The 60,948-nt window shown below is 44.2% G+C and overlaps 2 protein-coding genes across 3 annotated transcripts; both read right to left on the reverse strand.

The window, feature by feature from the left end:
- Positions 1 to 41,094: 41,094 nt before the first annotated feature.
- On the reverse strand, positions 41,095 to 49,075 carry Tmem230 (transmembrane protein 230). 2 transcript variants are annotated; one of them, XM_028878621.2, is made up of 4 exons: positions 48,839 to 49,075; positions 47,128 to 47,246; positions 45,149 to 45,271; positions 41,095 to 41,705 (listed from the first exon to the last, which is right to left on the reverse strand). In XM_028878621.2, the coding sequence occupies exons 2-4, from the start codon at positions 47,224 to 47,226 to the stop codon at positions 41,565 to 41,567; spliced, it is 363 nt and encodes a 120-aa protein (XP_028734454.1). In that variant the 5' UTR covers positions 47,227 to 47,246; positions 48,839 to 49,075; the 3' UTR covers positions 41,095 to 41,564. The 2 variants fall into 2 exon arrangements, with proteins under 2 accessions (XP_028734454.1, XP_037061128.1); XM_037205233.1 differs by lacking the exon at positions 48,839 to 49,075 and adding an exon at positions 47,786 to 47,981.
- A 1,654-nt stretch (positions 49,076 to 50,729) lies between these two features.
- On the reverse strand, positions 50,730 to 54,883 carry Pcna (proliferating cell nuclear antigen). Its single transcript, XM_028878623.2, has 6 exons — positions 54,477 to 54,883; positions 53,436 to 53,533; positions 53,218 to 53,285; positions 52,653 to 52,847; positions 51,090 to 51,213; positions 50,730 to 51,009 (listed from the first exon to the last, which is right to left on the reverse strand). The coding sequence occupies exons 1-6, from the start codon at positions 54,695 to 54,697 to the stop codon at positions 50,930 to 50,932; spliced, it is 786 nt and encodes a 261-aa protein (XP_028734456.1). The 5' UTR covers positions 54,698 to 54,883; the 3' UTR covers positions 50,730 to 50,929.
- Positions 54,884 to 60,948: the final 6,065 nt, after the last annotated feature.

The raw sequence follows: 60,948 nt of genomic DNA on the forward strand, positions 1-60,948 counted from the left end.
ATGGCAATTTACCAAGCTAGTGCACAGGACGCTCTGTCTTTGAAACGGTCCTTGAATCTGTTCCTACAACCAGGGTCTCAGAGCATCAACAACTTTCTCCTGGACAAAAATTCATCACACCTTTAATTCCAGCACTTGGGAGGCAGAGGCAGGTAGATCTCTGAGTTCAAGGCCAGCCTGGTCTACAGAGTGAGTTCCAGGACAGCCAGGACTACACAGAGAAACCCTGTCTCAGAAAACAAACAAACAAAAATTCATCATAGAATTTTCTCTTTGCCTTTTTGTAATGCTGTCAAGAATATATTTTAGGGGCTAGAGAGATGGCTCAGAGGTTAAGAACACTGGCTGCTGCTCCAAAGGTCCTGAGTTCAATTCCCAGCAACCACATTGTGACTCACAATCACTTGTAATGAGATCTGATGCCCTTTTCTGGCATAAAGGTGTACATGCAGATAGAGTACTCAAAAAAAAAAAAAATATTTTTTAATCCGGCTTAAAACATTTACTATTTTCTGTTTCTATAACAAAAGGCTTATATGATGCTTAATACTGACTGTCAATCTAACAGGGCCTAGTGCAGTGGTTCTCAACCTTCCTAATGATGTGACCTTTTAATACAGTTCCTCATGTTCTGGTGACCTCCAACCACAAAATTATTTTGTTACTACTTCACAACTGTAATTTTGCTACTGTTATGAATCTTAATGTAAATATCTGATATGCAGGACGGTCTTAGGTGACCCCTGTGACAAGGTTGTTCAACCCCATAAGGGGGTGTGGACCACAGGTTGAGAACCACTGACTTAGAACCACCTAGAAGACAAGACTTTGGGCATGCTGACGAAGGATTGTCTAGATTAAGTTAATCGAGGTGGGAAGACACACCCCAAATACAGATGAAACCATTCTGTGGGCTTGAATCCTAGACTAAATAAAAAGGAAAAAGTGAGCTGAACATCACTGCTGATCACTCTCTGCTTCCTGACTGGGTGTGATGTGATCTACTGCCTCAAGCCTGCTGCTAGGAATCTCCTGTCACTATGAACTGTATCCTTGAACTGTGAGCCAAAATAAATCGTCCTCTCTTAGGTTATCTTTGTCAGAGTATTCCATCACAGTGACAGAAAAGTAACTAAGACAGTGTGGCCCAATTATGAATGTTGAGAGTTAAGACTGAGCTGGTTGGTGTGGTAGCATAGGCCTTTAATCCCAGCACTCAGGAGGCAGAGACAGGCGATCTCTGTGAGTTTAAGACCAGCTTGGTCTACAAAGTGAGTATCAGGACAGCCAGGGCTACATGGAGAAAACTTGTGTGGGAAAAAAAAAAGAAAGAGAGAGAGAGAGAGAGAGAGAGAGAGAGAGAGTGTTCAAGATTGGTCAGCCACATCAGTGTGAACTCTGGTGGGAAAACTTTCCCTAAACCATTCAAAATCTCAAGACTTTAGGACCCAAAGGAGAAATTGAGTCACTTTTGTCTCTAAAACAACTCAGTTCCATTCATCAGCTTCTTAGTAAGAGGAAGTGTAGAGGACATTTCTTGCAGCTAAGCAAGGCTTGTTCCCACCCACCTTCCCACTACTTATGTCCATAAACCTTATCAGATCTTCAGCTTTAACCATACTAACGCCATGGGCTCAAAGACTTATGTGTTAGCTGCTCTCGGTATGTAAGAAATTGCTTAGAATGATCATAAACATTTACTATTTCTCATGGCTTCTACAGCTTAGCAACCTGGGAGTGGTTTGCATGAAAGTTTATGGGTCAGGGTTTCATATGATGTCATAGTCAGATGTCATCCAGGGCTCAAAGTACCTACTTGCTTCATCCTATAACTGCCAAGTTGGTTCCTCCTTTATCTGGGCTTCGTCTCCAGAAACTACTTGAGTGGCTGGATATCACAGAAGCTGGCTTTGCCCAGACTGGGAACTCCAAGAGGGCCAAAGAGGAGCACCAACGTCTTTATGACCCAGCTTTGAAAGGTAGAGCGTTGCCTCTGCCCTGTTGTATTGATCACGGATCACACAGGCCAGCCTCCCTTCAGACAGAGGCCGGCTACACAGGGTGTGAAGACCATGACGTGGCAATAACAGGCAACTACTTCTTTCCTTCCTATCTTCCTTTATTTTCTTTTTGTTCTTTCTTTTATTCATTTACTTTATTTTTATTTTTTCTCTTTTTCTTTGTTTTTTGAGTGGGGATCTCTCTATACTTCCTAAGCTGTACTTGAGCTCCTAGTAATCCTCTCTGTCTCTGTCTCTGCCTCTTAAGTAGCTGGGACAACAGATGTTGTATATAATATATACTTGTATATAATGTGTGTCTTTCTATATAACCACAGGAGACAAAAGGAGCCGGTCATGGGGATGCATGCCTGTGAACACAACACTTTAGTCTGCGGCAAACAGATTATTGAATTCAGGAGTTTGAGACCAGCTAGGGTAATACAGAGAGACACCTGTTTCTATAAACTTAATGGGTGGGGGGGGAGGAAAAGAAACATAGGAGCATGAATATTATGGCTTGAATAAGAATTGTTTCCACCAGAGCTCTTGTTGAGGCTAATTCCTCAATGAGGCAGTACCAGAAGGTGGGACCTAAGTCACTGGACAGAACCATCATGGATGGATGAACATGCTTAGTTCTCAACCGCCAAAGACTAGATCAGTTACCCGTGCGTTGCCTGTTTATAAGTATGGCTGCCCCTCGGGTTTTACCTCTTTGCATGTGTCTTCCTTTTTGTCTTCCCCCATGAAATTGTCACTAAAAGCCAACCAGGTGTGGATGCAGATCTTAGGCTTTCCAGTTTCCAGAACCATGAGCCAGGAGATAACTCTTCATCAATTTCCCAGTCTCAAGTATTCTTTTATAGTAACAGGAAGTGGCCTAAAAGAATATTCAGACATTAGTAGATCTTATGTTATACTACATGTATGTGTGCATGCCCACATAATGTGTGTATGTGTATTTGTGTGTATGTGTGTGCAGGTATGTATGTGTGTGTGTGTGTGTGTGTGTGTGTGTGTGTGTGTGCATGCATACACTATGGACATACCCCAAGGGCATTGTGCATGCCTGGCACATGTTCTGGCACTGAGCTACATCCTCAGCCCTGTGATTTTTTTTTTTTTTTTTGAGGGTTTCACTATTCCTCAAACCCCTGTCTCAGCTTCCCTGGTGTCGGGATTATAATAAGCATATGCTTAGTGAGGCCTTTGAAAGATCTCCTCTAAAACCTTGAATTTTGGAAATCATTAATTCATCCCAAAAAGGAGGAGAAGAAATTTCAGATCATCATCAGCAGTGAGGTAGCTTAGTCAATAATAAAATTTATTCAAAGCCATTTCACATTGGGAGAATAGTTGGAAGGTAGAGCACCTGTCCAGTATACACAGTGCTCTGGTTCCAGTCTCCAGTACTACAATAACACAACATAAAGTAGTCTACCTAAAACATTTCAATGAAATCCCAGGGTAAAAGACCCCAGCTTTACACAATATCTCCTGGGTCCACGCCAAATTCCAACACCCTGTACAATAGGAAATATGTCTGATTTTGAGACATCTTCATGCACATAATTAAGATTGTGTGTGTGTGTGTGTGTGTGTGTGTGTGTGTGTGTGTGTGTGTCCTGTTAATGCACTCTTACTAGTTTTGTTTGTCTTTTTGAGACAGGGTCTCACTGCAGTTCAAACTGCCCTAGTACTTGCTTTGTAGTACAGGCTAGCCTTGAACTCACAAAACTCCTCCTGCCTCAGCTGGGATTACAGCCATAAACTTCCAAGCTTAGCTTACTTAAAAGCGCCCCATGAGAGCCTGTTCTTGCCTCTGTCTTATTCAATATCAGTGATTTGGAATGAAGAAATAAAAAGAGTATTTATCAAACTATAAAAGACTCAGAGCTTGGAGGAAGAATTAATAGATTATCTCACCATGTTTTAGGGATTTCTGGGATGGATTAATCAAATCAAACTTGGAATGGCTTACTGTCATGTCCAGTGCTTGGTCCTGGAAGCCTGCCTGGGAGGACTTGGGAATGCAGAAGCGACAGAAAAGCTGGGGTTGGGTGGGCTGTCCTTGCTCTGGTGGAGGGCACCAACCATGCAACCTGGAACCTCAGTAGCTGTTATGTTGACACAAAGGGTGGGGTAGCAAGTCTCAGTGTGAGGACTCCGTAGGGGAGCCATCCTAGGCTGTGAACATCTGGGAGGAGGAAGCTGAGAGTCACATTTTCTGCATGCACAGTTTACATCCACATAGACCAGAAGAAGGCTTTGCCATTCCCGTGGGTCTTGGGCACGGGTTTCCTGATGTGGCTGTGCTCACAGTCAGCAACACAATTCATTCAGGGCTTCCTCCCTCTCCACAGCTTATACATACTGAATTCTTTGTCTTTAAGTGGACAACCTGCTTATCCCTCCCACTAGGAAGCCTGCTTTGTCTTCCTGGTGCTAATGACCTGTTCTGACACTTTCCTCCAGTTCTGCCCCAGGGCAGGACAAAGATGGTCTTCAGGAACTAAAAAAGGAAATGAAGAGGACCCAGGCAATAAAAGTCCCTACTGAATGGAGAAAAAGAAAATAGAGGAAAGGAAAGAAATAAAAAAGGAAAGGACAGGACTGTTCCTAGGTGTGGTGGAGGAGAAAGTTTATTGTAGATAAAACAGAGAGCATAGCCAGAGGCAGGGACATCCAGGTTTTATCCTTTGAGTACCTGAAGGCCTATTATGATGACTCATGGTCATAATCTTTCCGTAGAGGAAAAGTGGACACAAGGTATGTCATCAAAGGGAAAACAGATGTGGAGCACTCATGAAACCATATGCTTATTGTTAGTTCCAGCCATGGCGGCCTGGCTAGCCTGCCTCTGCTGCCAGGTGCCTTTCCACCATCAGCTGAGAGACAAGGCGCATTCCTTAAAAGTGTCTGGCAGTCACAGTCCTCTCTCTTGCTCTGGTCTCTCTTGCCTGTTCTCTCCATCTCTCTGCCTGTCTGCCTGCCTCTCTCATGTCCCCACTCCAAGATAGTTTTTCTCTCTTCACTCTCTCCCCTTCCCACCTCCCCCAATAAACCTTTTGTACAAACTCCGTTGTGCATGACTTGTTTGCATGGCGGCATACCTTGGCAGGACCCAAGGTACCCACTTGACCATTTTTATCCTTTCACTTACCCGAAGGCCTGGGGTACATGTGCCTGAGTTTCTCTCATGTCTGTAACCAGAAGGGAAGTTACTTGGCTACAGAGTGGAAACGTCTTAGATATTAATGATAATGCCAGACAATTCTCCAAAGTTATTACACCAGTTATATTCCTACCAGCAGTATGAAATGTCCCATACCTTAGAGCTGTATCAGCGTTGAGCCTTTTCAGAGCACCGGATTACTTATTCTTTTCACTAATGAGAGTAGTGAAACATTCATTCTCCAATCGTCTCCCTCTCTTGTTTTCTTTTGGTGATGGAGGTTGGACTCAGGCCTTTTCATGTGCTAAGCACACACTCTACTACTGACCTGCATCCCCAGACACTCCAATCTTGCCTTGTGTTTTGAGACTGATCTCTCTATATCTTGTGTCTTATCTGTGCTGGGCTGACCAGATCTTGCTGTATAGCCCAAACTGGCCTCTAACTCATAATCCTCCTGCCTCAGCCTCTCTAGCGCTTATATTCCAATAAACCTTTCTTCCCCCTTAAGTTGTTTCTCTTAGGTATTTTGATGAAAGGGATGCAAAAGTAGCGGATATAGAAAACTGGCAACAAGACCGGGCTGTTGCTGTGAGAAAGGCTGACCAGGTGACCTTTAAGCCTTTTGTGGTGATATTTTATTTGTGCGTTAATAAATAAAGCTTGCCTGGAGATCAAGGGGAAAGGTCAGCCATTTTAAGTAAACAAAGAAGTCTGGCAGCACACACCCTTAATCCCTTAGCAGGCAGGATCTCTGTGTGTTCAAGGCCACACTAAGGAACAGAGCCAAGCATGATGACATGCCTTTAATCCCAGTTCCAACCATAGAGACCTGGAGGTCTGTACAGACAGACAGAAAGTGATGGAGCTGTGTAGGAAGAGGAAGTGAGGTAGCTGGGCTAAGAGCCAATGAGAGGGCAGAAAAGCAAGGCATATAAAGCCTGGGTAGACAGGAAGTCACACCATTGGGAAGCTGCAGAGTTGGTGAGGTACGGTTGGCTGGTGACTTTCCGCATTTCCTTGATCTCTCTAAGGCTTTAACCCAATTTCTGGCTCCGTGTTTTTTATTTAATAAGATCGCTTAGAAATTCATCTACAGCCTTTGGATTGTTTTTCAGGAGGAATGTGGAAGAATTTGCAGATGTGGGCAAGAAAAGCCCAAGAGTGCCATAACTACACATCAATGGGCAATTCAGTGGCAATTTAAATATTTAGAATTTCAAAGGAAATGTGGACAACAATTGACTCCCAAAAGTTGTCCTTTGGGACATGTTTCTATGATGTGTGTATGTGAGCACACACAAACACATACTCTCTAATAAAATAAAATAAAATATTAAGGAAAACAAAGGATTGTAGGGTTGGAGAGATGGCTCTGCTTTAAGAATAGTTTCTTCTGAGGACCCCGTTCAGTTTCCAGTATCCACACTGGGGGGTTTACAACTGCTTGAAACTGGTTCTGGGAGATCCAACACCCTTTTCTGGCTTCCATGGGCACCTACATGCATTTGGTCCACATAAACTCGTGCAGGCACACACACATACACAAAAATTAAAAGTAAATACTTTCTTAAAAGCAAAACAGCCAGGCTGTGGTGGTGCATGCCTTTAATCACAGCACTTGGGGGGCAGAGGCAGGTGGAGCTCTGTAAGTTCGAGGCCAGGCTGGTCTAAAAAGTGAGTTTTTAGGGCTGTTACACAGAGGAACCTTGTCTCAAAAAACAAGATAACAAAACAAACAACAAGGCTTGGTGGATAAAAGCACTTTCCATGACAAGTCTAAGGACCTAGGTTCAATCCTCAGGACCCACATAAAGGTCAATGGAGAGAACTGAATCCACTAAATTGTCTTTGCTCTGTAGCATGTATCAGCCCCCATGCTGATATCAGGCTCACACACGAAACAATAACAATACAAACATGGACAAGAGACTGAGTTTGTGAAGTTTCAGATGGGGAAAAGACCATTGGGACTTGAACTAGAGACCACTCAGGTTGTATTCTGGAAAAAAATTTGTCTCTGTCCTAAACATTATGAAATGAGGCTGCATTATGAAAGAATGATCTGGGGCCAGAGAGAGAGCTCAGAGTGGCACTGGCTGCTCTTCCAGAGTACCCAGCTGCAATTTCCAGCACCCACATAGCAGCTCATAACTCTCTATACCTTCAGTTCCAGAGGTTCGACACCTTCACACCAATGCACATAAAATAAATTGAAATAAATTTAAAAAGAGAAAGAATGGACTTTTTACTTTGGCAGAGTAATTTCAAGGCAGTATAGCATTCAGACTGTTTAATGTTTTTTTTTTTTGTTGTTGTTGGCTGTTTTTAGCTGAAATCACAGTGAGGATCTGGAGCAGAAAGTGGAACAGAAAAATGTGCAGTTTTGTAATGCAATCCTAATTAGTCTTAACAATGAAAACCTGCAGTCAGATATTAGGGTGAAAGCTGAAAGACCAGAGAAGCAGAGCAGCCAGCCACTAGAGACTTCTTACCTCTATGAAATCTCAGATTGAAAGGAGACCTTGTTTCTACAAATCCTCAGACTGAATGGGAGCTGAGATCCTGTCTCCACCCACCTTATATACTGGTCTCCACCTCCTGAGTGCTGAGATTAAAGGCATGTGCCACCCAAGTGCTGGGATCAAAGGCATGAGATCCCAAGTGCTGGGATTAGAGAAATGCACTACCACTATCCAGCTCTGTTTCTCTTTTAGACTGGATCTAACTCGTGTACCTCAGGGTAACCTTGAACTCCTGATCTTCCTGCTTCCTCCTCCCAAGTGCTGGGATTACAGGTGTGTGACACCACTGCCTGACCTCTATGGTAAACTAGTGGCTAACTCTGCCCTCTGATCTCCAGGCAAGCTTTATTTGTCAGAACATAAACAAATGATCATACAACACAATTTAGCCATGAAAGGTGAGTTTAAAGTTGTGGACCACAAACCAGCACAGATGCAGCTGCTAGAGTGCTGCTAAAAAGTTGTGAACTTTGTCCTGGGACAATAGAAAATGGTTCTGGGCCTGGAGAGATGGCTCAGAGGTTAAGAGCACTGACTGCTCTTCCAGAGGTCCTGAGTTCAATTCCCAGCACCCACATGGTGGCTCACAACCATCTGTAATGAGATCTGGCGCCCTCTTCTGTATACATAATAAATAAATAAGTACATCTTTAAAAAATGGTTCTGACAGCAAGACACACCCACTGGTGGCCACAGGGTGTGGGAACTAAACACTCACTTGGAAGACATTCCTTTACGTTGGTCTCCAGGGTATGTTGGTGGAAAGGGTCCTCTGGGAAGTATTTTCCTGGATTCAGTGTACACCTCAGAAGCCTCTGTGGTTGTAGTTCAAGGAAGCACAGCTGGTTCTGAGCTATCAGCAGAACTTGGTGTTTGCCACTTGCTGTTGGTTCTGAGGGTTTACAGATTGCAGAAATTAGAGGTTTATGAAGAATTTAACCTGAATTTTTAAGGACTGGCTAGGAGCATCAGGGATATGCAAATTAAAATTGCTTTGAAGTCAGGCATGGTGGCACATACCTTTCATCCCAAGACTGAGGAGTTAGAGGCTGGCAGACCTCTGTGAGTTTTAGGCTAGCCTGGTCTACATAGTGAGTTCCAAGCCAGGATAACACAGAGACATTCTCTCAAAAAAAAAAAAAAAAAAAAAAATTGAAAACCTCAACAATCTTTCTTTGAGATTTCATCTTACCCCAGCCAGAATGACTGAGACAAACAAAAGACATCCATGCTGGCAGGGATGTGCAGAGGGCCTGGGATTGCTCAGCCTCTTGGTGTACCCACCGCACCACCAAATGTCTCTGTTGACAAACCCGGAGCTCTGGGATTTAATGCTTCTCTTCCAGGTTTTGGTCTTGCTTTGCTCTAGCCCCTCATTATTCTCCAGTCCTGTTTGGGAACTCGGCTGTTTGTTTACTCTCTACTACTGTATATTGGAACTATAGAATTTTCTTTGTGAACTTACTGAGGTTCCCAGGACATCTTGGTTGGTTGGTTGGTTGGTTGGGGGGTGTTGTTGTTGTTTCCTAGCTTGTTTTTGTTTTTGAGTATCAGAAGAAACTTTGAACTTTAGACTTTTAGTGTGTTTGTTTTTCGAGAGAGGGTTTCTCTGTGTCACCTTGGCTGTCCTAGAACTCACTCTGTAGATCAGGCTGGCTTTGAACTCAGAGATTCGCCTACCTCTGTCTCTATCTCCCAAGTGCTGGGATTAAAGGTATGTGTCACCACCAATGGACTAATTTTAGATTTTTTAATAATTATTTTATATATACACGTGTGTGGCCGGGGTTGCATTCATTCCTGCCACAGTGTACATGTCACGGTGCTTGTGTCCCATGTGGGTCCCTGGGATCAAACTCAGCTCATCATCAGGCTTGGTAGAATGTCTTTACCCACTGAACCATCTCATTATTCCTCAACTGAGAATTTTTGAGTAATGTCAGGACTGGTAAAACTTCAGAAAAGTTTAAGTCAGATCAAACACATCTGCATTATGAGATGGCTATAACCCTTTGGGGGCCAGGGCACAACATCATGCTTTGAATTTGAAACATCCCTTACCGATTCATTTCTGAATACTTATTCCCCAGCCTGTGGCCCTACTTTGGAAGACTGTAGAACATTTAGGAGATGGGTCTAACTTCCAAAAGTAGGTCACTAGGACAGAGTCCTTTGACGGCTGTGCTCACCTTTTGATTTGGCCCCTCTCCACATGCTGCTTCTCAGATGACCATACACGGAGCCCCTGACACTTACTCTGCTGCTGTGAACACTGCCGTGCCTTTCCTGCCACGATGCTCTGAAACCATGAGTCAAAACAGGCCTTTCTTCCCTCAGCTTCTTTCCGCCAGGCACTCTGGTCACAGGAACTCAAAGTAACTAATACATCCATGTGTTCTAGATGATGTTTAATAGAATCTTCGTCCACCACGGTGTAAGGTCCAAAGCAGGCCACCCCCACAATGGCAGTACTGGTGACAATGTCCTAAACAAAAAGAATCTGACCAAATAACCAGAATTATCCTGCCGCACTGCACTGTAGAATTGGTACAAACACACTGAGAGGAGGGGACAAGAGACGAACCACTGAACCACTGAGGGAAATAAAAGTTGATCAAGACAAACCAAATCTTTTTTGCAAATAGGGCTCTAGGCAGCACAGTACAGGGTCTGTTCTGGAATGTGTATCAGTGTTCTTTCTACAAGACTCTAGTCCAGATTTGCTTGAGAAACACCCTGTGCTTTTCCTCCTCTGTAACTGAGTTTACACACAAGAAATCAGTTTCTCTTTGTTTAAGCCACCAGTCCTCAAGCAAAATACTGTCTGCTCATTACCTGTTAATACCTAAAAGGCTGACGTTCAGTGGAACACAACGTGGGAAACACTGCCTGGCCTTTTATTTGTGGTCTGAGTATGAAAAGGACAAAACACCAGCTTTGAAGTACATCAAGAAAAGAGCAGAGTCCAGAGCCTGTACAAGGTGCACCTCCCCCTATGGTGTTGACTTCATAGATACTGACTGAGGGGTAGGGAGAGACCTCGATTTCCTGGGATGGTGAATGCACACTGAAGATGTCCTGGTGTGAAAGCTGTCATGGAACAGGCTTTTCTGTGGTGATATATTGTGTCCCCCAATATATTGTGCACCCTAATAAAGCTTACCTAAGGATCAGAGGGAAAAACCAGCCACTATATTAAACATAGAAAGTCCAGGCAATGGTAGCATACACCTTTAATCCTAGCATTTGGGAGGCAGAGATTTATCTAAATCTCTGTGAATTCAAGGCCACACTGGGGAACAGAGCCAGGCATGGTGACATATACCTTTAATCCCAGCACTAACCATAGAGGTCTGGAGATCTATACATAAAGACAGGAAGTAATGTAGCTGGGCAGAGAGAGGAAGTGAGATGTAGAACAGAAAGGCTTATAGGCATGGGTATACAGGAAGTAGGTTTTTTTGGCTGAGGGTTTCCAAGTGGTGAGAACATGGCTGGCTTCTTTCTGCTTCTCTGATCTCTCAGTTTTTACCCCAATATTTAGCTCCAGGTTTTTATAATAAGACCATTTAGCAATTCGTCTTACACTTTTCCTTTCTTGTCCCAATGTATGATGCGTATAAGGGGTAGCTTGGGGAGGCAGGATATAAGGACAGTGAAGAAGCTTCAAGAGTGCAGAAATGGTTCCAGAAAAGGATTATACATGCTGCTTCTGCAGAGGTCACTGGGAAATGGCTGAGAAATATTTAATGGGACATCCTGGGAAAAGGACGTAAAATGTCTTGGAAGGGGACCACAGAACAGACTTGAGATAGGCAGATTAAAGTTACAGAGAAGGTAGAACATTTTCTGAGCACTCACACAGGCTGGGGTTTGGTCCCAGAACCAAATAATGCTGACAATATTTTTTTATGATTTATTTATTTTTATTTTATGTGCACTGGTGTTTTGCCTGCATGTATGTGTGAGGATGCCAGATCCCCTGGAACTGGAGTTACAGTTGTGAGCTGCCATGTGGATGCCGGGAATTGAACCCAGGTCCTCTGGAAGAGCAGCCATTGCTCTTATCTGCTGAACCGTGTCTCCAGCCCTGATGATGATGACGATATATTTAAATAAATAGAATAAAGTTTCAGAGAAATGAAAAGTCATGCATGAGGTCAGGATATGGAGGCAGAGAGACAGAGTTCAAAATCATCCTGGGTTGAACAGCAAGTCTTGCCTCAAAAACAACAACTTGGCTTGCTGGCTGTCTTGGTCAATGTTTTATTGCTGTGAAAAGACACCATGACCAAGGCAACTATTATAAGAGAAAATATTTAACTGAGGGCTTGCTTACAGCTTCAGAGGTTCAGTCTATTGTCATCATGGTCAAGAGTATGGCAGCATGCAGACAGGTGCTGCAGCAGTAGTTGAGAGCTACCTCCTGATCCACAGGCAGAGATAGACAGACAGACAGAGAGACTCTGGGCTTGGCATGGGCTTTTGAAACTTCCAAGTCCACCCCCAGTGACACGCTTCCTCCAACAAGGCCACCCCTACTAATCTCTTGAATCCTTTAACTAGTGACACTCCCTGCTGACTAAGTATTCAGATGTATGCGTCTATTGGGGCCATTTTTTTAACTTCTTTATTTACTCTTGGGGAGTTTCACATCATGTACCCCAATTCTGCTCATCTCCCAGTTCCCCATATCCTCCCCTCATCCCTGCTGCCCCGCCCAAAGAAAACAAGACAATGTAAGCAAGCAAACAAAAGCAAAAACAATCCCCCCAAACAAAACAAAACAAAACCCACCACAACAGAATGCAGGGGCCAGCTCTCCTGCTGTAGTGGCCAGCGAGAGGCAGGGCCAGCTTTCCCAGGACAGTAAAAGGTGGGCCTGGCTCTGCATGGCCCTCTGATTTCATCTCGCATGGTTCCTAAGGCCTCCTGAGGTGACATAGGCCACAGACATCAACACAGCTGGACCATGGACCCAGACATGGCCCTCGGCAACAGCTTGGGCCCAGATGACATCCCAGCTCTGGGTAGGTGGAAGGAATGGCCACTCAGGTGGGAATGATTCTGGCAGCCATATGGCCACCGGACACCACCAAGGCCTCAGATTATGGCCCCAACCCTGAGCCTCTCTGTGATCTTTGGTGGCAATGCTGGACCCAGATTAGCTCAGACTCCAGCCATAGTAGGGCCATGGGCCCCCGACGTGGACCTCAGCAGCAGCTGGGTATGGATGCCACCACTGCCCCAGTGGCAGTGTGGCGTTGAGACACCAACATGGCCATCGATCTCAGGTGTCTGCATGGCCTTCGATGGTAACAGGAGCATCGGACATCAGCACAGACCCTGATAGCAGTAGGTCTACAGCCCTTAGCTGTAACTCTGGCCCAGACATCACCATGATATTGAGCAGCAGCACAGGCCACTTGGATCTGGATGCGTCCTGGTGCTCGGACACCAACCTGGATTCAGGTAGCTGATTTGACCTTGGGCTTCTTCATGGCTCTCAGTGGCAACAGGAGCCACATCCATCCATCTGGACCCTGGCTGCTATAGGGCCACAGACTCAGACATGGTCCTCGGCAGCAGCCTGGGTCTAAATGACACTGTGGCCCTGGGTGGAAGCACAGGTCACCCATATCTATATGGCCCCTGTTGTGGTGTGGCCCCCAGACTCCAACCAAGCTGCAGTTTCTAGCCCAGATCCCTGGCCTCTGTATGGGCCCTAGTGGCATCCTGGGCCACAGCTGGAGCTGGGCCACGGACCAAAACAGAACCATTCTTATTCAAACCACCACAGTGGTTTATACCTGTAACCCCAGTACTCAGGAGGCTATCTGAAGCCAGCCTGGGCTACACAGTGAGGCCCTGTCTTAAAACACAAACCCAAACAAATCTATATGACCCTATATTCTTGCACCACAGTGCAAATTTTTAGGTCCCCAAATCTAATGAGTTGGAAAGTTTTGTAGGTTTTCTTCTGTTTTTGAAGCAATTTTAAATATCTATTTAACTGGTGTAATTTAGCTATTTATTTAAGTGAAACAATAAAATTTTAAGTCTTTTTCACGTCAAACTTTTCTTAGAAGGTATGCTTTACACCTGAGTCCATTCCTAAAATATTATACCTGCTTTTAGATTAGCAAACATTTGGATACATAATAGTGGTATAGTGTGTTTAGAATTTTTTCTCACCCAAATTACTTTTATTTTTTTGCAATTTTTAAAAATTAAAATATAGGACTGGAGAAATGGCTCAGTGGCTAAGAGTACTAGCTGATCTTACAAAGGACCAGGGTTCCATCCCAGCACCCACATGGCAGTTCAGGACTGTCTGTAACTCCAGATCCAGGGATTCTGACACCCTCATACAAACATATACACAGGCCAAACAACAATGCACATTATATATGCATGTGTGTGTGATATGTGTGTGTAGGTATATACATATATATATATATACACATAATGCATATACATATATATATTTACATTTCTTCCCCTCTCTTCTTCCTCCTCCCAACCTCTCCCATATCACCCCTCACTCTTTTCCAAAATCAAGGCCTCTTTTTCTTTAATGGTTACATGTGTGTATAAGTCTATAAATACAACCTGTGAGTCCCTTTAGTGGTGCTTCTGTGTACATGACCACAGGACTGACTGCTTGGTATTGGATAAACAATTAGGGAGCTCCTCCCAGGGGAGACCGATGTACCCTCTCAGCAGTTTTAGAGAAATAACACAAAGTACAAACTATCCTGGAATAAACGTAAGTGGAGAGCTATTGTCAAAAACCTGTGCCGTGCCAGGCGATGGTGGTGTACACCTTTAGTCCCAGCCCTCGAGAGGGAGTTCGAGGCCAGCCTGGTCTACAGAGTGAGATCCAGGACAGGCACCAAAATGACACAGAGAAACCCTGTCTCAAAAAACAAACAAACAAACAAACAAAAAAAAAAACCTGTGCCATGTGCTCAAAGTCACATTCAGGAGACTATACATCCACAAGGGCACTGAGAACCACAGAAGACTGATAGCCCTTTGGCTCAGCCTGGGAAACCCAGAAGTGAATAAGAAGAAAACAAACCAAGAAAGGACAACCAGAAGCCACTAAAAATAAAGCGGAAGTCAATAAATTGAAAACTGAAATGTGACCAGTCAAGCCAATACTAATTCATTGAAGGAAATACAAATTAAATGCTTGTGAAAAGTGTGAGCAGGGACTAGGGACGGAGCCCAGGTTGTAGCAGCACTCACCTAGCTTGCTTGCTCAAGGCCCTGAGTTCACCCTGCAGCACTTCACAGAGCTGGACACTGTGACGCATGCCTGGAGTGCTAGCACGTAGGGGTTGGAAATGGGAAGATCAGATGTTCAATGTCATCCTTAGCTACACAGGGAATGTGAGGTCAGTCTGGGACATATGAGCCAAAAAAAAAAAAAAAAAAAAGCTAGCCACTTGGATGACACAGCAGAATCAATCTTGACTGCCCAGGAAACTCCCTCCCTGCTGACTAGCTTACACCATGCTGTCTGGGGAGAACAGAGGGCAGTGATCTCATACAGCACTCGACCCTGCTGCACTATAATACCAACATGGCTGGCTAGATGTGCCCACTGGTAAAATAGTGGCATTACTGTTAGGAGTCCGCCACTCCAGCTGCATGACCGCCCATGCACAGTTCAGTAGCTAAGCAAGGGGTCTTATGCTCTACGTCATCAGTGTGCTGCATGAGCATGCAAAGTGCACACAGCAGCATGGTCACGCAATCAGCACATGCATGGTGTAGCTCCGTAAGCCCACCTGCGCATGTGCAGGGGAATCCTTAAAAAGCCGGACACTGACTCCTCCTCTCTCTTCTCTGCTCTCTCCTCCCCTCAGTCTCTCTCTTCTCTCTCTCAGCACGTGTGTCTCCCCAGGCCTGGTTACTCTCTTCTGTCCCCTCCTCCTCCTACAGCTCTGATACTGGGCTTTGTCGTGCCTCTGACCTTTCCTAGCAAGGTGACCAGAGCTGCTTTTTATTTAAAACAACAATTACAATTATGGGGTAACGAACTGTTCTGTCGCTGGATATGAGGCCTTTTTCACACGCACTTTAAACCCGGCCCAAGGTCCATGACTGAGATCATAGGTCTTAGCAGGGAACCTGCAGTTGTTACCCTAGAATCAAGCTGTCAAACTGCCCTCTAATTATTCATAAATTTGTGTTAATCTCAACTTTAGCCAGAGAAACTTCTTTTTTTCCCAGCAGATAATAGTTGATGCAGAGACTTGTAACTTGCCAAAGAATCGGGTATTAGTAACTGTGAATGTTCAGTTGTAGCTGAATCATCAGTATTAACATCCCCACATCTAAAGCTTCAGGAACGTCCTAGAAGAGGGGCAGAGAGAGTGTGAGAGGTCAAGGGTGGGAGAAGAGCTGTGAAATGCTACTTCTAATGGCAAGGCTGTCCTACATGTTGACTCACAGCAGTTGTGGTTACCTACACACACACACACACACACACACACACACACACACACACACACACACACACACACACGACCTGCACAAGATCAAGCCAATCAAAACCCCAGCATGGAGGACGGGCTCCAGGCCCCACCCTTGAGGAGGAGCTACAAGCAGTTGGTCACTGTGGAGAGGAGAGTCACTCTTCTTTGCAGACATGGCCACTGACAGGTTGCCCGTCACGCCCCATGGATGGCCCCACACCCTGCACATATGAGCAGCGTTAGCTGCACTTAGGGGTTATGAACAACACCACCACTAAAATGAAGACACAAAGTTGGGAGAGAGGAGCACTAAGGGGACTAGAAGGAAGGTAGTGGTGGACAGACATGATCAAAATACATTGTAGAAATCCATGAATCCATGCAATTTTCTTTCATTTTTTTTTCTTTTCTTTTCTTTCTTGTTTTTTGAGACAGGGTTTTTCTGTCTCAAAAAACCCTGGCTATCCTCAAACTCTTTCTGTAGATCAGGCTAGCCTCAAACTCAGAGATCCTCCTGCTTCTGCCTCCCAAGTGCCAGGATTGCCCAGCTAAATCCATTTTCAAGTAACTGTAACATTTCTTTGAAATGTAATTTTATTTTATTTTATTTTATTTTATTTTATTTTGGTTTTTCGAGACAAGGTTTCTCTGTGTTGCTTTGTGCCTTTCCTGGAACTCACTGTGTAGACCAGGCTGGCCTCGAACTCACAGAGATCCACCTGCCTCTGCATCCCGAGTGCTGGGATTAAAGGTGTGCGCCACCACCGCCCTTCAAAGAACAAATAAAATATTATTTTAAAAGGAAGGGAAATCAAACTTTAATAATATTTTTTATAAAGTTAACAAAAATCTGCTAAGAACAAAAAATATTAAAATAAAGATAGATCACAATTAAACAAGAAAGAAAATAAGGGAAAAAAAGATAACACTTAATAAGAATACCAAAACACAGAAACTTGAACTGATTTTCAGAAAAAATTCTAAGTACAACTTCATAAACTTTAAGTTTTGAAAGTTACATGGTAAAAAAGAAGCTGCATGTTGTGTGTGTTTTTAAAAACAATGCTACCCTAGCTAATCTGAACTTGTGGTTTAGGGTATCCTCCGCTGCCCGGACTAAGGATTGCCCTCCTAGAGCCGCTCAGGTACTGTGTGGCCTGAGGAAAACACAGACATCCAATAACAAAGCAGTTTTGGCCTCACTTTAGCAATGACTTCCTGACACACCGAAATAACCCATACAAATAGTATCAACTACTCACTAGAAAGGGTATCGAGACTGACTGAGAGGTGAGACTGCTGTCAGAAGTGGAGTGCGCATGCTCCCAGGGGCACATGGAGGGTGCCCTGGATTTCCATGGGCTACCTCCTCTAGCTGATTGTTATTCTTTCCAATAAGGATATTCCCTTGTAGAACTGGGACTAGGTCCCTTGCTTTTTATGCAGCAAAGATGCTCCAATGCTCTTGTGAGACTGGCCAGCGGGGGACAAACAGCAGGGCATAGACTGGGCATGGGCATGGGCCTGCACTCCAGAGGAGGCTCTTACCTCTCCTTTCTCCTCCCCTCCACCAGCTTCTCAAGCCTGCTGGAATGGAGTAAGGAATAATTAGATTAAAGCCAGACCTTATCAAAGAAGTTTTGTTGTGACCATCATTAACACAGAAATTCACAACTGGCCAAAGCATAGAGAGGATAAGTGTCCGTGGAGTTCTCAGCCACAATGGGACTTCCGTAACACCCTCTCCCCAAAGACTCAGAGACCATCATGGAAGAGCGGCCAGAAAGATTGTAAGAGCCAGAAGTCAGGGAGGGCCAGCGCAGGGTGTTCTGAATGTGGCAGAACTGCCGGGCTCATGAACTCACAGCAGCTGTCCTTGCACAAGGTCAAGCCAGTCAGCATTCTAGCATGGAGATGGCAGTGGTGGCCACTTTCACGAGCCACGCCCCCAGAGGAGGAGCTAGGGAGAGCTGCCGGCTTCTAGGGGAAGGAGAGTCAGTTTTCTTTGAGGGTATGGACCTTAGTAAGTCAGCCACACTCCCGTGGATATCCCAATGCCGGGACTAAACTCAACGGGTTACATTTTTTATAAAATTAAAAAGAAAAAAAAAAAAGACATGAATTTGGAGGGATACAAGGAGGTGGGGTGGTTTGGAGCAGAGTTAGGAGAGGTAAGGGTGTGAGTATCGTCAAAATACATTGCATGACACAGAGAAACCCTGTCTTGAAAAACCAAACCAAACAACAACAACAAAAAAAATACATTGTATGAAAATCTCAAAGAATGAATAAGAATATTAAAAGACAAGACAAGGCCTATCTGCTGACAGAGCATCAGGGCAGGATCTAGTCTTGGGGCACACAAAGGACAGGAAGTGACTGGGCCACAGAAAGCCTCTGACTCACTGGCTTATGGGGTACTGACCATATCCCCTCCAGGGCTTCTCTGGAGATCACCAATACCATACTGGGTGGGGGCTGAGAAGACCAGAGGAACAGGAGCCGACGTACCCGGGGCTGGACCAGAAGCTGCCATGCAAGGGAAGTTGCCCTAAGTGTACCAGGCCTTTTCTCTTGGGCCACCAACTAGCTCTCCAATCATGACACAGACACTTATTACTGGTTTTGAAAGCTCAGTCTCGCTTAGGAATGTTTCTGGCTAGCTCTTTTCACTTAAATTAACCTGTTTCTCTTTATCTGCCTTTTGCCTCAGTGCTTATTACCTTTCTTACATCTATATATCTTACTTTCACTGCTTGTCTGTGTCTGTCTGTCTGTCTGGCATGGCTTCATGTCCCAGATGTGCTCCTCATTCTCTCCTCCTCCTCTCATCTTCCTTCTCTTCCCAAGCCTAGATTTCTCCTCCTATTTCTTCTCTTTGCCTGCCAGCCTCATCTATCCTTTCTCTGCCTAACTATTGGCCATTTAGCTATTTATTAGAGCAATCAGGTGCCTTAAGCAGGCAAGGTGAGACAAATACAACACATCTTTTCATAATTCAACAAATGCAGCATAAACAAAAGTAACACACCCTTACACAGGTAAGTAATAGTCTATAGCATAAACAAATGCAACACATCTTTGCCTAGTTAAAATAATATTCCACAACACCACAGCTCTAAGCTCTGGAGTTCTGCTTAGGCATCACACTGTGTGGACCCCATTCCCACACTGGCACATACTGGGAACCTCATAGTCTTGCTCAGTCATGGTCAGACCAACCAAATCCAGTAAACCAAGTAGGTGACACATCATTGCCACGCTGTCCTGCCTCCTGGATGGGGCTGGGACTGGCCAGCTAAGTCCCAGGCTCTGGCCTCAGGCCACTCGGCCAGCTAGGCAGGATGAGTCATTCTTTGGAAGACACTGTCTTCTTCAGATGGAGGTGAAATGCTTCTTTCTCCTCCTAGAGCATTCCAGAAAAGACAATGTGGAGGAGCAAAGAGCTTTTCTTTTTTAAAAAAAAAAAAAATATTGCTAGGTATGGTGGCGAGTCATGAATTTGAGGCTAGCCTGGACTACATAGCTAGCTCAAGGCCAACCTAGGCTATACAGTGAGATCCTGTCTTTAAAAGAAATCAAAGCAAAGCAGCAAAAAAATAAATCAAAATAAAATCAAAATTAAAAAACCCAAACCAAAAAAAAAAAAAAAAAAAAAAAAGTCAAAACTCAAACACACCCAGGGGAGTGTATTCTAGTATCACATAGGTCAAGAAGTCATACCTTGAAGGCCACTCATGTGGGTCAGCTCTCCTTACCACCTGTGAACAAAGTATGTTCATTTCCCTGCTAACCTCTTTGTTTCCAGTCCCCTGCCTCCACCTCTATGGTCCCCTGCTTCCAACCTACAGCCGTGTGAGACCTGTTTAACGATCTCAGTTGATCTCAGTGCTCAGGCTGACTTCTAAATGAAGCAAATGCTGCCTCTGTCTCTCTTGACTTCTGCAAAGTGAATTCTGTGTATAGGTTGTTTGGACACCATTCCAAGAAGTGGGGGAGTGAGACAAGGAGGGAAGGCGTGTTACAGCATAGAGTATCCCCATGAGACACAGGCTCGGGCCTGCTGGGTCCCTCTGAGCAGTCCTGCTGAAGGTTAGTCAGAGTGGTCTGATGAAAGGAAACGGAGGCCTGGCGCTTGGTTGAGGTGGGTGCTTAGGTTGCAAAAGCGCGAGTATGTCCCAGGCTGGAGGAGTGATCGTGTGTTGGAGAAGATTCTGAGGCTTTGGAAGGGGGCATATGTCAGTGTAGCTGTAGTATCAGGTCTGTATGTTTCTTGTCCCACATCCACCATCAAGAGTTCTTCATGGTTGGAAAGCCAAGAAGCCACAGCTATATCCCAGGCAGGTAGAAAGGTAAAGATACACATAACAATAACAGCTCACTCTCGTCGGCCTGTCTCTCTCCCCTCTCCCTCTGTGTGTTGTATGTGCACATGTGTGTGTGCGTGTGTACAGGGGCCAGAGGAGGACATCAGCTGACTTGACCTAGCACTCTCAGCCGGGTCTAGTCTGCTTTTCTGTTGCTGTGATGAAACGCTCTGACCAAAAGGCATTTAGGTGAAGGTTTATTCCATCTTATATGTCGAGGTCACAATCCATCATTGAGGGAAGTCAGCACAGGAATCTGGAGCAGAAACAACAGGGGAACCCTACTTACTGCCTCACTCCTAGCCCCTGCTCAGGGAGCTTTCTCATAGAGTCCAGTACCCACCACTGAGAGCTAGTACCGCCCACAGCGGGCTGGCCTCCCACATCAATTAGCAATCAAGGAAACAGCCCCACAGACATGCCCACTGCCCAATCTGATCAAAGCAATCTTCAGTTAAGATTCCCTCAAAGGGGCTGGAAGGGTGGCTCAGTGGTTAAGAGCACTTGTTGCTCTTCCAGAGGACCTGGGTTCGATTCCTAGGACCTACATGGTGGTTCACAAGCATCCTTAATTCCAGTTCTAGGGTATCTGATGTCCTCTTCTGACTTCCTTAGATACCAAGTATGCAGGTGATGCACATGCATACATGCAGCCAAAACACTCACACACAAAATACAATGAATACATTTAATTTAAAAAAAAAGAGTCCCTCGGATAATTCTAGACTATGTCAGGTTGACAGCTGAAGCTAACTAGGAGCCTGCCTTAGTCCTCTGAGGCAGGGTCTCTCCCTGGACTGGAACTTGATGGTAGCCAACAAGCCCCAGCACCCTCTTGTCTCTGCCCTCCACAGCACTGGGGTTCCAAGCTCACACACAATCAGGCCTGACTTTTATGTGGGGTCGGGTTTTGAACCCAGGTCCCCATGCTTCAGCAGTAAGCGCTTTACTATCTCACTAATTTTTTTTTTTTTTTTTTTTTTTTTTTTTGAATTTCTCGTGTTTGCCTTGTGCTCATGCTTTCTAGCTATTGTACAGCTGCTACTCACAGATCCGCTCTCTCTACTGATACATCTCCAAGCCCCTAACATGTTCTTTTTACGTAGTTTTTCCACCAAGAACTTCCACCTACATTCTATTGGCCAGATGTAATTATATGACCATGCCTACCCACAAGAGGTACTGGAAAGCAGTTTTGGGGTTTTTGGTTGTTTTTGTTTGTTTGTTTGTTTGTTTTTGTCTTTGGGACAGGGCTTCTCTGTGTTTCCCTGGCTGTTCTGGAACTTGCTCTGTACACCAGGCTGGCCTTGAACTCAGGGATCCGCCTGCCTCTGCCTCCCAAGTGCTGGGATTAAAGGTGTGCACCACCACTGTGGAAAGTTTTTATATTGGTGGCCAAGTTCAGGTAATGTAGTGGTTGAGTTACTTACTCAGCCAAGATTTCATTATTCTATTGCTGTAAAATAGGGGAAAATAAGCTTAGGGCTGTAGCCTTCAGCCCTGCCTCCTGGTATACAGACCATAAGGCAGTCCCTTTTGGAGAATAGGAACATCCCGTCTTCTAAAACAGTGCTCTGAATACCAAGCATGGCCAGAAGGAGAAGGCACCAACCAGAATGGAGCCAAGGGTGCTGGGGACATTCTTGTCACTCTTTGGAAGAGAAGCATAGTGGGTAGGAGGGCAGAGGAACCCCTTTTGCCTGTTTCCCTGGCCGTCTATGGCATTCACCCCAAAGATCCTGCTCTTAGCACAGGAAGCTTCACTACATCTTACAAGCAATTGTTTTGTGTTCAAATAGTTAGGCCCCAGACACTAGCACACTCATCCTTTTAACATTTATCCCAAACTGAGGGCACCTCTGCATCCATATCAAGTGATACTGTCTTTCTTCTTCTATCTAGAAGCCTTGAGCTGAGTCATTTTCTGGGACTTCTTGCTTTGTTGCATGTATACACAGTGTGGCCACTGTACCGCTCTGCATTGCTCCTGTGATGTGACCTTGACACCCTTAGAGATACCCTCTCTCAATGTCACCAATCCCATCATAAGGGTTCCCTGTGTCACCAACCTCTGAAATCCACAAGGAATGTTAGTCACCAGGAAGCCTTGCCCTACAGACATTACCTCCCAAGGGCCCGTATGAGTCAGGAGCTTGAGATCTGCTTGTTCATTGCTTGGTTCTGAACGGTCATTCACTGAATGAAAAGAGTAAGTTACCCCTGAAGAGGGTCACCGCTCCATTTACTTCCCTCTCTACCTGTGAATTTGGCAAACCACTTTTAGTGGTTTAGTCGTCTACCTCTTTCTTTGAATTGGGCATGGCCTCTGTGACTGGTAGGGTCATTTGAGGAGTTTGGACTCAGTCCTAAGAAGCCATGTAGCTCTCATCTGGCCATCTTAAATGTATGTTTTTGTGATACTCCCCCTTAGTCTCCAACCACTTCTTCATGAGGAGTCTCAAGTCACTCTGGAAGGCCATCTTAGGAAGGCATTTCAGTTGACTGCTCCAGCTGAGTTCTTAGCCACTAGCATCAACTGCCAGCCGTATAAATGAGCCGTCCTGAATTCGGAACCAATCAAGTCTTCAGATGACTTGCTACCCTAACCAACACCCAAACCCAACCCAATCCAAGTGAGAACTGATCTGAGCCCCATCATCTCCCCCAAACATAATACACAAACCAAGTGTTCCGAGACTGCGTGTTAGTGTTTGCAATTTAGGAACAGGCAACCAGAGGAGCGACGGAGCCAGGAGCTGAGGTCTGTCTTAATCACCCAGGAATGCCAGCTCCTCTTGTCTGCCCACCTCCTGCTCCAGGTGCGCTAACGGCTGGCAGACGACGGCAGCTGGTGGTTGCACTCAGGCAGATGTAAGTGGAAAGCGGGATTTAATTACGGAGTGGGTGAAGACTCCATAGATATTTGCATAAGGAGTTTTTTTGTTCCGTCCCTGTGAATAACCTGACGAGTTACACTCCCAGCTCACTCCTGCCCCATCTCTCTGTGTTGTGTTTTTGTTTGTGCTGGTTGCTTTGGAGCAAATGTGGCAGAAGGACAGCGCCTTTTCCGAAAATGCCTGGGCGTTCCTGTTTCTTGCTTTTGTCTTCCAGAAGCGGTGGAGGCCCCATTTCTAGGTGAAAAGCAAGGGGGTGATTGTCAGGAGGCAGGCACACACACACACACACACACACACACACACACACACACACACACACACACACACACATGACCACATCCTAGATGCCTCAGAAATAATGGTGACACTTGACAGTTGGGAATACATTTGACCCCAGTGGTGAGCGAATGTCTCAGTTCAGGAAGTATGCACCACTGAGCTGCACATAGCCTACCGCAGGGCAGGGACAATCAACAGCACAAAACATGCAGAGCAGATGCAGGGGTGGGTGTGGCTCTGCGGAGCTGGAGACAGATGGGATTTGAGTATGGATCTGCAAATACAGTAGATGCACAGCAGAATGAACGGAGACATCAATGTCTGCATTTAGTGAAATAAATCTATAGAAATATAGATGTCCAAGGCATATGCACACTCAGGTAACTTGTCTATGTGTGATAAAGACAAGTATCTGTGCAGGGAGAGAATTATGAGAGGGCTGGTAACTTGAAGGTCTTCTTAAAGTTTCTTTACTGGTGTTATTCTTTCAAACCCATTTATGACTATAGAAACTTCCAAACAGCCTAGAAATATTCCTTCTTCTTCTTCCTCTTCTTCCTCTTCCTCTTTTTGTTTTGTTTTGTTTTGTTTTTGAGACAGTGTTTCTCTGTGTATCCCTGACTGTCCTGGAACTTACTCTGTAGACCAGGTTGCCCTTAAACTTTGAGATTCACCTGCCTCTGCCTCCCGAATCCTGGGACTAAAGTTGTACACCATCACTGCCCGGCTTAGAATATTCTTTAAATTTTTCATGGAAATAGTTTTAAAAATTGGTATGAAGAATAGCGTGTATACTATTAGGTATGATTATAAAAATGTTCAAGAATATGTCTCTGCAGTTAAGAGTACTTGTTACTACTACTCTTGCAAAGGACCTGGATTTAGTTCCCAACATCCACAAGGTAGCTCTCAAACACCCTGAACTCCAGTTCTAGGGGATCCAATGTCTTCTTCAGACCTCTGAGGGCATCAGGCATGCCCATGCTACCCATACAGGCAAAACATTCATGCCCTTAAAAAAAAAAGCCCCACTGACAAAGACTGAGGTGTAATACACAAAAACTTCTAGGAGAGTGGAGCATGTGATCACTTTATTTAGCACTGTAAATTGTTTTACAGTATTTGTCAATAACACAATTAAAAAGTGAAAGTTCAATAGCTGGGTGTAGCCATGAGAACCTGGAGTCCCAGCTACTGGGGCGGGGGTGGGGAGGAAGCAAAATAAAAAACCAAAACTCTTGTAGGGGAAGAGACAAAGACAGAGACAGAGACAGAGACAGACAGAGAGAATAAGTATAATGTCTTAGTTTCCTTCTCTCCTGCACAATAAAGCATTAACTATAATTAACTTGGGGAGGAGAGACTAATTTCTGCTCACTATTCTATTCCCAGGTCACACTCCATCACTGGGGGAAGTCAGGGCAGGATCCTGGAGGCAGGAGCTGATGAGAGGCCATGGAGGGTGCTGCACACTGCCTTGCTCCTCAGGGTTGACTTGCTTTCTTACATCGCCCAGAACCACCTGCACTGGGGGGGCACTGCCCCACACCAATCTTTTATCAAGAAAATGCCCCCCACAGATGTGGTTACCGGCCAATTTGATGGAGTCGTTTTCTCAATTAAGATTCCTTCTTCCCAAGTGACTCCAGCTTGTGTCAAGTTGACAGAAAATAACCAGCACAGGTACCAAAAACTTTTAATTCTGGAGCTGGACCTGGAGGTAAAGTCCTGAGGCAGAAAGACCTGTCTAATCAAAGACAGCACAGGCTACATGATGAGATCCTGTCTCAAAACACAAGAATTAAAATCTGGATCAGCCAGGTAGGAACGGTGCTTGCTTCGGAGATCGTGTTTGTCTGAAGCTCCTGGGAGACACTAACTAGGCTTATACCCTTGAAGCAGTATGGAGGGCCGGCTCTGAATCAGATGCTTTCTGAGTCCTCTGCAAGAAATCAGGCCAGACATTAAAACCGGAAATCACTAATTGTGTCAGAACTGAAACAAGAAAGTGCCGACTCATGTGTGTCCTGATTTCCTCTTTGGAGGCTGGACAGCCCCATCCATGTGTAGGCTGTAGGAAGGCGACAGACCGGGGCTCTCTGCTATCTGTGTTAGGATCCTCTACATAGCAGGACACTCCGTAGACTCCAGCCCCTTAAAACTATGAGGTGGAAGCCCCGTGCTGACCCGTGTAACTGAATGTGAGGTTCACTGGAAATTCAGCAACAGTAAAAGGCTTCTGAATGCACAATGACCAGAAACTAGTTCAAAATAAAATACCTGATGCATGGAGTTACTGCTGGTGGTGCTCACCCCTGCTGCACTTGCAACTTCCCTGCAGCCTTGGTTCTGAACGTGCAGCACATGCTCTGAAACACCAGGGCTCAGACTCCAGAGCGCTGTATGCTCTGAACTGCAAATGAGCACACACACGGTCTTCTGCACGATGGTTTAACTATGGAAAACAAAGTCTTTAAAACCATTGCTTGAGTTTCATTTTTTAAAAATTGTTATACAAGGGACTGGAGAGATGGCTCTGCTATTAAGGAGCCTAAACTGGTCTTATCGAGGACCTTCGTTCAGTTCCCAGTAGCTGCACTGGGCAGGTCACAGTCACCTGTAACCCTATTTTCAGGGGAATCTGATGCCTCTGATCTCCAAGGGCACCAGCACTCATGTGCACATACCTCTGTAAGAAATATCAAACATGACAGTAGGGTGGTGGCAGCACACACCTTCGGTCCTAGTATTTGGGAGCCAGAGACAGACGGATCTCTGTGAGTTCGAGGCCAGCCTGGTCTACAGAGCGAGTTCCAGGACAGGCTCCAAAGCTACACAGAGAAACCCTGTCTCAAAAATCCCAGCACTCCACTGGGGTTAGTGGAGGCAGAGGGCAGGTGGATCTCTGTGAGTTCCAGGCTACCCTGGTCTACAAAGCAAGTTCTAGGACAGCCAGGACTGTTACACAGAGAAACCCTGTCTCAAAAAACAAACAAACAAACAAACAAAGTAATGGATTAAAGGGCTGGAGAGATAGCTCAGTGGTTAAGAGCACAGGCTATTCTTCGAAAGGACCCAGGTTCAATTCCCAGCACGTACATGGCAGCTCATGCCTGTTTGTAATTTCAGTTCCAGGGCTCTGACACCCTCACACAGACATACATGCAGGCAAAATATCAATGAACATAAAATAAAAATAAATTGTTAAAAAAAAATAAAAGGAAAAATATTAATTTGACTTGTGATTAGGAGATAATTCCCAACAGTTTCTGAAATGACCCTAAACACACTTCTGTCATTTTATGTTACTAATTTATGCAAATGGCACCTCAGCATTATAAAATCAAAATGTCAATCAACTCTGAAAAACACTCAAGCCCTTCTCCATCTGAAGTGTGGAACACTCAGCCAACACTTTCTTATGTAGACAGAATCACATCCATGTCATTGGCATGTAAATTTGCTTTTGTGTTTAATAAAAAATATTAAAATGATATGTGTATCAAAAAAATTTTTAAAAATAAATTTATGACTTATTACTAGTAGATGTTTGATTGGTATCGTGTGTGTGTGTGTGTGTGTGTGTGTGTGTGTGTGTGTGTGTGTGTCTCGAAGTACATAAATGGAGGTGTGAAGACAAACTGTGGGGTGTGTCTCAGGTTGTTAGGTGGCAGGCACACCCACCCACCGAGCCATGGGCCCCTTATCCTACCAGGCAGCGATCTTTCTATAGATTTAAGCTATCTCATGTCCTGATCACAGACCTTCAAGGGGTGCCTGTTGAATAGTCAGGTCTCTTGTCTTAGTCCTGCACTGTGTAAAACTGACCAACTTCCACTTTGTAAATGTGTAGGGTTTTTTTGTTTTTTGAGTCTTCTCTGCCCATAGGGCTGGTTCCAGGGAAGCACACACAATCTATGGCGGCCAAGCAGAACTTGCCCTGGGATGTTTCTACCTGGGGATCTTAGGCGAGAACTGGCCATGCACGTGAGCTTGAAGCATCTTGAGAATGTGGCTCCAGCCTCCCTGTGGTGGTTGATGACCTGAGAAAGAGGCCAAACAGCAATGTAACCGAAGTTCACTTCCCTGAAACAGGTTTGTTTCTCTGGCCATTGTGGCCAGCAGACCCAAACAGACCCACCAGAGACCTGAGGAGGCCTCTGCTCGGGTTTCTAGAAGGAAACAGGTCAGCCAGTTTGGAAAGCCCAGGAAGAGGACTGTGAAAAAAGGAGGTACAATACAGCCCATAATCACTGGTGCTGCCAGGCTGTCTGTGAAGGGGAGAACACTGGAGACCACCCTGACCCAGAAACAATGAGATGTAGGCCCGCCCACATCATTTGAACCCACAGCAGTTCCCATATTCCCTTGTAAATTTTAGTCAACTTGAGAAGTGTTTTGAAAATTTGCACTCTCATGAGCCCTGAATGATTCACTGGCTCTTTTTGGAAGCAGCTGTATTTTGAGATCATTTTCAACAGTTCTTTAAATATCCTGAATGCTCCACTTTCAAGGGTGAATCAAAAAGAGTTCTCTCCCTGGGGGAGGGGGAAAGGGAATTGGTGTTGACTGAGAGAGAGCTTGTTCTGCAAGATGAAAAGGTTCCGACATGGTGCACAACAATGTGCTTACCACTGCCGATCTGCAACTTAAAAAAGCTCAAGTTGGACCAGCATCACGGCTCAGAATTGACAATCTGCACGAGATTCCCCTCACCCCACAGGGAGGAGGAGAAAACCGAGTCCTTAGAGCTCTTGAATGTTTTAGAGTATGCATGTGCCCACATATGCACATGCATAAATAAACACATAAATGCATGGATAAGTAAATATGACTGAATCGGGAAGCTTAGCAGTATGTTTCAGTATGTTTCTTAAGCACAATTTTAGAATTCTGTAGAATGCTGGTATATACGTGTTCATCTAGCTGTAAAGTTAGAATTGAGTACATTTTATAGCCAAGGACTTGTGTTCTAGTAAAGCTGATTTTTTTTTTTTCCCCCAGAACAGGGCCTCTCTGTGTAGGCTTGGCTGTTCTGAAACTCTGTAGGTTGGCCAGGCTGCAACTTGAAGAGCTCACTTGCCTGTGCCTCCCCAGTGCTGGAAGTGAAGGTGTGCCACCATGGCCAGCCAGTAAAACATTTGAAAAAGAATAGTTTCCCCACAGCACGCCATCTCATGGTGTCCCGGGACATGCTTCAGAACCCCATCAGGACCCCAAACACCCACTACTCCCTCATGGACAGGGGATGTTCCAAAGCAGATGCTGTGGGCTTGTTTTGTGCCCCAGAGGATGGTGTGACGCAAAGACTGGACAGACGAAACTGGCTGGACGCATGGGCCCACCAACGTGCAGATGCATGCCGTGCATTCTCTGATTCACTTACTCCTCTCAGCAGACCTTCCTTCAGCAGAGGCTGAAGTGACACAAACTAACGGAAGCCTGTGCTCCTCTGCACTACATTCTAGTAAAGGGGGACACAGTAAGTTTGTGTGTGTGTGTGTGTGTGTGTGTGTGTGTGTGTGTGTGTGTGTGTGTGTGTAATGTAATGAAATACACACACACAGTGGCAGATGGTGGTAATGATTTAGAAGAAAAACAAATCAGATTTAGGGATCAGGAGCATAAAGGATGGCATCTGATTGCTGACCTCACAAATGGACCACACACACCAGCGCTGCTGCCCCAGGGAAGTGTGACCTCAGGCAGATTAGCGGGGAAAGTCACTCAAGGGAGAAGGGAGGATGCCAGTAAATCAGTCATAGCCAGGGAGAGCTTCACGACTATGTGATTTGTGTGGTCACATAGACCTACACATAGAAGGTCTTAATGGTCTACCAATATCCTGAATTTTTATTATTTATTTTTAGATTTTATTTATTTAATCTTAGGTGGGTTCTGGGGATCTGAACTTCTTATACTTGGGTGGCAGGCACTTAACCAACAGCTACCACCTTCGCCTGGGCTTCTTCTTGGCCAGACTTCCTTTCTGTTGATTTTCCTGTAGATCACAGAATTTTCCTGTAGATACAGAATCACCATTGTAACTTCTATATAACGCTGTTTAATGTCGGAGGGCAGTATTTCCCCAAGTCCCTCTGAAACTCTTTCTGGCTTATGGTACAGCTTTCTAGCTTTGATTTTTAGATACACTTTAGGGTCACTCTGAGACCCCTCCCCACTCTTCCTATAGGGTTCTAATTAGGATGGAATTGCAGTTGTAGAGACACTTCTGCTTTGGAAAACTTGAGATTTACTAAATTAACAAAATAACTTTCACGAATCTCAGTAAGGGTCCATGATTTTCATCAAATGGGTTAAGCAACTTCCCATTAACTTAATCCTCAAGTGTTTTCATTTTTTGTGAATAGACTTTGTTTTATTGAACATGGAGACAAGTAAGATTAAGTATTATCTAGATGTTACCATGCTATAGTGGAAACACTCTCAATGTTTATATTCTTAATAATCATCTATTTTACTAAATTCTCTTATTTGTGCTGATTATTTATTTATTTATTTATTTATTTTTTAAAGATTTATTTATTTATTATGTATACAGTGTTCTGCATGCATGTGTCCTTGCAGGGCAGAAGAGGGCACCAGATCTCATTACAGATGGTTGTGAGCCACCATGTGGGTGCTGGGAATTGAACTCAGGACCTCTGGAAGAGTAGTCAGTGCTCTTAACCACTGAGCCATCTCTCCAGCCCCTGATTATTTATTTTTAAGATTTATTTATTTATTATGTATACAATGTTCTGCCTGCATGTATGCTTGCAGGCCAGAAGAGGGCACCAGATCTTATTACGGATAGTTGTGAGCCACCATGTGGTTGCTGGGAATTGAAGTCAGGACCTCTGGAAGAGCAGCTAGTGCTCTTAACCACTGAGCCATCTCTCCAGCTCCTATCTATCTATCTATCTATCTATCTATCTATCTATCTATCTATCTATCTATCTATCTATCTATCTATCTATCTAGAGGGTCTCACTGTGTAGGCTTACCTGTCCTGGTGTTCTTAACCACTGAGCCATCTCTCCAGCCACTATTTATTCATTCATTCATTCATAGACAGGGTCTCACTGTGTAGGCTTACCTGTCCTGGTGCTCTTAACCACTGAGCCATCTCTCCAGCCCCTATTTATTCACTCACTCACTCATTCATTCATTCATAGACAGGGTCTCACTGTGTAGGCTTACCTGTCCTGGAACTCTCTCTGTAGACCTGGCTGGCTTCAAATTCACTGAGATCCACCTGCCTCTGCCTCCTGAGTGCTGGGATCAAAGGTGTGCGCCAGCCACTAAGCCTGGCTCTGCTTTTGAAAACATTCTCTTGTCTCTTTGAGGGCTGTAATCAACTTACTTACAAATTGTGATTAAGTTTTCACTTTTTCTCCCCTAGGTACATCTGATTTCTGTGGCAAGAGTGAAACTTGCCATGTTGGATGATAGAGTTTTCATTTCCACTATTTTCTGGGACCTCATGACCCATTCTTTCAAGCTCGGGGGTTGTCTGCCTGCTGACTTAGGAGAAGAGGCGACACAGCAGAACGGAGGAAAGGGAAGTCACACTGCCGAGTCTCTGTCAGCTGGGGGACAGCAGATGAAGCAGTGACCATATGCCAGGTTCCTCAGTGTTGACCCAAGTTCCTGAGCTGGGTCTCACAGATATGGAGAACAAGCCCTCATGAGCTTTCCCGGATGGCGTCACAAGCAATCAATCAAAGGGCACGATTTCCAGACTGACACTGACGTCACTGAAGTATGGATCAAACAAACACAAGAGAAAGTCAGGGCCAAGGAGATGGCTCAGGGAGTAGACGCACTGCCAGAACAAGCCTGATGACCTGAGGGTGCAGGACACGGTGGACACATCTGTCATCTTACAGGTCCTGTGGTGAGATAAGAGGCAGGAACAGGAGAGCCACCCAGAACTCGCTTCAGGTCAGCCAGCTTGGACTACACAGCACAGCACAGACACCCTGCCTCAGCAAGGTGGAAGACAAAGACCAACTCCCCAAAGCTGTCCTTGGAACCCACACACACACTGCCACATGTGCGTGCTCACATTGGTACACACACCCTCACTCATACACACACACGTGCACACACACAACAATTTTTTTTTTTTTAAATTAAAACCTACAAACCAAATACTAGTGTAGACCCTCATGGGTCAGAGGCTTCCCCTCTCTGGAGCTCTTGACCCTAAGTGACGTCCTTGCTCCCAAGTGAGATGGCAAAGCTCCAGGAAGGGGAATACTCCCATAATAACCGAGAGGAAATTTCCATCACCTGAAAGAATGGTGACTCATGATAGAAAGTCAAAATTCAGTGGAATTTTTTACGATTTAATTATTCATATTTGATGAGGTTAGGCACAGCCATCTGTTTGAAGTTGGGTGGGGTTTATTTGTAAACACTAAGTCAGGATAGGTATTCAGTTTTACCTGCTGCAGTTTTGGGTACCTATCAAAATGGTCATATGATTTTTCTCCTCCACCTATGAAGGCAGGTAAATATACAACACAATATCCTTGGCTTTGCCTACTTGTTTTAATCAAAAGCTAGGCTTTATCCCTTTGTAATTTATTTATAATCTTAAAATCAATATTTGGATATTAATTTGGGCAAGATTTTATGAGGGTTATACTAGGTTTGTAAACAGTGCTACATCTAAACCTTCTTCATGGTCTAGACTCTAAAACCACCCACAGTCCTCAAGGCTTACTAGAAATTTTACAGCATATTATCAACTAGGCCTGAAATTTTAGGGAAAACTTTAAAATGTATGTGTGTGTGTGTGTGTGTGTGTGTGTGTGTGTTGTGTGTACTTTTTGTCTTTTGAGACGGGATTTCTCTGTGTCCCGACTGTCCTGGAACTAGCTGTAGACCAGGCTGGCCTCAAACTCACCTGCCTGCCTCTGCCTCCTGAGTGCTGGGATTAAAAGCATGTACCACCCGGCTTAATATTTATTTACTTGGGTGTGTGTGTAATGGCATGTGCATGCTGGTGCCCACAGAAGAGTCAGAAGGGGTTCAGATTCCCTGGAGCTCAGCTGCCATGTGGGTGCTGAGAACTGAACAAGTGCTCTTAACTACTGAGACTTTTTTTTCTTTCTTCAGTGCTAGGAATCGGGGCCTTATGCATGCAGGGTTAGCATTCTACCAGAGCCACAGTTGCAGTCTAGACTGTGTGTGTGTGTGTGTGTGTGTGTGTGTGTGTGTGTGTGTGTGTAGGTCGGAGGACAACCTCAGTGTCTGTCCTTGCCTTTCACCTTGAGGAGACAGGTTTCTTTGTTGCTTGCTGTTGTGCTGTTGCACATGACAGGTTAGCAGGCTCATGAGCTTTCGATGGTCCGCTTCCCCTCTTCCTGTCGGGGCGCTGGAATTAAACTATATGTGCTACCTAGCCTGGCTTTACTGAGACTCCGGAGATTCAAACTCAGGTCCTCATTCTTGAACAGCAAGCTCTTTACATACTGAACCATCTCATCAGCCCTGGAGTAAGGCTTTTAGGTTTTTTGTTTGTTTGTTTGTTTTTGAGACAGGGTTTCTCTATGTAGCCTTGGCTGACAAGTAACTCAATACTTAGACCAGGCTGGCCTTGAACTTAAGAGAATGATTGTTCTGCCGCCCAAGTGCTGGGATTGGGAGGGGTGCACCACCATGTCTGACTTATTTTTTTAAAATACTTTCTTGAACATTTTATTACTTTTATACGTACGACTGCCTTGCTGGGTTGTATGTCTGTGCACCACGTGCAAGCAGAACTCATGGAGGCCAGAAAAGGCATTGGAATTCCTGACACTGGAGTTACAGATGATTGTGGAGCCACCATGAGGGTGATGGGAAATGAACCTGGATCCTCTGGCAGAGCAGCCAGTGTTCTTAACCGCTGAGCCATTTCTATAGGCCCTGAAATGAGACTTTTGATCATCTTTTCCAGTCCACTAGAATTCATTTCCTTCAATAGCTGGTCCACCCAGACTTCCATTTCTTTGAGTCGACTTTGAACTAATTATGTGTAGGAGTGCTTTGCTTGTGTGTATGTCTGGGCACCAGGTGTGTGCCTGGTGCCCACATTGGTCAGCGGAGGCCATCAGGCTGCAGACGATTCCTTTTTGGATGCCTGATTAAAATGCTGTGTCTATAGTAGGTGCTCAAATTACATACATGGGAAAAGGTAGGATTCAAGGTGAATTCATATGTAATTTTAAGTCAAAGTCTCGAGATAAAAGTCAAGGTTAGATTAATGCTGTGACTGATTATAGTTAAAATGTATGTAAAGGCTCTAACTGTATGATAGAGTAGACTTCAAAGTTCCTGTTCTGCTTTGTTGGTTAATGTTTAAGTTGAACTGTTTTAACATAGAGATATTTTGCTCCAAAAGTACTCTGTAGTGCCTAGTTTCAGTGATCTGGGGCTTGGTAGGCAAACTCAGGTCCATTCTGCCAATACTCGAAATGCCTTTATAGACTCCGTACAGGCCTCCTTTGGTTTTCTAGATTGCAAAATCAGTGAGAGGTTAACGTCTTTGATGCCAATCTGTTAAGACTGGGAGAGAGAAGGCTTTCTTGGCCCTCGCTGGAGGAACACCACAGAAGCACCAGAAAGGCAGCACTATAGGAGGCCTCGTGATCAATGTTCAGAACACACAGGCTTGGCCTTAGACCAGCACCACTCCATGGCTCTTTGGGTAAAATCCCCATTAAATGGGGGAAAATCTTACCATTTTTTTTTTTCTGATGAGCAATGAACATATATACTAATATTGGGTTGCTGTACAAAGGATGGGAGCAGATAAAATTTTAAATACCATTCTTTCTCCCTCTCTCTTTCCCAATACCCTGTCTTCCCACTCACTTCCTGGAATATAGGATACTGAATCATATTCATATTATTTAAATTGAAATCCTGGCTTCATTGCCCTTGGTGTGGCCTTAGAAAAGTGGCTTTTCCTTGCCAAGGCTTTGTTTCCATTAGGTGGTTATAACAAGAATGTGTTTTTTGGGTTTTTTTATATATAATTTTTTATTAAAAAAAAAGATTTTCTTTCCTTTTACATACCAACCCGTCCCCCCTCCCTCCAGCCTTACCATTTTCTGATGTTCCCCATTCAACATAGGCAAACCAACAATATACCACATTAACAGAATAAGCAAAAGTACTTATCACCTTAAAAGATGTAGAAAAATTTAATAAACTCAGCATCCTGCTGAGCAGTGGTGGAACATGCCTTTAATCCCAGCACTCAGGAGGCAGAGGCAGGTGGATCTCTGTGAGTTCGAGGCCAGCCTAGTCTATAGAGTGAGTTCCAGGGCAGCCAAGGTGGTTACACAGAGAAACCTTATCTTAAAAACAAAGACAAAACCTCCCAAACCTCAGCATCCTTTTATGGTAAAAGCTCTCAATAAGGTAGGTACAGAAGGAATATGCCTTCAAATAATAAAGATCATACACACATCAATACCAAACCAACATTTATCTCAAATGGTGTATGAGATCATTTATCCCTTTTAAATATTTTGTTTATTTTTATGGTTGGGTGTTTTGCCTGCATGTCTATGCGTCATTTATGTTCCTGGTGCCTCGAGTCCAGAAGAGGGTGTCATATTTCTTGAGACTGGAGTTAAACAGTTGTGAGTCACCATGTGGGTGCTAGGAATCAAACTCAGGTTCACAATATGAACAGCTAGTGCTCTTAATAGCCGAGCCATCTCTCCATTCCCAAAGGAATTTATTCTTGAGCCAAAAATGAGTGACCATGGCCCAGGAACACAGATTTAGGTAACCCCAGATTTCACGTTCCAACGTGAAGGCAGATTTAGGGAATTTTTTATAGTTACGCAACAAACATTGGTTAAGGCACTATTTGAGCACATGGGTGGGAACATTAGGAAGATGGGTTAGGGCAAGCCAGGAAACCTCACTATAGGCCTCAGATGCTCGCTGATGACATTCTTAGCTTTTTTGGTTGGTGGACTAGAGTTTTGTTAATGTATTCCAAAGGGTTTATCTGTTAGTCACAGGATGTTAGGTCAGACACAGAAGTGGGCAAGGAATGCCTATTTATATAAAGTGTAATTAGGCTTGCAACATTCCAAACTCCCTACAATCCTTGAAGTTCTAATTAGTTAATCAGCCTTGCAGGAGGTTCAGTGGAAGGTCAGCTTCTTTCTGGGAGTCTTCATTCACCCATCACACACCGGTTAAAAGAAATGGAGAGGCATCACATTACAAGGAAGCCAATCAGTCTGTTTGCAGAGGTTGTGACCTTAATTCAGAAACAATACAAACTCCACTCCTCAAAACCACTAGAATCAAATTAAGCCAAGTTTCAGGATACAAAACCAACACTCAGAGCTGGACTAGAGGTAGAGCAACCGCCTAGCAGATGTGAGACCCTGGCTTCTGTCAGCACTGCAGACACCAGAGCAGGTGGCCTGGCTTGCCCTTGGGCTGCTCATGTGGCCACACCCAACACCTGCTTCAAGTGTAAGGAGTGCCAGCCTCAACTGTGCCAGGCCATAAACCCTCCCAGGCTGTCAGCGATTCCACTGCTGCCATTTTCAGCTTTAAGAGACATGGGCCTGGGGGGCGATTCAGCAATCTGCAGATTTCTATGAATTCCAGAGGAAACCTTCTCAAAGGATCACCTCAGACTGGAGTGTTTTCTGGACGGCTTTCTCAGGTTACTGAGGGGACAGAAGAATGGGGCTGTCGGACTTACAGATGAGGAAAGCCACCACCTCCAATAATCAGGACTAACCCCTTACATCATGCTTGCAAATGCCTCTCTTGGGGGAAAAAAACCACACAGGCTGCTGCTCTCTTCCCATCTTGGGACTGTTTTGGTTTCTCATGCCTCACAAAAGTTCTCTGAGTCTTTCTGCACTGTTTCCCTGACCTGATGTGAAGCAGTGGAGCATCCTCGCCCCCTGCCCTTGTTAGTTTTACTTGGAGTGATGGTAGCTCAAGAGGGCTACCCTGAATTTTCTCCTCCCCCTAACCACTAGCGCTGCTGGAAGAGGTCCAGCCCTAAGTTGAGGAAATGGACTTAGGAGGTGCCAAGTACTCAGGGATAATGAAAATCCCAGGGTCTTGTTAACACTGCAAGCTGACCAAGCAGGCAGGTCCACATTGCTGCATTCTGACAAGCTCCCAAGGGGTCCTTATGCTGCTGGCCCAGAGCAAGCTTCTGTGACGGCCTGATGAGAATGGCCCCCAGAGGCTCATGTATTTGCTACTGCTCCGCAGTTGGTGGGAACTGTTTGGGTAGGATTCGGAGGTCTATCACTAGGCCATTCCCAGTGAGCTCTTTTCTCTACCTTTACTGAGAGATCAGATGTAAGCACTCAGGCACTGCTTCAGTGCCTGCCTGCCTGCTTGCTGCCATGCTCCCCACCATGATGGTCATGGACTCACCCTCTGAAACTAAGCAAGCCCCAGTCAACTCTTCTGTAAGTGTCTCTTCAAAGCCACAGAAAAGGAAGACTGCTTCTAAGGAGCAAGGGGCAAGACCAAGTAAAGCAGAGGATGGAAACGGAAAGGACGGGCTTCAGCAGAGGTCACAGCTGTCACACACCTCATCTCCAATGTCTCTGCAAGGTCCTATCTTAGGCCTTTAAGAACCCGGGCACACAAAGGCCCAGGCCCAGCCGTATCCAGGCAAAGGATTACTCACACCCTCCTGTACATTCCATCTAGGAAGGCAGCTCTGCCTTTGGGGCAGCCGTTACAGAACGGGTTCCTCAGAAGGGAAGGATGGCAAACGAGCTCTCTGGCATCCTTGGCCTTACTCCAGGCCCTGCCCCAGTGGACTGACCTTCACTTTTTCCAGCAGCAGCTTCATTTACTGAATGCTGACGGACTTAGGTATGTGCAGAAACTGCTTCACTGAACTCTGCTAACTTCTCCCTAAGGAAAGTTACCCCACTTTATAAAGCAAGTAAGGTGATTTGTCTAACACCTCATAGCTAAGAGTGCCCTTTGCTCCCATGCATTAAACCATAAGCCACACAACTTTGGGACAAGAAGTCTCTGGATAAGATTAAGATGACAGGTCAAAAAGCCAAAGGGCAATGATTGGCAGGCGATACTTCAAAGGCCAGAGGTCACCGTGGCACTGTCCTAGTACCAGGTTCATTTGTTGTACACCAAGACACTCTTCTGAGCTAGGTAGTCAGTGTAGGTTCTGGACCCAGGGGATGAAGGAAAAGGTTCCAGGCAGAGGCCTGACTCATCAACTGTTCAAAGGGTAGCTGGCCTACATGGCAGCAGGTGGAGGACCACAGAGGAGGTCTGAATTAAGCAGAGCCAGCTCACCTGTCCATACTGCAAAGGCAAATGTAATGCCTGCATTTCAGCGCTTCATTTGACAGTTGTTGGGAGGAAATTTGTAGTCTGGTAAAGAAATAACCAAGTAGTGGGGACTACAGTGATTTGGGAAGCCCTCGTCAGTTAAAGCTACCTTTACAATTTTGCTCCAACATGCTCAACAACCTCCTTTTTAAAAGAAATCAAACATCAGCATCACATAACTCTTTTAAACAAAATGCAAGCCAACAAGTGACCATTAGTTTGCAACCTCTGTTCCTCAGTGATCATCCCATCTGTTTTTGCTGTACCTCCAGAAGAATGGAAACAGTCAATTCATGTCTGATCTACTGGCCATATGTGGCACTTTCCAGTACAATGGCAATGAATGGGTCTGGACTCTCCATCACATGCAGAACACCACAAGTAATTGAGGTAGATTCTGCTTTGGATTTCCTGGAAAGTGTAATAGTTCTCACAATTACTTGTGCCATCTAGTTTAGTCAACAGTCCAAGACAGCAGGCTGCTTTTAGGCAAACACTCGTTGGATAAATGGCCTTGGTCTCTACTGCTCCTACTGTACAAACCCCTGTTCCCATTCCTTTTTCTTGCTCAATCCCCAAAGGCATTAATTTAAGCTTGGGAATTTTTTCCTAGCACAGAACTTTTGCAGAGATTAAAATCATACAGAATTAATGAGACTAGGTGCACAAGGTCTCAGCAAACAGTTTAAGGAATGTTGACTGGCTGGAGAGATGGCTCAGTGGATAAGAGCATGTAGTACTCTTGCAGAGAACCTGAATTGCAGAGAACCATATTAGCACCCATATTAGCAGTTTAATAGCCTGTACTTCCAGCTCCAGGGGATCTGGTCTCTGTGAGTACCCATATATATGTGCCATATACATATGCATAATTTTTTTTTAATCTTAAAAAAGTTTATCGTCAATATGGAGATTTAGACCTTTTCTATAAAGCACCAAAGAATACAATTATAGTCAATGCATACAAGTCTGATTTTGGTTTAATAAGAGTTATCTGTGCATCTCTTATTAATGAGGCCACCAAGATGAGATTACTAGTGTGATTAGTGTCATTCCTCATGGGACAGTAGAGGGGGGTTCTAGCCCCAGACAGAAGTCTAATTATGTACCTATACAGGATAGAAGTGTTGTCTATGACAGTGAGAGGGAAGAGTGCTAGCAACAGTGAGGCCTCCAGACCGGGCACTGGGAAAATGTGGCTGGCTTCCTTGGAGATGTGTGTGTGTGTGTGTGTGTGTGTGTGTGTGTGTGTGTGTGTAACAAAACAGAAAAAAGAGATCACAGAACCATACAACTGTGCCTGTTTTCCATTTCTTTTCTTTTGAGACAGGATCTCACTATGCAGCTTTGGATGTACTAGAACTCACTATGTAGAACAGCTTGGCTTTGAACTCAAGAGATCCATCTGCCTCTGCCTCCAGAGTGCTGGGATTAAAGGTGTGTGCCCCACCACCATGCCCACCAGGGGCATATGTTTCTGTGCTCACAACTGTCTGGAAAGGAACACAGGAGCTTATGTGGGCAACCTGGAGATGTTCCCCTTGCGTTCTATGCCCCTCTATCATTTCTTTCTCTTTGTAGCATCAACCCTATAAATACCAAGCTCTTTGGTTTGGCTGAGCCAATCTAGCCTTAGCTTTGTAAGCAGTGCCCAACAGGGAGCTTTAAATATCCTATGCCACTTCATACCTTTACCAGCAAGGTTCTAGAGGTGTTCAGCATCAAATTCTTCGAGCTCCCCTCCAATTTTTAAATACAGCCAAACATGGCAGCTGCTGGGGGTCACTGTCTTACTACTATGTGTCTAACTCCACTGGTGAGCTCCCTAGCCCCATGGCTCTGAAGATACTATCCAAACACCGACTCGAACGTTTCTGTCTCCAGACGAGACCCGATCCGATTTCCTGACAGACAGCACTGTGACTGTCTCCTGCCTCCGTTGCTCTCCCTGGGTGCTGAGTTGACATCTAGTTTCAACACATCCAAGTTACCTCCCCCCACAAACGCCCCTATTCACCGCCTTCCAAGTCTCAGCTGATGACATCCAGACTTCTACATGCCCAAGTCCATAACCTCAGAGGAAACACTGACTGGAAAGCAGAGTCTGACTCATAAAGCCAGTTACCTAAAAAGAAAGGTAGTCCTGGGTACCGGGATTAAATACATCATATCATTAGAATGCTTTTCTAAAACATGCCTAAAGTTAATCGTTTTAAGCCTAGAATTTTAATTATGACACTTTAATATTTTATAAAAAAAAAAAGTCACTTTTTGCAAGCTAAAAACCAGATTTGACATAATACATTTGTAGGGATTCTGGCCAAGTCTTGTAATCTTTAGCAGAATGATGTCATAGCGGTAGGTGCCAGCAGTGGGTTACAAACTCCAAGTACACTTATCTACAGTTTTACTAAGAAACAGCCAAAGTCTAGTCCTTAAGGATGATTCACACAACCTCTTTATCTATGAAAGACAGATTCACCTAAGTTTTTTGGTGGGTAACCTATGGAGAAACCAGAGGAAGTATTTTGTTATTGTTTTTTTATTTGAGATAGGCTTTCTATTTGGTAGCCTTGGTTGTCCTAAAACTCCATATGAAGACCAGGCTGGCCTTGAACTCACAGAGATCAACCTGCTTCTGCCTCTGAGGTGTTGGGATCAAGGCGTGTGCCATCATATCCAACAAAGTTTTCTTTTAAAGATTTGTTTATGTATATGAGTGGTCTATCGAAATTTTGCCTGAAGGGCATCAGATCCCACTATAGATGGTTGTGAGCCACCATGTGGGTGCTGGGAATTGAACTCAGGACCTCTGGAAGAGCAGCCAGTCTTCTTAACCACTGAGATATCTCTCTGGCCCCACAAAGTTTACATTTTGAAAACCTACTTTGGGGTTTAAAAATTCTAGGTTGCTGTCAATTTTTTTAAAAAGCCTATTACAAATGGATCCCAGATACTTGGTTTTATCAGGATATGAAGGTAGAGGAAAGTATATGGGATAAGAGATATTTTAATTTTACCAGGATGTAAAGGTAGAGAAGAGTGTGAGAGATAAGATAGATATTTTAAAAATAAATTACTTAGTAATAAGAAACTAGACATAATACACTTTCCATATTCTACAAAAACAAATTGACGATGGAGGCAAAATGCAGGCTCACCCCAAAAGAACACTTTCCACCTTGGAATACAGTCTGCCAGACAGTTAGCCTCACAGTTCTGACATGATGCATACGCATGTGGAAAAACTTGTCAAGCTTTGCCAGGGCCAGCAGATGAAAACATAACAGGTCCTAATTAGCTAATTATAAAGCATGAACATTTTGGAAAAGGACTCATACAATCCGGCCATTGTTTTGCTAAACATCTGCAAATTGTAGACTTCCTCAGCCCTTAGCCAAAGTTCCCGCTTGATGTCTTAAAGTGGGTGCACTGTGTCTCTTCTCAAGGAGGAGGTGACTGCTAGTCATCAAAGTCTGGAATGTCATCATAGGAGTAACCTCGGTAGCCTTTGGATGCATAGTAGGCGATGCGTAAATGGTAAAATCCTGGCAGGAACACCAAAATGCCAATGATGAGGACAGGAACAGCTCGGTCTGCCCCCTGGTGGCAGAAGGAAAACATTAGTATCATATAAATTACACCTTTATATCTCTTCTTTCTGATCATAAATTGTCACCTCCTCTTTTTCTTCTCTGTGTTGGGGATCAAATTAAGACCTTGGGCATGTTAGGCAAGCACTACACTCCCAATTTCCTTCTGATTACAAATTAAGCCATAAATTCAAAATTATAAAAAAGAAAAACTATTTTTAACCAGATATTAGGCTTATTTCCTTCTGCTCTTTCTTTCAAGCTCTGTGTGTGTGTGTGTGTGTGTGTGTGTGTGTGTGTGTGTGTGTGTGTGTGTGTATGTATGTGTGTGTGGTGTGTTTGGTGGGTACATACTATCTGTGCCTACAAGCGTGCATGCAGATGTATACATGTGCACCAGAGGTTGACCTCAAGCAACTTTCTCAAGGCTTTCCACCTTATTTATTTTTTAAAAAGATTTACTTATTTTAAATATATATGTATGGGTATGTCTTGGTCACTTTTCTATTGTGAAGAGAAATCGTGACCAAGGCAATTTATAGAATAAAGAATTTACTGGAGGCTTGCTTACAGTTTCCGAGGGTTAGAGTCCACGACCATCACGGTGGGGAGTGTGGGAGGGCACTGGGGCAGTAGCTGAGACCCTTTCTCTAATCCACAAACACAAGGCAGAGAAAACAGAGCTAATCCTTCCTAAACAGTCCACCAGCTGTGGACCAATCTCTCAAATAAATGAGCCTATGAAGGCTGTTTTCACACAAACCACCACATTCCACACCTTGGTCCCCATTGACTTGTTGCCATATCATAATGCAAAATGTATTAGTCCAACTTCAAAGGTCCCCACAGTCTTTTACAGTTTCAACAGTTTAAAAGTCTAAAGACTATTCTGAGACCATAGTCATGGACTCTACCCGTCCCTGGACTGTGAGTCCTAAATTACATGCATTCTTTATAAGTTACCTTGGCCATGGTGTCTTATCACAGCAATTAAAAAGAACTAAGGCGGGGGCTGGAGAGATAACTCAGAGGAAGATAGCACTGGCTTCTCTTCCAGAGGTCATGAGTTCAATTCCCAGCAACCACATGGTGGCTCACAACCATCTATAATGAGATCTGGTGCCCTCTTCGGGTATGCAGGCATACATGCAGTCAGAACACTGTATACATAATAAATAAATCTTAAAAAAAAAAATTCAAGCACTAGGAAGGCAGAGAGGTGGATCTCTCTGAGGGCAGCCTGGTCTACAGAGCAAGTTCCATGACAGCTAGTGCTACATAGTGAGGCCTTGTCTCAAAATTCCTAATTAAATAAACAAATAAATAAATAAAATTTCAAAAGACATTTTTCAAAATAAATAACACGTAAAATAAAATAACAAAAAATTGGCTGGCAAGATGGCTCAGAAGTTAAGAGTACTGGCTATTCTTCCAGAGGTCCTGAGTTCAATTCTGAGCAACCACATCATGGCTCACAACCAGCTATAACAGGATCTGGTGCCCTCTTCTGGAGTTCAGGCAAACACTAGACATAATAAATATTAAAAAAAAAAAACCCAAAGCCTAAAGCATGTATTTTGTGTGTATGTATGTATGTATGTATGTGCACTACAAGTGTACCTAATCCCCATAGAGGTCAGAGGATGCCCTAGAACTGGAGTTACAGACAGCAGTCATGTGGGTGTTGGGAAATGAACACAATCCCCTGGAAGAGCAGCCAATACTTTTAACCACTGAGCTAACCCTTCAGCCCCAAGAATTATTTTTAATTATGTTCTACATTTATTTTAATTTACTTTTAATTATGTTCCTAAGGGTAGGTGCTAGAAGTGGTCAAAAGCTTTGGGTTCCCCTGGAGCTGGACTTACAGGCAGTTGTAAGCCACCAAACTTGAGTTTTAGAAATCCAGCTTGGGTCCTCTGCAAGAGCAGTGTAAGTTCTTAATGGTGAAGCCATCTTTCCAGCTCCTCTGCCTTATCTGTGAGACAGTCTCATCTCTTACTGAACCTGGAGCTCACGAATTTGGCTAGAATGGCTTGGCTAGCCAGCTCTGGGCATCTGCCTCCGCCCTGCAGAAGCATACCGACACATCTGGCTTTTATGCGGGTGCTAGGAGTCAGAATTCAGGTCCTTAAGCACTTTCTTGAGGAGCAACCTCCCTCCCTATCACTTTTTTCAAGTTCTTTGTTGTAAACACACCACACACTTGTCCTCTAATATTACTAATACTGAGTAATATTTAGCTAATATTACTTAAGGTAGACACACCTTTAATTGCAGCACTCTGGAGCCAGAGGCAGGAGGATTTCTAAGTTCAAAGCCAGCCTGGTCTACACAGTTGAGTTCTAGGACAACTAGGCCTGCATAGGGAAACCCTGTCTTTTTTTGGGGTTTTTCAAGACAGGGTTTTTCTGTGTAGTTTTGGTGCCTAACCTGGATCTCACTCTGTAGACCAAGCTGGCCTTGAACTCACAGAGATCTGCCTGGCTCTGCCTCCCGAGTGCTGAGATTAAAGGCGTGCGCCACCACTGCCTGACTAGGGGAAACCGTGTCTTTAAAAAAAAAAAAAAAAACAAGGGCTGGAGACATGGCTCAGAGGTTAAGAGCACTGACTGCTCTTCTAGAGGTCCTGAGTTCAATTCCCAGCAACCACATGGTGGCTCACAACCATCTGTAACGAGATCTGATGCCCTCTTCTGGCCTGCAGTCATACATGCTGTATACATAATAAATAAATAAATCTTTAAAAAAAATAATAAAATAAAAAAAACAAAACAAAACAAAAAAACCCCAAATATTGCTTAATCTATAATGGCATGTAACATTTCTTTGAAATGCATGTCCCACAATTTTATTTAACTGTCATCTGAGCAACTAGATGCTTAATTTTTGCTTTTTTAAACTATAAAACACCAGTAGGAACTACATTTTTTCTAGGGTGTGAAAGAATGGACCTGCATTATGATCAGAATATCTCTTCGAAGTACTCACAGCACAGAATATATAAACATTACCCAAGGAGAACTACCAAGCACCACTTAGGCTTTGAATACTGAAACTCAACAGGACTCAGAGCAAACCAATGGAAAAAGGAAACCAATTACAAGGTGCAGCGGCCACATACACAAGACTCACTGCTTTTCCCCAGACACTGATCAGCGTGTACATACTGCTACAAAACTACAACGATGGTACATTACTCGAGCTACAGCCTTGTGCTAGTCTGGAAGCCCGAAACCAGGCACAACTGCATTATTCTAATCTGTATCAGAAGCCATACCTGGTGAGCACCCACCTTAGAGGAATTATGGAGGCATCTGCACAAAGGGGAAAGCAAAACAAAAGGACACCATGCCATATTACTTTAGTGGAATCCACTGCACTTCTGGAACACAAACCAGCGCTCTGGCTCTGAAAGACCCATGGCGTATTCCCACACACCCATTAGCTTACCCCTTTGCTGATGTAGCCCGATAGCAGGAGAGAGCCTATGATTATGAGAAAGGTGCCAATCAAAAACAGCACGGTGGCAAGTGCAATGGCCTTATAAGGGATCTTAGGAGGGCTTTTCTTAAACTGGAAGAGAGAGAAAAACAACGACAAAGAACATTATGAAAACACCTAATGTACTTAACGTACACTAAGGCCTAATGTACTTGGCAAGGGAGGGTAATTAAAACTAAAGTGGATGCGTCAGGTGTCTTAAGTATGTCCACCAGTCAGTGCAGCAGAGCAGGAACAGGACTAGGTGGAGTCCTGCTATTCCAGACCCCTCACGACAACCAAGGAAAGCCCTTTAAAACTACTGTCACCTAGGTGATGGACACGTGTTTACTAAGTGCATGTGCATGGAAACTTGTCCTAACCTGCAGGGATTTCAGAGTGAGCGCCATGCTACGCAAAGTGAAAAGGTGACTTCTGGAAATGAAGGTAACTTAGCATGCAGTCAGAAGTTTAGAAACAGAATTTCAGCTTTCCTTTCTTTTTAAATTTTCATTTTGTTTTTAATTATGTGTCTGTGTGTGGATACATACATGTGAGTACAGATGCCTGTGCAAGTCAAAGAACTGGATCCTCCAAGAGCTGGAGTTACAGGCAGTGTAAGTCACTGGACATAGTTGCCGGGAACCAACTTGGGTTCTCTGCCAGAACAGTACTTGTAGGCCGGAGAGATGGCTCCAGGGTCAAAACGTTTGCCTTCCAGATGATCTGAGTTCAATTCCCAACACTCACATGGTGACTCACAGTCTGTAACTCCAGTTCCAGAGGATCTTCTGGAACTCTCCTGGCCTCTTTGGGTACTGTATATTCATGGTACATGGACCCAGGTTTGGTTCCTAGTACCCACATGGTGGCTCATAACCATCTGTAACTCTACTTCCAGGAGATCCAATGTCTGTTTTTGGCTGCCTTGGGCATCAGGCACACACATGGGGCATATGAAAGCAGGACATTCATACACATAAAACATAAATATAAAATATTAAAAACACTAGAACAGTATGTGCTCTTAACTGCTGAGCCACCTCTCCAGCCCAAATTTCAGCTTTCTCAAAGCCCTGCATTATGAGTAAATTCAGCTAAGATTCAGGCTAAAATACAGCATGAACACATATGAAAAATGTCATAATGGGGTTGGAGAGATGGCTCAGAGGTTAAGAGCACTGACTGCTATTCCAGAGGTCCTGAGTTCAATTCCCAGCAACCACATGGTGGCTCACAACCATCTGTAATGAGATCTGGTACCCTCTTCTGGCCTGTAGGCATACAGAAACACTGTATACATAATAAATAATAAAACTTAAAAAAAAAAGAAAATGTCATAATGAAGCCCATTATTATGTACAAACAATATATGCTACTAAAAACATTTTTAAAAAGGTTTGGAGGCAACCTTCTAAGGTTTGGCTCATTAATGAATCTGACGTTAAGTGTTTGGAAGCACCCCAGAGCTATTCTTACCTCTTCTTCAAATAAGTGCAAAGGACAATTGATTTATTTACCTTTAAAAGAATGGATCCCTGCTTGCTACTTCACTCTTGGCTCAAGCTCCACCCAGACTACTCTGTCCTAAGGGAGAGGAGGACAAAGGAGACGCTAGCCCACTTACTAGGTAGGGGTCAGGAGAGGGCACAAACTTTACTTTCTGTTTGCCATAAAGAGTATCTGTAACTAACTGCATCTCATGACACGAGGAAAGAAGATATTTTCTGGGTAAGTTAAATAAAGTTTGTAGCTACATGGCTTTGGTACTTCAACTGAAACCGTAAGCAGATAACTCTGGAACTATCTAAAACTGCTCCACCAAAATCCCTTCTCCAACTGGGGCTGCAAGAGTCTTGGAAATAAGCTTGCTTTTTGCTGGTCCCGATAACAGATACACAGCAGCTAAATGGCTTTGGCTTTTTTTTTTTTTTTTTCAATTGTGTTACCTGAAGGTCAATGTAGCCATCGTCTGTGCTGGAAAGCCTTGAATACTTTACTTTACTACTGGGGATTCCAGTGGCCAGGTTGGTACGAGATGGCATCATAACACGGTGACACAGCGAGTCTGAAAGGGAAAGACCGTTACTGTCCGTAGGAATAACAGTACGTTACAGGCAAGGACATCAGATACCGTGTCCTGGAGTTCTGGCTGCCATGTTATGTATCACATACACGGCAACGTAGGCTTCACTGCTCTTAGGATGACTTGATACTTCTTGGACACACTAAGCATACTTCCTTTTTGTAGCTGGCTTGTCTTCACAGAATGACACCAAAGGCATTCCACAAAGAATCAGACCCAGTGTACTTTGCCACCAATGTTTCCTGCCTAATTTTTCCAAAGTCACATGGAGTTGATGAAGACTTGAACCCGATGTTCACATTTCCAAGCCCCCTCCCCAACAATACTGCTTGCCCCTTAACGTTCCTCAGGCGCTTCAAGTAATTCTTTTTGTTTGCTACGAAGGGGAAGGATAAGGAATGGTGTACACTCATATCAGCATCTTATCTACTCAAATGTGATATCAGCATCTTGTCTACTCAAATGTGATACCATCCTAAGTGCAAGCGATCTGAAAAATCTTATCAATGTGGGTAACTTACTGGCTATCAATACCACACCAGACACTTCAGAGCCACCTGCCTCTCTGCTCCCATCCCAAGCATGAAACAAGTGATTCTACTTTCCACATCATGTAGCTCCTGAAAAAATGGATTTAAAAGTCTGTTTTACTCCAACTATTCAGACAACAGTAATAAAGTCACATCTACTGTATTATTTGAGAGTAGTTAAGATTAAAAAACAATGATGTTTTTGTTAAATTGTTAAAATTTTGAAATGTGAGCTCAGTATTGCAGTAGACGACTGTAATACCAGCTAATTGGGAGGACAGGCGTCAATATACGAAGTCGAGGGCCAGTCTGGGCTGTATATTGAGACCAGATGGTCTCCCCTACCAAAACTGAAATTTGTTGATTCTTTATAAAGTCATAAAATTATGTGAGCAAAACAGACTATTCCAATTGCAAAAGTATTTGAATTTTAAATGTAAAAGCCTATCTTTAAGAAGAAAACTAGGTATTTCAGTAGCCAGACCTTCACTGGTGTGGTATTTTGCACATCATCTCCATAATGGCATGTGGTATTTATTCCATGTTGGTGAGGTGCCAGACTGCTATTACAGTCGACCTAAGGTAACTAGCATGCAAAATCTAGTGCCAAGTGGTCCTGCCTTTTTGTTAACTACATCCAGAAGCTGAATATTAAAATGGAGCAACGCAAATCCACTTGCGGTTCTAAAAAAAAGTTAGATCAAGTTGCGTTAAGTACCAGGTTTTTGGCGTGGCCATCCCATAATATGCTTAATTCCTCAAACCTGGAAGTTCAAGCTAACAATAAACAGTTTTGAGGCAATAAACCACGCCTGGTTTGATTACATGCTACAAAGTTGCGTGCTTTGCCATTAAACTGGCATCAAAACAAAAATGTTGCGGGGCATGGGCGAGAAGATTTGTGCTTTTCTTAGCAAAGGATTCTAGAAGGGAGTTAGTTATCACATCCTAAATGACAAGTCGAAAAAAAATAGCAGCCCCAGTTTCTACTATGCCTTTTCCGGGTCCCACGGCAACCTTCGCCACCCCCCGCCCCCCAAGCACCTGCGCGTGGCGCTGTGGGCAGCCTCCCGCCGCCGGCCTCCGCCGTCTCCACCCACGGTCAGGACCCACGCGAACTTGGCACTAACAGCACTGGCTCCGGGGAGCGCCTCGGTGGCGGGGCGAGGCCTCGCGGCTGGCTTCCGGGAGCGTGCTCCCGCCCCTACCCGCGCAGCGCGCCCCGTTCTCCGTTAGGCGCGCGGGCAGCGCTCGCCCAACAGCCAACCGCGGTCAGAGAGCGGGCCCGCCGGAAGTGGTGTGCGAACGGAGGCGCACCGGAAGTGGCGCCACCAGGAAGCCACGTCATCGCACCCAGCGGCGCAAGGTTGGAGAGCTTCAACTTCTTAAAGTTTCTCTATGTAGGGCTGGCCGTCCTGGGACTCACTACGCTGACCAAGCTGGCTTCGAATTCAGCCATCCCCCTGCCTCTGCCTCCAGCGGGCCTGCAGTTTGGGCTTGTGCTGGTGACCTGGGCCTGCCACCTCCATATGGCAGGCGGTTCCTCCCACCGGGGTCGAACACTACCTAGCAAGCGTGTTAATGTGGTTCCAGCCCAGACCCTTCATGGACAAGTTGGCACAGCCGAGTCCCCGGGACCCGGAGGGTGGGCAAGGGACTGGCCAGGACTCTTTCCCTGTCCTAGAAGCCCTAAGCGGACACTGGTCTGTACCCACTGGCATTCCCTTAGCCCCAGATTTTTGTGCTAGTTTCCTTGTCTGGTTATCAGATCACACTCAGGTTAGAGTCCTAGCGACTAGACACAATTACATGCAACAGTGACCAACCTTCATAAAGCATGTCCATCACCCCAGAGTTCTAAGTGAGGTATATATTTGCAGCCAATTTCCTCCTCTACGTGTTGGCACAAAGCTTTGAATGTAGTAGTAGCTACTGGCTATGAGCTCTAATCAACATCCTAGAATTATCAAAGCTGTACCCTCCACAAACTGCCAAATACAAAATACAATGGGAAAACTAATTTGGGGACTGTGGAGATAGCTTAGTATTTAAAAACCCTCAAAAGTGTGGTCCACTCGTAAATTCAGCCTGGAGGCAGATAGGACTTGCTCTACTAGCCCTGGGTTTGAGACCCTGCCTCAACAAGGCAGAAACAAAAAATGACTCCCTACATCAACCCAGGCTTTCTACATGCATACCCACATACCTGCAAAATACACTCACACATAAAAACTGAAAAGGGATGGTGGGGTCATTTGGGACGAGCAATGCTTAGTGAGTGAAGGTGCTTGTCTGCAAGCCTTAAGAACTGCATTCAATCCCTGGGAAGCCACATCATAGTGGGTGTACGAATTCCTAGAAGTGTCCTCTGCACGCCACATGAGCGTGTACACACACACACACACACACACACACACAGTGGAGATAAAGCATTCAAGTATTCTTTAGTATGTAGCATGTCATGACTTTTCTTGAAACCCACAAGGCCTTTTTAACCCTTGCTTGGATCAAGTATCCATAAGGTTTAAATTAGGCCTTTGAGATGGAGGGGGTGGTGTCTATGTAGTCCTGGCTGGCTTAGGAAGAGATCCACCTGCCCCTTGCCTCTGTGCTGGAAGTATTTTAAAAACTATGTCCCAAACAAGACTACTCATGCTAGAAAAATTTTTGTATAACCTAATCACACAGACTAAAGCTAAACATTTTTTGTTATCTCCATGATGTATTAACTCTAGGCTGCTTTAAAATGGAAGAGAACAAAAAACCATTTACATAAAAGGGTAACTTTCACTCGGAGTCCAGTAGACATGGTTCAAAGACACTGCTTGACTTTTGAAATTCAGTTAACTTTATTTAAATTGAAAAACATTTCTTGAAACTGCATTTAGTGCCAAAATCCTTTATAAAAATCACCAGTCTTTCTAAAGCAGAAATATTTATGTTAAAAGAACGTTTTTACTTTGGAGTTTATTCTTTAGACAAATGATGGAGAATAGAGAGGAGAAAGTAGGTTATTTACAGAAGATATCTACATATGTACTCAGGTACAAAGTCGGTGACAGAAGAGACTTCGAAACACGCTGGCATCTCAGAAGATGTTCTCAAAGACTTCGTTTTCTCAGATTCTAGCAATGCTTAAGATCCTTCTTCATCTTCAATCTTGGGAGCCAAATAATACTTTAAGTGTCCCATGTCAGAAATTTTATACTCTACAACTGAAAGACAGGAAAAATTAGTTACCAAGGAGTACTATAAATACCACACTACAAAATAATATTCAAACTTGATATCTTACCAAGGGGTACATCTGCAGACATACTGAGTGTTACTGTAGGAGACAGTGGAGTGGCTTTTGTGAAAAAGTTCAGGTACCTCAGTGCAAAAGTTAGCTGAACTGGCTCATTCATCTCTATGGTTACCTAGAGGAGAAAACAGGCTCATTATAGACAACATCAAGATACTTATACTAAATTAGTCCATAATATACAGTACAAAACAAAAACCTTTAGTTATCACTTTGAAGGGTTTTATGAAAACTTTGAAGACTGACTAAGGAAAAGCAATGTATTTATCTTGTCTCTTCCATAGAACCATACCCCAAACAACCAAGACAAAGGAGTTGGCTGTTATCCAGATTACAAACACTAATCTCTTCCAAAAAATATATATAGCGAGGAAAAAGAAGTGGAATGGCAGCTAACCAGTAAAGCACTTGACTAGTATGAGTAAAGTCCTGGGTTCAATGTCAAACACTCAATTCCGACCCCCAAAAGTACCCAAGGCTGGAAAGCTGGCTCAGCAGTTAATACTCAATGCTTTCCCAGAAGACCCAAATTTGGTTCCCAGCATCCACAGCCAGCAGCTCATAACCAACTCTAGTAACTTCAGTCCCAAGGTATCTGACACCCTTTTCTGACCTCATGGGCTCACACTGACACACAACCATGTCTAAAAATGAATTAAAAACCCAACAGGTTGAATGCAAGCTAAGGGACCTGTTGACCACTTTTCACTGTATCACCATCAATTTTATTCAACTCCCAATTCAAACTAATGAAATAAGGAGCATGTGAATATGAAAAATTCCTTCATTTTCCTTGTTGTAGTAACGCTTATACTTCACACAAAAATACTTATGAATTAAGTGTCTTGAGATCTGAGGATGACAGGGAAGTAGAGATAATTCAGCAGACAGATTAAAGAACCAATCCTATGGGTTGTATATGTATCTATGTTCTAATCCTTAGTTATACATTTATTTTAAATTCATGAAGAAGGCAAAGAAATTGTATTAAATACTTTGTGATAAGCACCACAAGTTTCACTATATTTAACACTAAAAAAAATCCTATTTAGTTCAGACTTGTCTGCAATTTAGAGAGTTTGATGCTTAGGCTAGATGGCAAAATTTTTTAAAAAACTTAGTATAATTATAAAAAAAAGTTGCATGAAGTCTATTTCCTTTGTTCCTGTGAGTACTCTATATTAAGCCCTGTTGCCTGTGACTCAGTCTAAGTTGCCATTCAACTTTGCTCAGTCTGCTTTTGTACCATTAAATGGGCTAGCAAGTGAACCTCCCAACACATAAAGCTATGAGAAGATCTACACGATCAACACTTTTACAACCCCCAACCACTTTCTTCTGTTCACTTGCTAATCCTCACTTATTTGTCAGTCATTTTTAGGTTGGATACCTAGCTTTCCAATCTCACCAGTGAAAGCATATGTGGCATATGGAGGCATCTGAGTTCAAAGACAGCCTGATCTACTCTGACTCCATCTCAAAAGCTAGGGCTGGAGGGCTAGCTCAATAGTTAAGCTTTCAGACATTAGCTGGGCAACAGCTCTTACTACTTACAGCTTCCTCCTCTTTATCAACATTACTTGTTTGTGACAACTTAATGTTTCCATTCCCAAGCTCTCCACTTGCAGAAAACTTCACCCCGTCCTTTGCACAGGATATTACAACAGCATCTCCAATATGGCTAAGGTCTCGGCATATGCGTGCAAATTCACCAGAAGGCATCTTTACTACACAGCTGTACTCCTGTTCCTGTAAATCCCAAAGTTAAAGGTCAGTAAAGAGAAGCGTGAAGAGTGCTTTACTTTCTCTTGAGCATCTAACCAGAACTCAGAACACAAAACTTCTGGTTTCTTTACATCTCAATTTTAGACTCTCACAGCTTAGTGAAATCGTGTCATTCATTCAGTACCACAACCCCACTTTGGAACGTGCACTAGCTGGTATCACAACTTGGTAAAATGCACCATCAAAAACTAAGATAACCCTCTCAGCACTAGGGAGGCAGAGGCAGCCAGATCTCTGTTGAGTTCAAGGCCAGCTTGATCTACAGAGTGAGTTCCAGGACAGCCATGGCTACACAGAGAAACCCTGGCTTGAAAAACCAAAGCAAGATACTCACAGGGATCCCAAGTTGTTCAACGTCTAAGTCCATTAACTTCATTTCATAATCTGAAACTTTCTCTTGATCTAACAAAAGAAAGCAAATGTTACTGAAGCACACGTTCATATCTATGGTGTAAAATTCACAACCACAATTCTGTTAATATTCTTAGTTTTGAGAAACAGAACATCATACTTTGCTTTCTGTAACAACTGAGTTTTAAAGGTGTAACTTACTTGGTGCTTCAAATACTAGCGCTAAGGTATCAGCATTATCTTCAGCTCTTAATGTAATGATGTCTTCATTACCAGCACATTTTAGTATTTTGGACATGCTAGAAAACAAGACAGAGGGCTTATCAACACATGTGCTCAACAACTATATTTTTAAAGGCAATTACAAGATGTTACCATTTCACACCCACCCTGATGGAGGAACTGTTAGAGGCTAAGAGTACCCCAAATACTCTCAGGGGGTGAAGTAAATCAGGAATATGTGAACCTTAAAAAAAAAATGGCTCTGTAGCTGGGCGATGGTGGCCAACACCTTTAATCCCACCATGGAGGCAGAGGCAGGCGGATCTCTGAGTTCAAAGCCAGCTTGGTCTACAGAGTTCCAGGAAAGCCAGGACTGTTTTACAGAGAAACCTTCTCTCAAAAAACCCAAACCAAACAAAACCAAAAAACCGGCTTCGTAAAATCCACTAAAAGGCAATATGCAAGGAAACATTTTTTGAGCAGGGTGTCCTTGGCTTCCAGTATACTGAAGTGTGTCCATCACCTCTGGTCTTTTCATAAATCTTTTAAAGCGTATACAGGTGACACTAATCCACGTAGCTGTAGCAAAGTTAAAAGCTAAGACTGGTAAATTTTCCCACAAGTGCTACGTAGTGAGATTCTAGAATCCAAATCAGAAAAGGCCCATTGTCCAAGTGGACAGTACCACATTTTCACTAGAACACGTTTAATGGGCGGCTCAGGTTAGCCAGGACCAGGTTGTGCCACTAAAAATAAAAAGGCTGCTGGCACTTAATGAGCAGAACTCAGCAGACATTTTCCCGCCGACACCCGTTTTGTGGCTTTGGCGCGGAAACAGCGGGTTCGCGCGGCCGCCAGCGCGGGCTTTTCAGAACCGCGCGCTTCGCGGGGTTCCGCCCCCGGCCTCGCAGACCAATCAGAAGGCGCGGATGACCACGTCAGCCAATGAGAACGCGGGGCCGGAGCCCCGCCAAGACCCGAAGCGGGAGGGCTAGGGCCCAGTTCCCGCCACCCGCTCACCTGGTGAGGTTCACGCCCATGGCCAGGTTGCGGTCGCAGCGGTATGTGTCGAAGCCTTCCGAACGCAGAGTGAGCTGCACCAAGGAGACGTGCGACGAGTCCATGCTCTGCAGGTTCACGCCGCCCGAGCTGATGTCCCAGCAGGCCTCATTGATGAGGTCTTTCAGAGCCTCCAATACCTTCTTCAGGATGGAGCCCTGGACCAGACGAGCCTCGAACATCGTGGCGGAGTCGCGACGACTAGAAGATGCTAGAGACTGTGACGGGAGCGAGGTCTAGCCGCTAAGGTCTCTCGGTTCGCGATGCAGAAGTCGCAGCGAGGACCTAGAGGGAACGACCGGCAGCCCGCTGCGCCCGCAACCGTTTAATGCGGCCGCGTCCTAGGCGCGCGCTCTTCCCGTGCGCGAGGGTCGTGACGTCACCGCGACGCCCCACCCACCTCCCCTTCAGGACCAATCGTATCCGTGTTCCGCGCAAGGCCCGCCCCGCTGCGTACCGAGGGGCGGGGTCGCGGCGTGCGAGCGTGGGAGGCGTAGGGCATCATGGGATCAGCGTAGGCTGTCGTCAAGGCCCCGCTTTGTAGCTGAAGGGTGGCTGCTGTCTGGTTTCTAAGACGTTTCCGCGCCACGGAAATGAGTCACATGCACACCGTGTGCGGCGGCCCTCCTGAAGCCGAAGCATCTACCTGCTTCAAGCACTACAGAACGCTTTCCTTTTACTACTGCGTAGGCGAAATTCGCTCCAAAACATCGAGTAATTAAGAGGCCACCATATCTCAACAACCTCAATTTCGTATCACTTCCCTGTGTGCGTCGCTCTGAACTTTCCTCCCTAAAGATTAAAGAATACTTCTTACTGTGAACACTTCTGCAAAGAACCCCAAAGTATTACTGTCTCTCAAGATACATAATCCATAGGTGCCACCTAATAGTTTCCTGTTATGCCTGTTTCCCTTATATTCCTGCGTTATTAGTGTTCTCATCTTAATTTTAGGTTGGAGATGAACCCAGCCTGGACCCCATCTAGGCTGGGGGATGAACCCAGGGCCTAGACAAATCTCTTTGAGCCAGACGCTAAGCACCATTAACCTCACTTTAAAATCTGTACCTGTACCCATTCGTGAAAGTCAGCTATACAACAGGTGGAGCGACTTTCAGGTGTTTCTGGGCTGCTGCATTTTGCTCTACTGAAATTTCCTTCTCCTGTTGATTACAAGGTTGAGGAAAACAATGAAGATAATGAACAGCTACAAACGAATATAAAGCTAATTGGTTTCTACTTCTAATATTTTTTTTTGTTTTGTTTTTGGTGATGGATAAAATATATTTGATACTGAAAGTGTAAAATGTTAATGTGAAACCACAGCTTCTATTTCGAATGCTTTCTGAGTTCACTGAGTATACAGATTTTTGGTGTGTGTTGTTTTTATTTGCAAGGTTTTTTTAAAATAAGGTTTATAAAATTTCAAAAACTTAAAAGGAATGTTTTAGCTGATCAGAGTGGTTTACAACTGTAATCCCAGCACCTGGGAAGACTGAGGTGGGAGGGCCTGGAATTTAAAGTTGGCTTGGATCATCTACCAAGACTGACGCAAAGAGGGAAAAAAGAAATATTTTACATATGATAATGTTAGTCACATATCTTGTGTATTTATCTTTCCCTTGTTTGCAGCATTTCTCTTTAGTTCATCTTCTTTGTTTTTGCTTTTCCTGTCTCACAGATCTAGCCAGAAAATTTTGTAAGAACTCTTATCATTGAGCTACAACCCCAGTCTGCTAAGAGGCTAGTCTCAAACTCACTCTGTTGTCCATTCCGGCCTTGACCTCACATCCAATGCCACAGCCTCTGGAGTAGCTGGGACTACGGGGCTGGGCCACCAAGCTTAACTCTTTTTTTTTCCCCCTTAACTCTTTAGTTGCTTTAAATATCTTATCTTTGTTTGTAGAATTTCTCGGCTTCTGCCCCCCCCCCCATATGTTGAGGTATGATGAGATATGGACTTATTTATCCTACTCAAGGAATCAAGTCTGGACTATTCTGACTCCAATTGCCAATTTTCCCTACTCTATTTACTCCCTCTGGCATGTCTATTAGAAGTATCTGGTTTTATTGGATTTAAGGTATGTTCAGTGTGATTTTTATCTCCCCCTCCCTTTTTTTTTTTTTCAGAGCTGAGGACCAAACCCAGGGCTTTGCGCTTGCTAGGCAAGCGCTCTACCACTGAGCTAAATCCCCAACCCCTTTACCCGCTTTTTTGAGATAGGGTCTCGCTATGTTCCCTTGCTGTACTAAGCTTGCTAGGTAGACCAGGCTGACAGTTTGAATTTTTTCTTTTCCGTTTGTTTGTTTGTTTGTTTTGAGACAGTGTTTATTTGTGTAACTTTGGCTGTCCTGGAACTTGCTCTGTAGACCAGGCTGGCCTCGTTCTCACAGAGATCCGCCTGGCCCTGCCTCCCGAGTGCTGGGACAAGTTGATTTTTTAAAAATTTATTTCGTGTATGGATGTTTGCCTGCATGCATATTTGTGCACTGTGTGCTTGCCTGGTGCCCTTGGAGACCAGAAGACAGCATTGGATTCCCCTGGAACAGGAGTTACAGGAGTTGCCTTGTGGGTTCTGGGAGTCCAACCCGGGTCCGGTAGAAGAGCACACAGTGCTCTTAACTACTACTGAGCCATCAGTCTGGCCCACGATTTATGTCAGTTTATATGATGTACCGTCATTTTACACGGAGCAAAAGAGGAAAACTAGCATACACTGCTCTATTACCTAAAATTTCAATTTTGTAATGATTAAAAAGCTCTATTATACTTTCAGCCCCCCTTTTAAATCATATATTACTCTTGTGGGAACATCTAAAGAAAACCATGGGAGCTGGGGTTCTATAGTGGGTGGGTGCTTACCTGATGTATATAGGGCCTAGCACGATCCACAGCATCACAAGAGAGACAGAGAGACGGTTGCACTATTTGCTTACATTCTTACATTCCGAGTTTCTCCCTCAGTTGCTGCTACTGCTGTTTTTAATGGATTACACTCTGCTTTGTTAAGACCATTGGTGCAGCAACTCAAGAGTACCAGGCTAGGGCTGGAGGGGTGGCTCAGTGGTTAAGAGCAGGGCTGGCTGCTCTTGCAAAGAATTTGAGTTCAGTTCCCGGCACCCACATGGCAGTTTACAAACCTCTGTAACTGCACTTCTAGGGAATCTCACACCCTCCTCTGGACTCCAAGAGCACCAGGCATGCACGAGATATACAGATATACTTGCAGACAAATACTCATATACGTAAAATAAGAATAATTTAATAAAGAATACTACTCCGTTGTCTCTGGAATTTCTTTCAAGTCCCTGCCATCCATTTGAAGTTTTGATGCGGGCACTTTCTTGCTTTATTAACATTTATTTCTATGTGGTGCATGCAAGCTGGTGTATGGAGGTCAGAGGAAATCTTTTTTTTTTTTAAAGATTTATTTATTACATATACAGTGTTCTACATGCATGTATCCCTGCAGGCCAGATGAGGGCACCAGATCTCATTACAGAAGGTTGTGAGCTACCATGTGGTTGCTGGGAATTGAACTCAGGACCTCTGGAAGAGCAGCCAGTGCTCTTAATCTCTGAGCCATCTCTCCAGCCCCAGAGGAAATCTTTCAAGAGGTGGTTCGTTCCTCCACTATGTGGATCACACGATCGAACTCAGGTTGCCAGGGTTGGTGGTAAGTGCCTTTACCTGCTGAGCCATCTAGGCAGCCTGAATTATTCCCTCACATATCAAAATATAACGTGGGTGGGGCTTGTAGGTTAGTGTCACTGTGTGTGTGGTTAGGACCTTGGGTTAGGTCTCCCGCACAAGAAACAAAAATAAACCCCCATGTTATAGTTACATACATTTGTGAGGATTTTCTTTTCTTGGGCTTCTTAAAATTTTATTTCTGCCGGGTGGTGGTGGCTTATGCCTTTAATCCTAGCATTCAGGAGGCAGAGCCAGGCAGATCTCTTGTGAGTTTGAGTCCAGCTTGGTCTACAGAGCAAGATCCTGGACAGGCACCAAAACAACACAGAGAAACCCTGTCTCGAAAAACAAAATACAAAAAAAAAAAAAAAACTTTTTTCCTTTGCAAACCGTAGAATATGTTCTTTCCCACCCATGGAACTGCTTTGCAAACAACAAATGTGCGTTTTTTATTGCTCTGTCTCAGTGCGAAGGGGCTTACATAATATATATACATATATATATATATGTATATATATATGTTTTTAATGCCTAGCCACAGAGTAATCTTTTTAAAGACTTTTTTTTTTTTTAAATGCTGGGCACTGATATCAGGACCTCATGCAAACTAAGCACAAGCTCTGCCACTGATCCACACCCCAGCCCCCTGAAGATACTTTAAATGGCACATAAACTCCATTGGCAATGTACCTGCAGTGCCCATGAATTAGTTGCAAACAAGCACTTAAAAATAGCTATGCTCTATTTGGAGAAGGCCTGTCTAAGGAGGTAGCGTTTTGCCAGAGACGCTAGCTGTTTCACGAGTGGAAGAAAGAGCACAGGAGGTTGAGAATAGACTGGTTAAAATGGCATTAGGGCTGGGGGTGCAGATCAGTGGGAGAGTGCTTGCCAAACACACACAAGTCTCTAGGTTCCATCCCCAGCAACACACACACACACACACACACACACACACACACACACACACACACACACGGGGAGCGGTGGAGGAGAGGGAAGAGAGACAGAGGCATGCTGAGAGGTGCAGTTCAGTAGCTTGTGATGGAACCCAAAGGTTGACATGGCTGGAACGTGATAAACCATGGGGGATGACGCAGGTGAGACTGCAGAGAGAAGCAGGGTGGATCATGAGGACTGTGTCTGTCCTTTGTAAGTACAAGGAAACATTAAAAGAGACCCCTCTGCTTTCAATACAAGGTCTCACTGTGTAGGTTAGGCTACCCTGGAGCTACATAGCATAGGCTAGCCTCACACTTAGGACCCTTCTACAACATGTCTTTGAAATGATTCAATTTACATTTTCAAGGGATCTCTTTAACATTTAGAAAAGTTATAAATGAATTATGTACATTTTTATCTGATGCCTGGCTAAACTTGTAGAATATATCTATGGACTCTTCCCAGTAACCATTCTTCAAATTCCAGGTGAAGAATTCAAATTTAAGCTAGGTGTGGTGACAAAAGTTGGTAATGAAGTAGAAAAGAGCAATTATTAGATACTGGTTTATTGAGTATCTGTTGGTTTTATGAAAGCACTGCTTGGACTGGGTGTTGTCAAACATAACTTCATCTTGCTACCTAGAACAGAATGACCTGGACAAGGGCCGAGACAATTGAAAACTCCCAGCTCCAAGGCAGTTGTTGCCCTTAGCAACCTCACTACAAAAGCATACACCTGTCAACTGTAATGTATGCATTTGAAAAGCATGCTCATTGCTACGCATGCTTCTGGAAGAAGTCCTGCTTGCTTGCCTGCTCACCTCTTCCTATGGTTCTAGAGTATAAAAATGAGAATGCAAACTGGACTTGGGACTGAAGTCTTTTTTGTTTGTTTGTTCTGTGTAGCCCTGGCTGTCCTGGAATTTGCTCTGAAGACCAAGTTGACCTCAGAGATCTGCCGGCCTCTGCCTCCCGAATGCTGGGATTAAAAGAGTGCACCACTACTGTCCAAAGAGGATTAGGAGTAGAGGTCATCCCTAGCTACATGAAAAGTTTGCAGCCAGCTTGAGCTACATGAGACCTTGCCTCCCCCATGCCTAAAATGAGAAGGGGGTGGGGGGCTGTCAAATTTTAGTTCAAATGAATGTAAATTCATTAAGAAAAATAATTTGGTAAATTCATATGAGATCTTGTGTAATATTATTTTAAGATGTGTTACATTTGTTTATGCTGTGGAACATTTGTTTAATGGTGCAAACATGTGTTGCATTCTTTTATGTTGCATTTGTTTAACTCTGTGAAGCTGTGTTACTTTACCTGTCTAAAACACTTGATTGGTCACATAAAGAGCTGAACGGCCAATAGCAAGGCAGGAGAAAGGATAGGCAGGGCTGGCAGGCAGAGAGAATAAATAGGAGGAGAAATCTGGGAGGAGAAGAAGAAGCAAGAGAACAAGGAGAGGAGGATGCCAGGGGACAGCCACCCAGCCAGCCATGGAGTAACAATGAAAGTAAGATTTACAGAAGTAAGAGAAAGGTGAAAGCCCAGAGGCAGAAGGTAGACGGGATAAGCCTGCACGTGTGATTTATTTGGGAACTGGTTGGTGGGCCCCTCGAAAGAGCCAAAAAGAGTAAAAAAGTAAAAACAACCAACAATATTTTGGCATTCCAACATGGGGTCATACAGAGCTGAACAACATTTTGGCATACCAACATGAGGCTTGAATATTCCTAGGGCCTGAGAAAGCTGAAAAGAAAGAAGAAAAAAAAAAGAGGATACAGCTCTTTTAAGAAACTCTGC

This window comes from Peromyscus leucopus, chromosome 4 (genome assembly GCF_004664715.2).
Source record: "Peromyscus leucopus breed LL Stock chromosome 4, UCI_PerLeu_2.1, whole genome shotgun sequence".
NCBI lineage: Eukaryota > Metazoa > Chordata > Mammalia > Rodentia > Cricetidae > Peromyscus > Peromyscus leucopus.

Bases quoted from the DNA above. Each gene is read 5' to 3' on its own strand.
- Tmem230 (XM_028878621.2), bottom strand. From the start codon at position 47,226: ATGATGCCATCTCGTACCAACCTGGCCACTGGAATCCCCAGTAGTAAA. The intron at 45,272-47,127 runs GTAACACAATTG...TCTCTCTTCCAG, and splicing joins ATGGCTACATTGACCTTCAG to TTTAAGAAAAGCCCTCCTAA. The intron at 41,706-45,148 runs GTAAGCTAATGG...TTCTGCCACCAG, and splicing joins CGGGCTACATCAGCAAAGGG to GGGGCAGACCGAGCTGTTCC.
- Pcna (XM_028878623.2), bottom strand. From the start codon at position 54,697: ATGTTCGAGGCTCGTCTGGTCCAGGGCTCCATCCTGAAGAAGGTATTG. The intron at 53,534-54,476 runs GTGAGCGGGTGG...CTTGTTTTCTAG, and splicing joins ATGGGCGTGAACCTCACCAG to CATGTCCAAAATACTAAAAT. The intron at 51,010-51,089 runs GTAAGATATCAA...CCTGTCTTTCAG, and splicing joins GTCTGCAGATGTACCCCTTG to TTGTAGAGTATAAAATTTCT.